This window comes from Bufo gargarizans, chromosome 9 (genome assembly GCF_014858855.1).
Source record: "Bufo gargarizans isolate SCDJY-AF-19 chromosome 9, ASM1485885v1, whole genome shotgun sequence".
Lineage (NCBI taxonomy): Eukaryota > Metazoa > Chordata > Amphibia > Anura > Bufonidae > Bufo > Bufo gargarizans.
Window position 1 is genome coordinate 190,705,317 of NC_058088.1, and position 72,089 is coordinate 190,777,405.

The following is a 72,089-nucleotide window of genomic DNA, read 5'->3' on the forward strand; positions in this document are numbered from 1 at the left end:
TCTGAGATATTGCAGTCCTCACGTGTGGACGCAGTTTTGGCAGATTTTTATATTGTGGACTGTTTCAGCCGTCACTACAGGTAAGCTGCCATCGCTCTTCGCTTATATCCTCTATTATCTAAATTATAGAGTAGTCAGAAAGGTCTGCAATGGCGCTCCAGTTTTTGCAATACTATCTCCCATGAGGCTCTGACAGATACTGATTGTCAGGACATGCTGGGTGTTGTAGTTCAGATCACTGGTCTATGGAGGAGCTTAGAGTAAATCAATAGCATTTTATCCTCTGACAGGCATCCTCAAACTGCGGCCCTCCAGCTGTTCTGTAGACTGTCTGGGAATGGTGGGAGTTGTAGTTTTGAAACAGCTGGAGGGCCGCAGGTTGAGCACCGCTGGCCTACAGGTATCAGCCTACAGCAGGGCATTGTGGGAGTTGTAGTTTTACAACAGCTGGAGGGCCGCAGTTTGAGGATGCCGGCTTATGAAGAGTGGTCGCCTCAGCTCCACATTATAATTATACTCCAGAGCTGAGCAAATCTCTATCGACAGATAAATTAATAAAGTCTGGAGGATCTCTGCATGTAAAAAGTGACCATAAAAAAAAAATATTCACTTTGTAATTTTGCTGCTATTTTTCATTATGGAAATGAGGGGTGGAAATAAACAAGTGAGAGAGTGCAGCTCCGGTGTGTTAGAGGAGTTTCACGCCCGCCTGCCCGCCATCGCTGTAACAAGTGGTAGACAGAGCAGCAGCACCACCTTATTAATGTGGAATATCTTTATTATAGGTAATGGGACCAGTATGATTTTCATCTGAATTCTGACCAATCCCATACTGTAGCTTTATAGGGGATGAAGCTCCAAATACTCTTCTTCCTTTCACAAATTTGAAAGATGAAATTCTCTTTGCCACCACTAGGGGGAGCTCACAGCATACACATTTGATTCCAGTGACAGCTATATCTGAGCGCCCCCTAGTGGCAGGTCGCTGTAAACAATACATACTTCCGGATTCCACTAACCCTTCTTTGTACAGAGACGTCTTGTAGGTGGCTGCTTCTGCTCTTCAGATTATAGATGTGATCCTGTGTATATTCTGGTCCCCAGCTGATTTACTCTTCTTCATTTCAGTGGAGCAGAGGATCGATGTGGCTACATCTGGGACCGCCACTACCACGCCTGCTTGGCCCACCTGCCCCACGATGATGTGGTCAATTCTGTGGCTTTCTGTCCTGTAGATCAGGAGCTTCTGCTGAGCGCCAGCGATGACTATACGATCAAGGTGTGGCGTTCCAGGCGCTCCCTGCGTCGCCCCCAGAACTTATCAAGGCCTTCACTTTGGTCTGCATCCTATGACACTTGATGCTCTGACAGCTCCACAGCAGTTACTACAGAGGTATGACCAGTGGGTGTCCGTTACTGGGACCCCAGCCCAGTAATAACCTGCAGGAGGTAGAGGACGAGTTGTTTCTTCTATCCATGGTGGATACTAGCAGTGATGGCTAACCTTGGCACTCCAGCTGTGGTGAAACTAAGACTCCCAGCATGCTCCATTTATTTCTATAGAGTTCTGGGAGCAGCCAAGCAAGGGGGGCATCTTGGGAGTTGTAGTTTTACCACAGCTGGAGTGCCAAGGTTAGCCATCACTGATACTAGAGTGTAAGCCTGGCAGCAGAAACCTTCAGCACTCCAGCTGTTGTGGACTACAACTCCCAGCATGCACATTTGCCTAGCTGTTCTCAGAAATCCCATAGCCAAGAATGGAGCTTGCTGGGAGTTGTAGTTTCACAACAGCTGGAGTGCTCATTAGGGATAAGCAAAACTACTTTGGATGAAACATCCGAAGTCAATTCGCATTATACTTTGTTTGAATACTGTATGGAGCGTGCGTTCCGTACAGCGTTAGAATGTATTGGCTCCGATGAGTCGAAGTTATTGCTTCGCGAAGTCTCGCAAAACTTCGGGTAATAACTTCATAAATTTCTAAAGTAAAAAAAACATTTCCCCAATATTTTTTTTTTTACTGTAGAAATTTATTTATGAAGTTATTATGCAAAGTCTCACAAAACTTTGAAGTAATAACTTCGGCTCATCGGAGCCAATACATTCTAATACTGTAATGAACGCTTGCGCCATACAGTATTCAAACGAAGTATTATGCGAATCGACTTCGGATGTTTCATCTGAAGTCGATTCACTCATCCCTAATGCTAATACTTGGTGTAAGGAAATTGTAGCCTTGCCCACTGATGTAGTGGGGTCGTCCTCAGGATCAGCACTGGGGGAGGGGGAGGTCACGATGGGTCTGACAACCCCCTGAGAAGCAGCGCTGCTCCCGTTAGAATCCTGTACAACCCCTGTAATGGAGTCCAGTTTCATGTTAACACTTATGTACCCAAACCACAGACTTCAATAAAACCTGTGCTAAATGTGATGGAAATTATTTTTGAAATGTACTTTAAAGGCAAAGGAGAATTTTTTACTGCATTTTACTTATTTGGGGCTAAATTTTTTAAAATATTCAGCCTGTCACAAAAGGGTGAACTGTTTTTCTAGCTGTGCGACTGGTACTTTCACTTTGTGCCGATCATCCAATAACCCAAAACACCTGTGTAATCTCCATGTATCGCGTCACCTACACTTATCAGTAATAATGTGTTTATCAGGGGCCATCAGCTGAGCTGCTTAAAAATACAGCGCAGACTCCTGGAGAGTCTCAAGGCTGCACAGAGAAAGGAGCTCAACATTTTTAATAAAGACCAATTGAAAAAAAAAAAAAAGATTTTTAGCTCATAATGAAAAGGTGTACATCGCCTTTAATACTTTCTTTTACTGTTTCTAGTGAAATCGGTGCTTTAGAATCCATACTCTTCTGCGCTGCTGGACACAGGAATACGGACCAGAGCGCCGCTCTTCTAAACCCTGGCAGCAATACAGGGGTCCGGACGTGATCTTAGACCAAACCGCTAATGTGGATGGCAGTGTGACCAGTCCCCTCCCTGGTAAAATCCACAGCATTTGAGGCAGCGATATGGGAGCTCCTGCGCTCGCTCTGCTTATAGCATGTACTGATAGGATTAGGTACAGGAGCTCCCATGTCACTGCTCTGCCACAGCCTCTAATGCTGTGGATTTTACCAGGGAGGAGACGGGTCAGACACCTCCAGAGGTTTCAGTCACGGACTAAAATCCATGTTTGCAGTTTAGTCTAAGAACACGTCCAGACCAGTGTGTGCCAGGGTTTAGAAGAGCAGCGCTGGTGCGGGCAGAGGTACACTTTAATCCCAGTATAAATAAGACGCTCTAGACCTTACCGAGACGACACATCAGATGCTGGAGGCATTAGCACAAGGCTCTCACTATGTCCGTGAGCTGCCCTACATTTCCTCTGTGCAGTCTCTTTATACAAGACAGATTTACAGCCTCTGAATGTAAAGGTTTGTTTTCATTCACTGACACCAAACACATTTAAAGGAATTGAAATAAGGCATGTTAGAAAGTTGTGGAATACTGGAAATGTGTAACCATACGGACACACAGACCTGCAGAGGAGCTGTATACACAAAGCAAATGATCATCTTGGATCCATGAGAGTAAACATAATGGTTGTACAAGTGAACGTACCCTTTAAGCTTTTACCATGTGCTCCTAGATGCCATGGAGACACAAGGTAACAGATTTCATATAGCAATTACCTGTACAGCTAATTATTAGTATGGTCAGGTGACCTGAGCTCACGGCATTGTAGTGATCGATGATGCTGTGAGTTCCAGCCTGACCGTGGGTCCTGTGTCTTCAGTGCGGAACTGCAGTCGGACAGGCGCTCTGCGCCATAGATCACGATGATGCTGTGAGTACAGTGCAGCCAAGCGGCGGTCGCTCTGTGAAATGTGGCCGTGACGAGAACGTTTTTTCACGGACTGCACTCATCCGTGTGAAATTGGATGCTGAAACATCTGAGCCCTGGTCACGTGTGCATGGACTGTGTCCCCGATACCTGCACTGTGCGGAAGTGACCCCTCCACTAGGTGGCAGCAGTAGCCGATCCACAATATTAGGGGTTTAAATGGAGCAATGTGACCTTATAGGTTGTGCGCCATTGACTGGTAGGAAATTCACTACTGATGCATCAAGAGGTTCTGCAGCAGCTGCTAAAGACACTCTTGAAAGGGGTTTTACAGAACTCCTCGGGATAGGTCATTAATATCAGTTCCGTCATTGGTCCTAATCCCAGCACCAGTTTGACGGGTGGCAGTGCTTGGAATTGCAGTTCGGCCCCATTCACTTGAATGGCACTGAGCTCCAGCTAGACCAGGGATCAGCAATCTTCGGCTCTCCAGCTGCTGTGAAACTACAATTCCCAGCATGCTCCATTCATTTCTATAGAAGTTTGTAGAAGAGCAGAGTAAATATGCATGCTGGGACTTGTAGTTTCACAACAGCTGGAGTGCCGGAGGTTGCCTACCCCTGAACTAGACCATGTGACTGATAAACATGACATCACTGGCCTAAGAAGGGGCCGTGGAGCTCACCGGACTGGACCCCCAAACATTTGACATTACCTTTCCTGAGGAATCCCTTTAAATAGACAGAACAATATTACTACTCAGTTGGGGACCTGACGTCAGATATTTACCGACCGCTTGGGGGAAGTTTCCATTGACGTATAATATAAACGCAGTAACCCGGGTCCCTATAGTCACAGAGCAGCTGCTTCCTGTCATCCATCTGTTATCTCTCCGCCATTAGGCCAATGGGCAAAATAATCTCCATGTATCACGTCACCTACAACCCCCACCTCTAGGACTGAACGTTCAGATCCCGTCATCCACATGGCACTAGTCTGTCTCTGTCGTTTCACCCTTTGCTTTGCCGGATACACACAATGTAGGGTGTGCCGTCAGTCCAGGTGTGAGCCCTCACCCACGTGTATTGTCCTGTAATGTGGTGCAGAATCGGCAGTGTCTGAACTCACTCTTAGGCCCCATGCACACGGCCGTGTTTCACAGCCGTGTGCGGGCCGTGGAACCGCGGCCTGGATCCCTCCTGAGAGCAGGAGCGCACGGCGTCACTGGTTGCTATGACGCCGTGCGCTCCCTGCTGCTGCCGCAATACAGTAATACACTGGTATGATCTATACCAGTGTATTACTGTACTGTGCCGGCAGCAGGGAGCGCACGGCGTCATAGCAACCAGTGACGCCGTGCGCTCCTGCTCTCAGGAGGGATCCAGGCCGCGGTTCCACGGCCCGCACACGGCTGTGAAACACGGCAGTGTGCATGGGGCCTTATTCTCTGTTGCAGCTTTTCAGTTTGGAATCTACATCGAATCTCTGCTGGATGTGAAAACGGCTAAATGGGGTTTTTCCAGTTTTTTTTGTAAATTAATCAGAAAGATTTTCTACAATACAGTTTCCCACAAATTTCTATACCCGTTTGCAGTCAGTGAATGGCAGCAGAGCTTGTACAGCACTAGTGCTGCTCCCAGGCGAGAAGTATTTCCAGTCTGGAGAGCAGTTAATCTGTTACAGTGTATCAGTGCAGGCTGTTGTCCTTACTGGACACAACTGTATGCTATAAGGCCAGTTTCACACTTGCGGCCTGCCGGAGCTCTCTGGATGCGGTGTAGCCACATGTTACCGCAAGTCCCGTCAGCGCCATTGACTATAATGGGATACGGCCACTACCTGGCAAATATGCCGGGATTCAGCCGGACAATAACTCGTCTGCAGTATTTTTTGTCCAGCTGAATCCCACCATTTGACAGGTAGTGACTGGATCCCATTATAGGCAATGAGGATATCAGTCATTGCGGTAACATCCGGCTACGCCAGATTCAGAGAGCAGGACTGTAAGGTTTGCTGCCTGTGAATGCTAAATAGTCTCATTCACTGACAGCAACCAGATCTTATTCCTCAGTGAGGAACTATAAGGCCACTTTCACACGTGCGTTGTGGGAACATGCACTATTTTTCCACGCGAGCGCAAAACATTGTAATGCGTTTTGCACGCGCGTGAGAAAAATCGGCATGTTTGGTACCCAAACTTCTTCACAGAATTTCGGTCTTGGGATCGGTGTTCTGTAGATTGTATTATTTTCCCTTATAACATTGTTATAAGGGGAAATATTAGCATTCTTAATACAGAATGCATAGTACAATAGCGCTGGAGGGGTTAAAAATAAATAAAAATACTTTAACTCACCTTAATCCACTTGCTCGCGCAGCCGGCTTCTCTTCTGTCTTCATCTTTGCTGTGTGCAGGAAGAGGACCTGTGGTGACGTCACTCCGGTCATCACATGGTCTGTCACATGATCTTTTACCATGGTGATGGATCATGTGATGACCGGAGTGACGTCAGCACAGGTCCTTTTCCTGCACACAGCAAAGATGAAGACAGAAGAGATGCCGGCTGCGCAATCAAGTGGATTAAGGGGAGTTAAAAAAAAATATTTTAACCCCTCCAGCGCTATTGTACTATGCATTCTGTATTCAGAATGCTATTATTTTCCCTTATAACCATGTTATAAGGGAAAATAATAATGATCGGGTCTCCATCCCGATCGTCTCCTATCAACCAGGCGTGAAAATCACACCGCATCCGCACTTGCTTGCGATTTTAACGCAACCCCATTAATGTCTATGGGGCCTGCATTACGTGAAAAACGCACAAAGAGGAGCATGCTGCGATTTTCACGCAGCGCACAAGTGATGCGTGAAAAATCACCGCTCATGTGAACAGCCCCATAGAAATGAATGGGTCAGGATTCAGTGCGGGTGCAATGCGTTCAACTCACGCATCGCATCCGCGCAGAATACTCGCCCGTGTGAAAGGGGCCTAAAGCCTCATGCACACAACAGTTGTGTATTTTGCAGTCTGCAAATCGGCAAAAAACACGGATGGCGTCCGTGTGGGTTCCGCAATTTGCGGAATGGCACGGACAGCCATTAATATAACTGCTTATTCTTGTCCGCTAAACGCAGACAAGAATAGGACAGGTTATATTATTTTTTTGGGTGGACCATGGAACGGAGCAACGGATTCCGTGTGCTGTCCGCATCTTTTGCGGCCCCATTGAAGTGAATACGTCCGCATCAGAGCCGCCAAAACTGCGGCTCGGATGCGGACCAGAACAACGGCCGTGTGCATGAGGCCTAAGACAAAAGGGCCGGTAGATTTACCTCATTAACTTGCGGCCTCTGAAAAACAAAAAACAAATCTAGAGTTTAAAGGGGTCACTCACCAAAAGGATTGTCTCGATATAAATCTCCTGCCAGAGCGGGATATTCCTGAGCACCAGATCCTGTCCTGTGGAAACAGCAAAAACAATTTCGATAAAATCTTTCTACTTTTCCAGGACAAGTTCCAGTCCCCCCGGCTGTGAATACCGAGCTGTGTGAACGGGCCACCCCAGAAAATAGTAGACATCCTTTCTTTGGTGGTTGACCCCTATTCATCCGAATTCTGTGTAGGGTAAAACTACTGCATCCAGAGTCTCATAAAATAAGTGCTGCCCCCATATAACCCCACAGCTCACACTACGCTTTGTGTTCTGTTTGTTTCATCACCTGATCAATAAATGTTTGTTTTTTAAAAGAAAGTGTATTGTATCTGATGTCAGTGCAAATCCATGATATACAGCAACAACCCTGTCATAGCAGCTTCAGTTACTACCACAGTATATCCATATAATGCCCAAGACCACAAAATACTGCCCCCTATGTACAAGAATATAACTGCTATAATACTGCTCCTATGTACAAGAATATAACTACTATAATACTGCCCCCTATGTACAAGAATATAACTACTACAATACCGCCTCCTATGTACAAGAATATAACTACTATAATACTGCTATGTACAAGAATATAACTACTATAATACTGCTCCTATGTACAAGAATATAACTACTATAATACTGCTCCTATGTACAAGAATATAACTACTATAATACTGCCTCCTATGTACAAGAATATAACTGCTATAATACTGCTCCTATGTACAAGAATATAACTGCTATAATACTGCTCCTATGTACAAGAATATAACTACTATAATACTGCTCCTATGTACAAGAATATAACTACTATAATACTGCTCCTATGTACAAGAATATAACTACTATAATACTGCCCTATGTACAAGAATATAACTACTATAATACTGCTCCTATGTACAAGATATAACTACTATAATACTGCTCCTATGTACAAGAATATAACTACTATAATACTGCCCTATGTACAAGAATATAACTACTATAATACTGCTCCTATGTACAAGAATAAACTACTATAATACTGCTCCTATGTACAAGAATATAACTACTATAATACTGCCCTATGTACAAGAATATAACTACTATAATACTGCCCTATGTACAAGAATATAACTACTATAATACTGCTCCTATGTACAAGAATATAACTACTATAATACTGCTCCTATGTACAAGAATATAACTACTATAATACTGCTCCTATGTACAAGAATATAACTACTATAATACTGCTCCTATGTACAAGAATATAACTACTATAATACTGCCTCCTATAGTACAAGAATATAACTACTATAATACTGCTCCTATGTACAAGAATATAACTGCTATAATACTGCTCCTATGTACAAGAATATAACTACTATAATACTGCTCCTATGTACAAGAATATAACTACTATAATACTGCTCCTATGTACAAGAATATAACTACTATAATACTGCCTCCTATGTACAAGAATATAACTACTATAATATGCTCCTATGTACAAGAATAATAACTACTATAAGTACTGCTCCTATGTACAATATAGCTACTATAATACTGCCTCCTATGTACAAGAATATAACTACTATACTACTGCTCCTATGTACAAGAATATAACTACTATAATACTGCTCCTATGTACAAGAATATAACTACTATAATACTGCTCCTATGTACAATGAATATAACTACTATAATACTGCTCCTATGTACAATGAATATAACTACTATAATACCTGCTCCTATGTACAAGAATATAACTACTATAATACTGCCTCCTATGTACAAGAATATAACTACTTATAATACTGCTCCTATGTACAAGAATATAACTACTATAATACTGCCTCCTATGTACATGAATATAACTATATAATACGCTCCTATGTAGCAGTAATAAACTACTATAATACTGCTCACTATACTGAATATAACTACTATAATACTGCTCCTATGTACAGAATATAACTACTATAATACTGCCTCCTATGTACAAGAATATAACTGCTATAATACTGCTCCTATGTACAAGAATATAACTACTATAATACTCCCTCCTATGTACAAGAATATACTGCTATATACTGCTCCTATGTACAGAATATAACTACTATAATACTGCTCTATGTACAAGAATATAAACTACTATAATACTGCTCCTATGTACAAGAATATATACTGCTATAATACTGCTCTCTATGTACAAGAATATAACTACTATAATACTGCCTCCTATGTACAAGAATATAACTACTATAATACTGCTCCTATGTACAAGAATATAACGACTATAATACTGCTCCTATGTACAAGAATATAACTACTATAATACTGCTCCTATGTACAAGAATATAACTACTATAATACTGCCCTCCTATGTACAAGAATATAACTACTATAATACTGCTCCTATGTACAAGATATAACTACTATAATACTGCTCCTATGTACAAGAATATAACTACTATAATACTGCTCCTATGTACAAGAATATAACTACTATAATACTGCTCCTATGTACAAGAATATAACTACTATAATACTGCCCTATGTACAAGAATATAACTACTATAATACTGCTCCTATGTACAAGAATATAACTACTATAATACTGCTCCTATGTACAAGAATATAACTACTATAATACTGCTCCTATGTACAAGAATATAACTACTATAATACTGCTCCTATGTACAAGAATATAACTACTATAATACTGCTCCTATGTACATGAATATAACTACATAAATCTCCTATGTACAAGAATATAACTACTATAATACTGCCTCCTATGTACAAGAATATAACTACTATAATACTGCTCCTATGTACAAGAATATAACTACTATAATACTGCTCCTATGTACAAGAATATAACTACTATAATACTGCTCCTATGTACAAGAATATAACTACTATAATACTGCTCCTATGTACAAGAATATAACTACTATAATACTGCTCCTATGTACAAGAATATAACTACTATAATACTGCCCCCTATGTACAAGAATATAACTACTATAATACTGCTCCTATGTACATGAATATAACTACTATAATACTGCTCCTATGTACATGAATATAACTACTATAATACTGCTCCTATGTAGAAGAATATAACTACTATAATACTACCTCCTATGTACAAGAATATAACTACTATAATACTGCTCCTATGTACAAGAATATAACTACTATAATACTGCCCCTATGTACAAGAATATAACTACTATAATACTGCTCCTATGTACATGAATATAACTACTATAATACTGCTCCTATGTACAAGAATATAACTACTATAATACTACCTCCTATGTACAAGAATATAACTACTATAATACTGCTCCTATGTACAAGAATATAACTACTATAATACTGCCTCCTATGTACAAGAATATAACTGCTAATACTGCTCCTATGTACACGAATATAACTACTATAATACTGCTCCTATGTACAAGAATATCAACTACTATAATACGGGCTCCTATGTACAAGAATCATAACTACTATAATACGGCTCCTATGTACAAGAATCTAACTTACTATAATACTTGACTTCCTATTTACAAGAATATAACTACTATAATACTGCTCCTATGTACAAGAATATAACTGCTATAATACTAACCCCCAATGTACAGAATATAACTGCTATAATACTGCCTCCTATGTTACAAGAACTATAACTCTATAATACGGCTCCTATGTACAAGAATATAACCTACTAATTAATACGCCTCCTATATACAAGAATATAACTTGCCTATAATACTGGCTCCTTATGTACAGAATATAACTACTATAATACTGCCGTCCTATGTACAAGAATCTAACTACTATAATACTGCTCCTATGTACATGAATATAACTACTATAATACCGCTCCTATGTACATGAATATAACTACTATAATACCGCTCCTATGTACAAGAATATAACTACTATAATACTGCCCCCTATGTACAAGAATATAACTGCTATAATACTGCTCCTATGTACAAGAATATAACTACTATAATACTGCCTCCTATATACAAGAATATTACTGCTATAATACTGCTCCTATGTACAAGAATATAATTACTATAATACTGCCTCCTATGTACAGGAATATAACTACTATAATACTGCTCCTATGTACATGAATATAAATACTACAATACCATCTCCTATGTACAAGAATATAACTACTATAATACTGCCTCCTATGTACAAGAATATAACTACTATAATACTGCTCCTATGTACAAGAATATAACTACTATAATACTGCTCCTATGTACAAGAATATAACTACTATAATACTACCTCCTATGTACAAGAATATAACTACTATAATACTGCTCCTATGTACAAGAATATAACTACTATAATACTGCCCCCTATGTACAAGAATATAACTACTATAATACTGCTCCTATGTACATGAATATAACTACTATAATACTGCTCCTATGTACATGAATATAACTACTATAATACCGCTCCTATGTAGAAGAATATAACTACTATAATACTACCTCCTATGTACAAGAATATAACTACTATAATACTGCTCCTATGTACAAGAATATAACTACTATAATACTGCCCCCTATGTACAAGAATATAACTACTATAATACTGCTCCTATGTACATGAATATAACTACTATAATACTGCTCCTATGTACAAGAATATAACTACTATAATACTACCTCCTATGTACAAGAATATAACTACTATAATACTGCTCCTATGTACAAGAATATAACTACTATAATACTGCCTCCTATGTACAAGAATATAACTGCTATAATACTGCTCCTATGTACAAGAATATAACTACTATAATACTGCTCCTATGTACAAGAATATAACTACTATAATACGGCTCCTATGTACAAGAATATAACTACTATAATACGGCTCCTATGTACAAGAATATAACTACTATAATACTGCCCCCCATAGACCAGAATAAAGAACTTCATCCCCAGCATTACACCAGTATATAGAACATTCAGATGCTGCACGGCTAACCTAATACGGATATAAAGCGTCCATCTTACCTTGACAGTCACTGTTGGGGCCCTTGATTTCTTCCTCAGATGCAGATCAAAGAAAAAGGCTCTCTGGTAATAAAGGACATGGTGACTTGCTCATACATATAGCGATACACTACAGATGTAACCACAATCTACAGAGAGATTCATTTGCACTAAGGACAGCACTCGAGGTTGGTGCAGTTTTTTTATTGTGATCGCTTGCACTAATACACTCGCAGCAAGACAGCAGGTTCACACACAGAGCTGCTGTATCATCTGTAGAGGGGCTGTCACCAGGACCCCTGTACCCGACTAATGCAAATGAGTCCGGATCACCATTTGTTTATTTTCCTGCTGCACCCCCCCTCCTCCTCATATATCTAAGCTTATACATTGCTTGGGCCCCTGGAGATCTATCACAGTGACACTTACTTGTGCGGGACCCCGATAGGATACGAGGGGTCCCTCATGGGCTTTCTCCACCCACCGGCCATTTTCCCCTTGTGATGAGACCGTGCCGGGTTTATAACACCAAGTAAGTGACATTTAAAGGGCTTAAAAGGATTTTCCGAGATATTTTTACTGATGTCCAACACCCGAGACCCCCGCAGATCAGCATTCACTTCTATGGGGCTGGGCTGTGCCTAGGCTACGTGACCAATGAATGTGACATCACTGGCCTAGGAAAAACGGAGAAAGCCGCGGTGCTACTGCCTTCACAAACAGCTGATCGGTGGGGGGCCCGGGTGTAGGACCCCCACCAGATACTGATGACCTATCCTGGGGATGGGTCACCAGGTATAATGTCTCTTTCTACATTATGTGCCTGTATGCTGGATTTTCTTTGGCCTCAGGATCTCCCGATTTGCAGACAGCAAGCAGAATGTTTCATTAGATATGGGAAAGTCATTGAGGAGGGTCACGGCCACATAAGATCATGACGTGTACAAATAACCACCGACTACTTATTCTGACAGACCTCTGTGTGCGGAGATAAGTGGCTATGTAGGCGCTGCTTATCTCCCCCTGTGTCGATGCAGCAATATTATAAAAAAATCAGTAGACAAACATTACAATTATGTAAAGTGACATCATTCCTAAATATATGGCTCATCTCCCCTGTGGTATCGGAGGAGACCTGTGAGCTTATTATATGCCACTATAGTATATAGCGTACTATGCATACATCACATGTAATACAGTGACTCCCGATTTTTTCTTTGTCTTTTCCCGCTACATAACTCCTTTTTGTTTTGTGAATACAAAACTAATAATTCCCCCTCATTCTGTTTTGATAAACTTATACCAGCCTTAAAGGGAACCTGTCACCGGGATTTTGTGCATAGAGCTGAGGACATGGGTTGCTAGATGGCCACTAGCACATCCGCAATACCCAGTCCCCATAGCTCTGTGTGCTTTTATTGTGTATAAAAACCGATTTGATACATATGCAAATTAAGCTGATATGAGTCCTGTCCCTGACTCATCTCGCATACAGGACACATCTCAGGGTAAATTGCATATGTATAAAATCGGTTTTTTTACACAATAAAAGCGCACAGAGCTATAGGGACTGGATATTGCGGATGTGCTAGCGGCCATCTAGCAACCCATGTCCTCAGCTCTATACACAAAACCCCGGTGACAGGTTCCCTTTAAAGGGTTTTCATCAAAAACTCTATTTTAGCATATGTTACTACTGCAGCAGCATTATACATAAAGCAATCTTTATTTTCTTCACATACCACTGTTTTCCTTGAGTTTTCCCCTTAGTTACAGCTGTTTAAACATTTACAATATGAGGACCTTCTCAAGATGGCCCCTCTGCCAGTTCTCTGAGGCCAAAACTGCTTTCCCTCACTTCCCATACACACTTGCTATAGCCAGCAGCTACCTGCCAGCCAATCAGATTGGATTACCGAGAGACACGCCTCCTCACTCAGTGTGAAGGACCGCCTCTGTCTTCTGTTTACACTAAAGGGAAGGCAGACAAGCCCTAGCAATGGTCTTTTAAAGGGAGCAGTGGAAAGGGACAGAGGACATTAATGAAAGCTGTTATCATAAGGTAATTACAGATCGTTTGTCAATCATTGACAGATTAACTCTGGTATACATGCCTAGCTCTAATAAACTAGCAAATAAAATAATATATAACCGTTACACTTCAAATAAATCATAAAAATCAGTAAAAAATATTAGAAATATTTTTTCATGTATTGCCTTGGAGCAGCCATGCTGGCAGCTGTTGGGACCTAACACACAATATCAGGACTACCCCCAGGCTTAGAAATGCGGAGGTCAGTTGTCCCCCTTCTCCCGTGGAGACCTCCGCCTCACGTCCTTGTCACTTCATTTATGACAATTATCTAGAATGAAGCTTTATAATCTCCATCAGCCACGTACCATCCCCCTCAACCCCCAGGATTACCCCACCTTCATGAGATCAATTCTTATAGAAAGTTCTATTGTTGTGTAATGAAACGCTCTGCAACTTTCAGCTTCAATGCTTCATTGTTTGAAGAGCTCTGCTTGCTGTCAGTGAACAAAAAGACTGCAGAACGTTTCCTTATACGACGACTACAGAAAACTTTCAAACAAAATCGACCACCAACCAGAGGTAACAATCAGCCTGGCTGGTGCCTGGTACACCCAGGTAACTTACAGATACACAGGAGACAATCACGTCTCCTTCATAAGTCCATCAAAGTTTTTGTAGAAGTTGCATATAAGATTATTATTCAGTTCCATTAGTTCCAAAATGTGCGGTGTTCATATCAAAGTCCGATATGCGATGCCGCTATAGGTCCATATTCATGGGAATCACGAGTACATGCAGGGTGGCAGCCATGCCCCTGGCATCTCCTCTGGTCTGGTCATTGTCAGTAACTGGCTACTTGGCTGTAGCAGATAATGGGGCCGACGGGATTGAAGCTTCTGCCCCCATACATCAATGTGGTCGATGCTCATCTGTTCTGGGAGCAGCCAGATTACCCTGCGTCAGGTTCAGTCCACAACAAATATCTGCCTCCACGACATCAGGATGGATGAACCCTGCTATCCGAAGACGGCGAGACCTCCACAGCCTGACCGAGGCATCAACAAGGTGTTCGTATTTGTCCTGACCATCTTTTCCTACAATGGGTAGGGTCAACACCGCTACTGGAGCTTGTTTTGGGCCCCCCATACATCACAGCATCGAGTAAACTGCAGCCTATAATAGCTCAGAGGCTGCGGTGTGACCGTCACAGGGGACGCCAGAGATACCTGCATTTAATCATTATATAAGAAGTATATATAACATATATAGATAGTATAATAATTATACTGTGACCAGTGGGGGTTCCAGTAGGCACACCAATTCCACTATATTCTGGTACTTAAAGGGTTATCTATCCTCAGGATCATCCAGTGATAGATAATGATGACCTACCTTCAGGATCAGATCACAACAGCACAGTCGGCTCCCGTCAGCTTTCCAAGCACTGTACGTTGTGTAGAGGATGTGCTGTGCATTGCAGCTCAGCCCCATTTACTTCATGGGGCTGACCTGCAACTAGGCCATGTGACCGATCTAGAAAGAGGCCGTGGCGCCTTCTATCAGCAGGGGTACGGGGTGTTGGACCCCCCCACTGATCTGATATTGATAACCTATCCAGAAGATAGGTCATCAATATTTATTACGGGATAACCCCTTTAGAGGGTAGACCCACAAACACTGCCCAGAGTACGCCCTGTTACTGCAAGAGACTCCGACCATCAGTTTTAATGGGGTCCCAGTATACACATTGGGGCATTTTATAGAACCAGCAAACATGGTGAAGCTGGCCTATATATGGAGAAAAAAAAACAATAGCTCCTAGACCTATATACAGCGACTACTATTGTCCTCAGTCTCACTCCTAGTGCCTGAGCCCAGGGCCCGTGCTAAGCAGTCCTCCAATCTTCCAAATTCATTAAAAAAAAAGTGAGGGGTCCCACAATAGACACTTCAGACATGTCCATCATATCTGAATCCGAATCAGAGTATGTTCACACACGGCTGATTTGTTGTAGACATGTCTGTGACTGTCCCCTTCACATGAAGTCTTTCCATGGACGGGATTTTTTCAGTTGCAGAAATGATTGCAACAGTTCTGCTGCATGTGAATATACCTTTAGGGGAAGGGGTGAGGTCCCACTCACTCCCCCTCTCACTTTTAGGGCATATGATAGACAAGTCATAAAGGTCTAATTTAATAGTTGAGTGATCGATATGAGCCAATTTTCACTGTTTTGGGGGTGGGTCGACACGACAAGGTAAAAAACAAACAAAAAAAACCACAACTGAAAACTGGTATTTCTGTCGCTGTCTTCTCCCTCCAGAAGGCTAGAAGTGGAGATCATCTTGAAAAGATATAAAGCTCTTTTCCTGCTTCCATGTGATCAGTGCCAGGCAGTGTTAGATGCCACCTATCTGCACCACCCTGGAAGTGCACCCCACAGGCCCGAGACTTGAGGGGCATTTCCACCCAAAACACATTTGCACGTGGATGCGATCAGCGTTCACAGGCCTTTGTGCCACTGGGGGAACAGTCCGATATTACACATATCACAGACTGATCAGTATTAGGATTCAGAGGGCAACAAATGCCCCATCCTACCTCAAATCTGTCCTGTGCATATTACTAGGGAGCAGGGGGAACTACCAAGATAATGGACAGAACTGAAGGGGCTGGGCCCGGGGCTCAGGCAGGAGACGTAACGCTACATTTTAGGGTGCGTGTCCTCTGCATCTATGGGATGGCTCTGCGTTTCAGCTATGGAACTGGTGAGGTTTTAGGGCTAGTAATAGACTTCATGAAGATGGATCTGGCTATGCTTCATCCTGAGGAGCAGCCCCCCAAGACAAGGCCGTGCTTACATTACATTTGTGATACATATATCCAGGCTACCAGACGGAGGCATAAAGGTTGCCTTTTAGACCTCCGTCAGGCCAGAATACCTTTTGCACACAAAAAAGTAGTGTTTTTTTGCAGCATGGGGATCTATGGGGGACATAGGCCTCTGGCTATAGAGGAGCACACTCCTGTAGGGCAATACTCTGTGTAGGTCTGACGTAATGTGAACAGAGTGCAGAACTAGCCATCCTCAAATATGGGCCTGCTCTGAGGAACAGCAAAAAAATAAAAATAACAAATGGGTTGGTAACACATGGTATCCTTCACGAATAGCTGGTGACTATGCATAATGAGACTGAAAAGACTGCTGGAGAGGGGACCCTCATTTATTCCCTAACCTGTTCACCAAGTTAAAAATGGTAACACAGGGAAAATCATGGATGAACGATGAAGCCACACTAAACCCCCCCAAGATAACTAGGAACCATCGATGTGAGGGCTCTAACACTGATCCCATGGATGCAGAGGACACAGCACCTCGAGGACACTTGTAACCTTAAGGTCCCTTTCACACGAGCGAGTTTTCCGCGCGGGTGCAATGCGTGAGGTGAACGCATAGCACCCGCACTGAATCCTGACCCATTCATTTCAATGGGTCTGTGTACATGAGCGTTTTTTTTCACGCATCAGTTCTGCGTTGTGTGAAAAACGCAGCATGTTCTACATTCTGCGTCTTTCACGCAGCCCTGGCCCCATAGAAGTGAATGGGGCTTCAGTGAAAAACGCATCGCATCCGGAAACAAGTGCGGGTGCAATGCTTTTTTCACTGATGGTTGCTAGGTGATGTTTGTAAACCTTCAATTTTTTTATCACACGGAAAAAAACTGAACAACTGAACACAATCGCAGACAAAACTGACTGAACTTGCTTGTAAAATGGTGCGAGTTTCACTGAACGCACCCTGAACGCATCCGGAGCCAATCTGTCACGCTCGTGTGAAAGAGGCCTAACTGTAGCACAAAAGCTTCGGCTGCAGTCGTCGCTCTTGTCTACAGAGCGGCTTCAGAGCTTCCACCGACACAGAAGGAATAATTCCACCTCCGTGGATTTCATCTCGCTCTAGAGACCAGTGAGGTCTACAATGACTTTGATGAATATGTTATCTTCCCGGATGTAAGAATTTTTGCCATCCAGCTTGGAGAGGGGACAAAAGAGAGGACACCCGCTAGCGATGTTCATCTCGCTTACTGGCCTCTGGAAAGACGAGGACGTGATGTCCGGCCTGAAGGCGTCTATGACGTGTTCACGGTTATTCTGATCCAACAACATCAAGGTGACCTGTGAAGAACAAAAAACACGATCTTCAGCAGACACATTCAAATAAATCACACCCACCATCTCTAACCCCATATGGTTGGTCCTCAAGAAACTCCAAGCGACTGTCAGCAGTTTGGACTGTGTAAATCTGCTGACAGCACTGGATAGGGGTTAGGGAGAGCAGAAAATGGAGCTGCTTCACAGCCCCCCCCCCCCCCCCCCCCCCCTCTGCTCTGAGTGACAGCTACAGACGTCAACCAGGAGACCCCACTGCAGCAGAGGGGAGGGGCTGTGACGCAGCTCAGTGCAGTGATCCGCCTCTGCTGCACTTGCAGGATAAAGGGTCATGTTCATACTGCACCAGAAAATAAAATCTCTGCAAAAAGTATGTTTGTACGGCTCTGCTCAGTCCTAGTGTTGTCAAAACTGCTGAAAGACTCCCTTTAATTAGCTTTACACAGGGAGCTAGGGGTCTCACTGCAACGTTGTTGTGATTTTGTCCCTGCAAATTTCACTATAACATACTTGACACTAGTGCTGCTGTAAACAATAATTTCAGTAATTGAGTATTCTACCGATTATTTTTACGATTATCGAGTATTCTAATAAGAAAAAAAAAATTAACTAATAGACAGTTTTCCTTTATAAAAACTCATAAAACCCCCTGCCATCAGTCCCCAACACCCTTCATTCCCCCCTGTGCAATTAGCCCAAGTGCATCAGCTCTCCCCCGCCCCCAGTGCCATCAGCTCCCCCATGTCATCAGTTGCTCCCCCTCCCAGTGCCATCAGCTCCCCCCCATCCCCCATGCCACCAGCTCCCCCCACTCCCCCTCCTATTCATCTACTAAACTAAATGTCCTGTGTACGTCAGGATCTAGTGCAGCGTTGTGCGGGCAGGCGGGTGACCACGGAACGTGAGTAATAGCAAGCTCTTCACTCACACTCTGTGGTCACATGGCACAAACAAATCATCGATTCGAGGATTTTTGTGTCGAGTTAATCGATTAATTCGAGTAATCGTTTCAGCACTACTTGACACATCACTGACCTTCTGATTAAATGGCCACCGCAGTAAAGCATCACTTGGCCCCTTCATGACCACAAAGAAAAGGGAAAGGTGAGTTCCTCGCCCGGTGCCGTCTCCATTCAGATAGATCCGTAAGCACATCTTGTAGCCGTATTTGCTGGTGTAAAATGCTGAATTGAATAGATGCACATATATTAGACATCAACATCATAAACACACACAGAGACTCCCACACCAACAGTAATTAGCAGCTCAGTGCCCGAGAATTGTCAGACTGCGATGATGCAAACCAATCGACGTTGAGAATGGCATCTCCCAGTTGGCATTATGTTCATATTATTCCAGAAGGAATAACAGAGGAACAGCATAATTGAGAGTCCAACGAAAATATTCTGCAGAATGGTTACATAACAATGAGACTACCCAAAACAGAATATTCTGCTTTAGTATTTTTGTTTCTCTCCCCATAGATTTACCTGCGGAAGGAAAAGATCTCTGCTTCCTGTCGCCACTAGACTGAGCTGCGCAAGAGACATTTCATATCGTTGTGAAGTGTAAGTTCTACATAATAAGCTAAACTCTTCCCAGTGACTCACGTGGAGAAAACATGGCCGGACATCGGCCCACGATGGCGTCCTGACGTTTTTTTGCAAAATCAGTAATTTTCCAGACAAATATCCCGTCATACGTGGACAGCTCTGCCTCCTGAACCCGGGTCTCCAGGTCTGCCAGCTGCACTTCCTTCTGACCCAGCGTGCGCTCCAGCTGCCGCACCTAAAAGAAAGGCATCACATGTTCACTAGACGAAAGAGCAGAGTGCTGCAAGCTACATCTAGAGCGAAACCCAAGGGGGGAGGGGATTTGCTATGGGGGCCCCGAAAGCGGTCAAGACAAGTGTAAAAGCAAAATTTGCTATTCATAGTGCAACCGCAATCAGGTCATTGCACAAGCTGAACTGATAGGGACCCATACCAGTGTTTCCTGTCGGGCCCCTAAATGCACATCCATGTCCTGTATACAGCTCCACCCCAATGTAAATCAGCTAATGTATATAAATCATAATCATTATATAATACTCTGCACCTTCGCAAGATGATCTGTGATCTAATTCCTTGCCATTTTCAAGATCTCTGTTTGCTATAAGTGAATGGGAAGATTCTGTCCAGATCCTGTAAGTCCAGTTGATGCAGAGCAGGGCTCCTTGCAGTGCATCACTTGGCACCCATGTATCGTCCTAACTGAACACTGACCTTCGCATTAAGGGTGTCAATCTTCTCCTGGTCCGTCCTGCGCTGCCTTACAGCCTCCTCCAAAGCCATGCTCGATCTCTCCACCTCTTTATTGAGGACACATACGATATTCTCTAGGATCACGCTCTTTTTGTCCACCACTTCAAACTGGCGCAGCAGGTCAGGAGCCTTGGAGACATCAGCCGCCATTGATGCCACGGAGGACAGGCTGCTGAGCGAGTTGGGGATGCCCTGCACGGAGATCATTCCTATACGATGAGTGATGTCGCTCAGCTCCTTTCTGCGCGGCTGGATGTACTCCCACACTTGCGCCAAATGTTCGGCCAAGTACTTATTCTCGTGTTCTAAGCACTTGTCATTTTCCACCTGGGAGTAAGAAGGATGGACAGCGATTACGGCGCCGTCCACAAGCACTGACATGGAGGCACAAGAACCTTGCGGCTCCTCAGATGGGGACTATCTCCTCCTGTTTTCAGATGCAGGCAGTGCAGCTCATCTAGCAGCGCCTCCTCCACTTTCACACAGCTAAAGGATATCGCTGCCACGTGCATCTCCAAGCAATGACAGGAGGGCACAGTCGCCCAAGTAACCTAGGGTCTGTTCGCCATGCATTCACAGTGCCCATCGGAGGTAAATGTTGGGCTGATTTCCTGACTGATGCCCCCAATACAAGGGTATAGAGTGGCATCTGCTGCCCATAGGTTCCCATGTTAAAGCATACATATACTTTTTTTGCCGAATGTCTATGGATGAAATATCACACTAGATTGCACTATTCCATCAGTCCAATGAGGGGATGGAGACCACAGGAGTAACAGCAAGCATGTGATTGTCCTGCTTGTTTAGGCTTCAATAAGTCCTCCCCCACTCTTGCTAATAGTTGGTTCAGTCCATGATCCCTGGGTATTTACCATATATTGGCAGAATCCACTGACCTGGCGTCGCAAGGGGGGTGACTGCTTAGCTGAAATGTGAACTCAGCTAATTTACTGCGGGTCACCCCCCTCCACGTAGCGGACTGGGCTCTGTATGGACGTGCATCCCCCATCTGAAGTGTAAAATGGAGCTACGATTACTCGGAGCAGTTACCCACTTGTAGGCAAGAGCTACATGGCCAACACGGAGATGCACTACAAGGAAGAATCTGCTGCAAAAAGCCCCAAAAGCAGACCACTCCGTGATAATGATGGGGGTGGTTGCTCCAGCGGGATTGGCAAGGAGTCATTTCCGTTGGGGCTGCATACAGCATAGTCTGCCATGTAGCCTCAGACGGAACAACACTTACCATCTCTGTGCAGCCGGCGACTAGATAGCGGCATGGTACTCGGCACCGGCCACATGTCTTTACATGGTCCTGAAACTAAAAGAAAAGTCGTTACACACAGAGAAATGCAAATTCAGGAGGACGATGGAGACGGCACAGACTGAAGGGGAGATTGTCCAGTTACAATTGCTGCCATACTACGATCACAGGCCAGGTCGAAACTAAACAGAAATGCAAAATGGGCTGACGTGTGCTGAGCGTGCACTGCTGTCAAGTATTGTGCGGCACGTACAGAGGATGGCGGGGAGAGGAACTGGATCTACAGTATATATTAACCTATACCAGCTTGTCTCAACAAAGCAAATGGATTCCAAGTACCAACTAACAGAAATCTAAATGCAGCTTTGGTGGTGACATCAATAGAAGACATGGGGGTCCGGATCAAAGCGAAATGCTTTGCAAGGCTCTCATAATGCACCTATCGGTCACCCGGGCCTACATCAATGCAGCATCCATTTTGCAGCCAGTTCCAGTGGAATAAATACCTTTTCTCTGGGGATCTTCTTCTTTCCGCAGCCGTCACAAGTCATTGGGTACTTGGGACAGATTTCATCGTGAGCCTGAAAGAGACAGAAGACGTCACATTTGCCCACCTGTCGGTGTCCCCTTAGACCACATCTGACAGGGGCAAGACCCTCCCCCGTACCTTAATTTCTGGGAAGTAAAAGGAGAGTTTGCAGTATCTGCAGTTCAGTTTGCGCTCGGGGCATTCTCGCTCATTGTGCCAGTCTCGATCGGTCGCCCTGATTAGCGTCTTGCACGCCGGACAAGGTACCAGCATGTGCAGGCACTTGCCTTCATGAAGGGCCTGGAAGAGAACAGATGGCATGTATTACGATGCTGGGGGATCTGGAGGCAACTGATAGCAAGAAATGAGAAGGGTGGGGCGAATGTCAGGATATCTACATATCGTGAAGAAACTTAAAAGGAAAGCCGACCAATGTGCAATATTAACAGTGCAAATGTGGAAACTTCAACAATATCAGTGGTTTCTTTAGAAACATAAAGCAGCAATATGTATATTAGCTTTCTAAGCATAGAAATCCACTCTCCATATATTGTGAATAAAGCAGTAATATGTATATTAGCTTTCTAAGCATAGAAAACCACTTTCCTCAGTGTGGTAAGGCTACAGTAAGTAGTGTATACGTCAGTGCTGGGAAGTCAGGACAGGAGCTGCAGAATACTCACGCTGCGGGTCCTGTGTGTGGAACTCGCTCATATGAAAGGGGCCTTAATCAGCATGATGAGTCCTACCAGCCCTAGAGTTGATCATGCTGACACAGCCTCTTTAAGGGGTTAAAAGCATAAAAACAAAGCTGCCGGGACATGCAAAAAAATAAATAAAAAAATTATAAAGCTTAAAACCTTCCTTCTTCCTTCATTCTCATGTGCTGTACAGACCCGACATCTGCCCTACAGCCGTTAGGTCTATACCATCATAAGGTGACGCACTGTGTCTACAGGGTGTGGGGGACACCTGTAACTGTAGAAGCCGCATGAAAGGCAATATGAAAACCAAATCAACACAGCAGCCATTGTCTATGACTGAATACACAATACAGGGAGCGGCGCCCTTTTACGCGCCCCGACAAAACTGACTGTTAACCCTACACACATTGTGCACTAGACCACAGGGAGGATCCATAGAGAGAGCAGGACTTCTGCAACAGCTGCAGAGGCCTGGCTACACGGGATGATGGGAGTTGTCATTTGGCAGCTGGAGCTCACAGAGGTCATAAAAGAAGACGAAGACAGAATATGTCAGGAGGGTTCAGGGTGCAGCAGGAGTCTATTGCTCCTAAATGTGACCCCCCCCCCCACATAGGGCCCGGCCTATATAATGGCTTCCTACCAGTGTCTATCACAATGGATATCCTGTTACGCGTCCTTAGTCACTTCCTGGACAAGGTGTCACAACCTGAAATAGCTCCCTGTTCCCCATCTGTATCCAGGACAATGTGTTCTTAAATACTCTGCACTGCTGAGAACTCCACTCCTACTACTGCTAATGCTCCAACTCTTCATTCAAATCATAAACAGCCTCTACCACCTCCATCTACAAGACCAGTGTATTCTCCTGAAATACTCTGTGCTCCTGCGGATATTGTCATCATCCCCCCACCCCTTCATTAAAATCACACTCACTGTCTCTAACCAATTCCATCTACAAAACTAGTGCACTCCTCTCCTGGAATACTCTGTGCTGCTGTGGATACGTGCCCCCCCCCCCCCCCCCCTCACAATCATGGAAAGCCTTTGCCATTACCATCTACAAGATTAGCACGCTTCTCCTGAAATGCTCTGTGCTGCTGGAGATCCTGTCCCCCACTTCCAAGCACCGGCCCTGACACTTGCACCCCTACCCTCAGGAATATCACATTATTGGGCAGTCATTGCACCCCAGGAGATCAATGCTCTCCTCTCCTGAAACTCTCTGTGCTGCTGGTGTGCCTCGCTTCATTCACTGCCTAAACCTTCATGTAGGACTACGACTCTTCACCACATTGCGCCGCCCTTAGCAAAGGGACTGCAAAAATTGGATAAGAAAAATGGGCGGAAAGATGTTCAAATAAAAACACAGCTTTCCCTCCTCCCCCAGTTGCATAATAGTATTTTAGGTACTTTCCAGTACCACACTTGGAAAGCTGCCAGCAGGAAAAACATGCTGAACCAGTAAAGCAGCATCAACAGCCGAACAAGCCAGAGCCGCAGCTCACAGCTTCTTCTAGTTCAGGGATCAGCAAAATTCGGCACCGCAGCTCTTGTGAAACTACAACTCCCAGCATGCTCCTTCCACTCCTGTGGGAGTTTAGAGAAAAGACAAGCAAGTGTGCATGCTGGGAGATGTAGTTTTACCACAGCTGGAGTGCCGGAGGTTGCTGACCCCTGTTCTAGGTAATACTAAAGTTCCTACTAATCAGGAGGCAGTAAATAATAGAAATATATATCCCCAATGCCCCCCCCTCATTATCCTATAAAACCCAAGCTACGCCCTCAGTATCCTCTCCCCCCAGCACCACCAATGAAAACCTGATGGCGGTGCTCAGAGCAGACGGTCCTCGTGCCAATAGCGCCATCCGCAGAGCGCACACTGCTACATCAATTCCCAACAAACCCTCCAGCACCAGCGCCCGTCACGCCCCCACACGTCTCTGCCATCCCCTCCTCCAACAGGAAGTTACCCCCGCCAGCAAGCTTTCGGAGTGACCGGAGAACAAGGCGGTACATGAAAAAGGAACTTTTTTTGAAGATGTTATCTAGTTGTCAACTTTACTCTGAAGACATAAAGATAAGGAAAGCAATAACCGCGCATCGTAAAAAAATATATAAAAAATATGTAGTTTATTTTTAAGCCAAAAGGTCAGACATGATCTATGCATCTGACTGCAGAAGACCACCGCTGTGCAGGAAATTCAGGCGCACGCAATGCATTTATTGACCCCATCAGCAGGAGCTGCGGAGATGTGCGCCAGTGCCGGACTATGGGGTGATAACCCTGCTGAACCGGCAGCAAACACTTTCTTTCTGGATTAGCAGGTTTCAGGACCACTGTAAATGTCTAATAGACTCTGCATCTCAATTTCGCATTTTCAAGATCTCTGCTTGCAATGAGGGAACATTCTTCTATACATTGAGAGGTTGAAAACTAGAAGAAACCCCCATACTTGTCACAGCTGGGAGTCTGCTACAATTGTAACACCCCTCTGCAAACTAAACCAATCGTTCTCCTGACAACCGCTTCAATGTGTCAGGGCGGGTGACGTGTAACCAGTTACCGGGACAGGAGGGAGAGTCGTGCTGCTCTAGACTGGTGACAGCTGTAGCAAACCCTCAGAAGTATTAGGTCTTTGATTGTGAGGCCTTCCTTGTCACCTGACAGCAAGCAGATATGTAGATAGAGGTGGGGGGGGGGGGAACTGAAACTTAAAACCTCAAAGAAGGTTGGTGCGGGGACTGTCCCATCTCAACATGTAATGCATATCGCTAGGATATGCCACAAATGTCTGATAAGTGCAGGTCCCACTCCTATCTCCAGAACGGGGCCCCTGAAGTGGAGGGGTACACCGAGAATATGCTCAGATACTCTCAATTTGCTGCTACGGGGGTTCTCAAAATAGCCACTCAAATCCATAGCAGTCAATGGAGACGAATAGCGTGCTGCCCTTTACTTCAGAGGCCCCGCTCGGGAGATAGGAGCACCTACCTGACATTTGTGGCTTACTCTTGTGACACGCCATACATATTGAGATGACAATACCCCTTTAAATCATGAACAGGGTCCACCCTCCCTAGGTCATCCCAGTCACCGCCTGCCATTGGCTGACACCCCCCTCCCAACAAAGGGCGTTTTCTTCGGCACAAGGGAAGCAGCAGCAGCGACGGTGCAGGGAGCAGGAGCGGCGCAGGAAGCCAGGTAAGTAGAATCAATGTGAGGACCCCGGCATATTTGGGATGGGATGGGATGGGGGAAGGGGGGGTTTAGTCTCGGATAACCCCTTTAAGTGTCACAACCTGTAAGATGTTGCAAAAGAGTGTCATCACCACAGTGCTGGAGGGACCTGCCAGGAAATGATGCCACAATGTGAATCATAAGGGGGGAGAGAATTTCATAATTTGAAGTTTGTGTTGTGGTATTTAGTAAATTGCGTTATGGATTCCGTTATCACGGACCAGAACGCAATTCCATGACGGAATGCCTTTAGAGACATTCTGCTATTCTTTCCGTCATAATAGAAGTCTATGGGCTGTGTCCGGTTTACGTTATGCTCGCGTCCTCTCCACGAACTTCAAAATATAAAATTCGCTCATCCCTAATTATAATGATGAGGCGATCACGTGACTTTTCTAAAGTTTCATAAAGTTTCTAAAGTTTCAACAACAAGGCATGTACACACACTGCATTACAACACAAAGTGCAATCACTTGTGCAACACCCTGTGTGACAATAAACACAGTGAGCTCTACTGAACACGCAAATTGTTTAACCCCTTAAGGACCTTAAGTCCGATCCCCAAACATGGCGTCTGCTCGCGCGTGCAACGGGCACCTTAGCCGCTGCATTTCAGCTATTTTGAATAGCAGCGACCCGTGGCACATGTGTGCGATCAGCCAAAAGGCTGATCGCATACATCTTACCCTTAAGATGTAGTGGTCAAATGTGACCACGGCATCTGATCAGCCGGGAACCGGAACTTGCACGCTTCCGATCTGGCAACAAGAATTTTCAGAATTGCATTTTTCCCCCTAATTCTACCCAATTTGGATGTGTTTTCTGCTTCCTGCTACATGGTATGCAACCAAAAATGGTGCCATTAGAAAGTACAACTTGTCCCGCAAAAAATAAGCCCTCATACAGCTATGTGAATGGAAAAATAAAGAAGGACTATGGGAAGGCGGGGAAAACAAAACGCAAAAAAGGAAAATCCCAGGGTCCTCAAGGGGTTAAGGTCTATGTCAGGTTAGAATTTTTATTATGTATCAGTAGGGATGAGGGGAGAGGAGGGGGATGCAGCAGCAGGTTCTCTGTGTCTGAGTGCTGTAAGACCTTTCTGACCATGGCTCCAAGGTGGAGTTTAACTAAAGGCGAGGGTTGGTTTTGCTTACTGTTAAAAGGGTTTTCCAGGAGTACAATACCGATGGCCTGTATTTTACTCCTAGAAAACCCCTTTAATTGCAGGCAGAATAGAAGGGGGAGGAGCTCTGGTCACCTAGCCAGAGATAATAAAGGGGGTGGGGTTTAGTTTCTTGCTCTCAGTTTAAACCCAAAAGTAGATGGAGGCCTCTTTCCTCTGTAATCCAATCAAAAGGAATAAAGATTTCTGTTTTTAAGTCCATGACATGGTTGAAGAGCAGGGAACGGGGGGGGGGCTCACCTCATACTCTTTGATAGTCCCCTTCCAGTCACAGCCATTGATGGGGCAGACAGCGGGCAGACCCTCCACCTCCCGGCGGGCAGCGTTATCTGAAAATGCCTGAAAATTGAGAGGAGAGGATGAGCAATGGAACAGAGACATTACTAAACCTGAAGGAAAAAACCTGTTCAATAAAAAAGGTAACTTCTCTTATGTCAGAGATCTCACAAATTAACCAAAATATCACACACCCCAAAGTATACCGCTAGAATCCTGTACAGTTCATATACAATCCTAAATAATGACTACATTGTCCCTCATTTATTTTCATCTTAATCCCCTGCAAAGGGTTTTTACTTTCACATGCCCACTAAATGCTTTCATATTTACTATAATACTGCCTCCTATGTACAAGAATATAACTACTATAATACTGCCTCCTATGTACAAGAATATAACTACTATAATTCTGCTCCTATGTACAAGAATATAACTACTATAATTCTGCTCCTATGTACAAGAATATAACTACTATAATACTGCCTCCTATGTACAAGAATATAACTACTATAATACTGCCTCCTATGTACAAGAATATAACTACTATAATACTGCCTCCTATGTACAAGAATATAACTACTATAATTCTGCTCCTATGTACAAGAATATAACTACTATAATACTGCCTCCTATGTACAAGAATATAACTACTATAATACTGCTCCCATGTACAAGAATATAACTACTATAATACTGCCTCCTATGTACAAGAATATAACTACAATAATACTGCCTCCTATGTACAAGAATATAACTACAATAATACTGCCTACTATGTACAAGAATATAACTACTATAATACTGCTCCCATGTACAAGAATATAACTACTATACTACTGCCTCCTATGTACAAGGATATAACTACTATAATACAGCTCCTATGTACAAGAATATAACTACTATAATACTGCTCCTATGTACAGGAATATAACTACTATAATACTGCCTCCTGTGTACAAAAATATAACTACTATAATACTGCCTCCTATGTACAGGAATATAACTACTATAATACTGCCTCCTATGTACAAGAATATAGCTACTATAATACTGCTCCTATGTACAAGAATATAGCTACTATAATACTGCTCCTATGTACAAGAATATAACTACTATAATACTGCTCCTATGTACAAGAATATAACTACTATAATACTGCCTCCTATGTACAAGAATATAACTACTATAATACTGCCTCCTATGTACAAGAATATAACTACTATAATACTGCTCCTATGTACAAGAATATAACTACTATAATACTGCTCCTATGTACAGGAATATAACTACTATAATACTGCCTCCTATGTACAAGAATATAACTACTATAATACTGCCTCCTGTGTACAAAAATATAACTACTATAATACTGCTCCTATGTACAAGAATATAACTACTATAATACTGCTCCTATGTACAAGAATATAACTACTATAATACTGCCTTCTATGTACAAGAATATAACTACTATAATACTGCCTCCTATGTACAAGAATATAACTACTATAATACTGCCTCCTATGTACAAGAATATAACTGCTATAATACTGCCTTTATGTACAGAACTATAACCCCCTGCACACCCACCAGTCAGCCATACCCCGCTATGACTTAGTCATTGTCCCACCAGTCGTCTTTCGACTGAACCTTTTTAGTATGTACTAAACACCACATATCAGACACACCCCACAAGACTGGCGGTTCTAGAGGTGACCCAGTGTCGAAGTCTCCCACATCCTTACACTAGTTCACTTACTGTCCGATAATTCCCCCCGACAGACGCTGTGGTGGGTTTATTCACCGATCAGACAATGTCATGGCTGATCAGTACAGCCGCCTCAGACATATCACCTGCAGACTTCATACTGGGATGTCATTTGCATTTCAGTTCATGCTGCCACTTACTGTGGTACTTTCCAAAATGGAGACTCCTTCCTCAAATATACCTTCCTGGATGCAGGCTGCGCACTTCTGTGGTCCGGAGCTGAGGGACAATCGGAGAGGGAACATTTAGCCGTACAATGGGACTAGGGCTGCAACGATTAATCGATGTAATCGATTATATTCGATAACTGGATTCGTTGTCGACGAATCCAGTTATCGAATAATCGCTGATTCGTTGCTATTCGGGCGGGCGGTCGCTGCATCTTTATTTTACCTTTTTACAATGACGCTCCCGCTCCTGTAACAGCCAGGCAGAGCGGACGGCGGCGTAACGTCACTCACTCACGTGACACGCCTGCTCCGCCTCCTTCATTCATGAAGTGGGCGGAGCAGGCGCGTCACGTGAGTGAGTGACGTTACGCCGCCGTCCGCTCTGCCTGGCTGTTACAGGAGCGGGAGCGTCATTGTAAAAAGGTAAAATAAAGATGCAAGCATCGGGGCCGGGGCTGTTAGGGGGAAGGGGGAGGGGGATCTGTCTATGGCACTGCTATGGGAAGGGGGGTCTGTGTATAGCACTGCTATGGGGAGGAGGGGGGGTCTGTGTATGGCACTGCTATGGGAAGGGGGGTCTGTGCACTGTTATGAGGAAAGGGATCTGTGCACTGTTATGCCCATAACAGTGCACAGATCCCCCTCTCCATAACTACAGATCCCCCATAATAGTGTCGTCCACAGATCCCCCATAATAGTGTCGTCCACAGATCCCCCATAATAGTGTCGTCCACAGATCCCCCATAATAGTGTCGTCCACAGATCCCCCATAATAGTGTCGTCCACAGATCCCCCATAATAGTGTCGTCCACAGATCCCCCATAATAGTGTCGTCCACAGATCCCCCATAATAGTGTCGTCCACAGATCCCCCATAATAGTGTCGTCCACAGATCCCCCATAATAGTGTCGTCCACAGATCCCCCATAATAGTGTCGTCCACAGATCCCCCATAATAGTGTCGTCCACAGATCCCCCATAATAGTGTCGTCCACAGATCCCCCATAATAGTGTCGTCCACAATTTGTTTTAATATGGCCTTTGAACATAATTTTTCAAGTAAGATCATATAAACCTCTCTGTTTTGTAATTTTGTCGTTTTTCCCGATTAATCGTAGAAATTAATCGGCAACTAATCGATTATTCAAATAATCGTTAGCTGCAGCCCTAAATGGGACCGAAGGAGCAGCGCGGATGACAACCATGCTGAACACATCTCAGGACAGCAGTTGTCACCCTTCTTCAGTCCATACATTTCCCCCTATCTCTAACCCCCTATTATCACATTGAGGGAAGAAGTTTGGGAGCTCCTGTGGAATGAAAGCAACAGACGGGCCCGCTCATCTATGTGCTGTAAGTTCCCTATATGATATGGAGACACTTTTGGCCTTTCCCAATGAAGCTTCCCCTCATCTAGACCAAGAGCTACCAACCAGAAGTCCTCCAGCTCTTGCAAACCTATTACGCCTCAGCATGCTCTGATAACCTGTGGCTGTCAGGCCATGCTGGGAGTGGTAGTACTGCAATAGTCGGGGTCCCTGCTCACCTGATAATCTTTCTCAGACAGAAGGAGCAGTAGCGATGTCCGCACTGGGCCTGGAAGGGCCTCCTCAGGATATTCTTGCAGTCGGAGCACAGGTACTTCCCTTCTAGCTTCACCCTGAGGATTTCCTTCTTGAATCCGGGTTGGTTTGTGTCTATGGATCCAGGCGGAGAAGAGATGGGGACGGTTGCAGAGGCCATGTGAGGATTGCCCTTGGAGGAAGGGAAGAAGGGAGGATCACTTACAAGAGCCATAACAGTTTTGCCACAACAAGATTAAGACGCCGACAAGACAAAACAGGCTGGGCCAAGGAGTACACCCAGCAGGAGGCAGACTGGACCGGCTGACACTTGTAGTCCTGCTTGTACACAAGATGGCGCCACCACTACTGATTTCTGTCCTTGCGCACTTGTAAGCCATGCATATTTAATGTGCCCTGTTTTCTGCAAATCCTTGTGTAATGCATTTCCTCTCCATTTCCAAGATCTCTGCTTGCTGTCCACAAATGGCAACATTCCAATTTTCATCCGCATGGGTGAGAACCCTCTACAGCCCAACTGCTGAGGGTTTGCTACAACTGAATCCAGTGTAGGCGATCCAGCTTAGTAGCCTGGTTGCTGCATTTGACCTGCATGAGTACAGGAGGACAGATTGGACACTGCTGTACCAAACACTCAGCTGTGAGAAGTCATCTCCAGCCTCCAGGGGGTTACATATACCCCGTGATGTGGACAGATACAACAACATGGTAACAGCCAACAGCCTCAAGCCTTCTATTATCCTGCAATGTTACCGCCCCGCAACAGCAAATCTACCCTAAACAACAGCAAAGCGCCACCCTGCAGCATGGCGTCCTACCAACGGGCCGCATTCCTCTGTGGGAGAGGTGAGGAGGAAGATATTTTCTTTAACTCATTGTTTACCCATTAATCATCTAGTAATATAAATGGCAGCAGCACCCAGAAAGCAGTAATGAGGATATGGAGAAGAGATTACAGGGTGAGGGAGAATGTCACGTGTTGGTAAGTGACCTTGTGAGAATGACGTCAGGTCACATGCCAATGACCCATATCACAGAGCCCTGAGGATGGCAGGAGGGTCAGCTGACACCGCAACAAAATCCCTAACTATAAGCTCACACAGACAGTTGCTATAACAACAAGAATATCACTGAAGGCAACTACCTAAAACTTAACTTTTACTATAGTTAAAATACGTCCAGTAAAACACATTCAAACCGGACCAATAAAGTCGCAGTACAGCAGTAAAGTCGAAAAAGCAGTCGCATAGGGACGGTCAGCGGCAGGAAAATTGGATAGCACAAAAGGAATAACAGGGAAGTTTTCTGTCCCTATATTTACCCTAAAAAGATCTGCTCAGCCCAGAGATACGCCTTGATGGTAGGAGCACTCTGTCCACGTACCTCGGCTTCCCTGTCCCTACGCAGCCCTATCACCTATCTGATACAACATACAGAATCCCTTAGGGTACTTTCACACTAGCGGTTTTCTTTTCCGGCATAGAGTTCCATCCTAGGGGCTCAATACCGGAAAAGAACTGATCAGTTTTATCCCCATGCATTCTGAATGGAGAGTGATCAGTTCAGGAGGCATCAGGACGTCTTCAGTTCAGTCTTTTTGACTGATCAGGCAAAAGAGAAAACCGCAGCATGCTACGGTTTTATCTCCGGCCCAAAAAAACGTTATACTTGCCCAGGGCTGTGGAGTCGGAGTCAGAGTCGAGGAGTCGGAGTCAATTTTGGGTACCTGGAGTCGGAGTCGGCAAAAAATGAACCGACTCCGACTCATACTAAATTTAAATTGGAATAAAAAAATAAAAAAGCAAGTTTAAATGTCCGAATTCATAAACAGTTATAATTAATGACTTCTCTACTGTAAGAATAAAGGCCAATGCATGCAGTGCCTCACGTAACCGCAAAACTAACGCGTTCAGTGATGTGAAGAAGCTTTTCATATGCTTCACTATATGGCACGCAATGCACAATTAGGAGTGGCAATACATATACTTTCCATTGTGTTGTGTTCTGATGTTACAGGGAACACAACCCCCATGGTTATCCTCGCCTCTCACTGATAAGGGATTAAGTAAATATGTGTTCTGCAGGACTAGAGACACGTGTATAAGTGAAGGGAATGGAGGGTCAATAGTTCAAGACTGAAGCTGTAAACCATGGATGTCAAACTCATGACCCTCCAGATGTTGCAAAACTACAACTCCCATCATTCCCTGATAGCTGTAGTATGCCCAGGCATGATGGGAGTTGTAGTTTTGCAACAGCTGGAGGGCCACGAGTTTGACATCCCTGCTGTAAACCATTGGAAAAACTGCTGTCATTCAGCTAAAGCTATAAAACGTGTAAACTCAGAATGTTATCTTAAACTTTAAACATGACTGTGGGATTCTTCTAGGGAAATCATGTTTTAAAATAAATGTCCCTTCTTGGATCCTCCCACTGCCCTGTCTTCAGCAGAAGATCAGCACACAAAGGAGAAGGCAGCAGCTTCTGCCCAACTACCTCTCTGCTAGAAGAGCTTAGAAGAACTTCTTTCTTTCCTTCAAGGAAAGTATAAAATACATTCGCATATTAAATACAGAGGAGTCGGAGTCGGAAGTACAAAAAACTGAGGAGTCGGAGCATTTATCTACCGACTCCACAGCCCTGGACTTGCCTGAATGCCGGATCCGGCATTTTTTGCCCCAGGAATGTATTAGTGCCGGATCCAGCATTGAAAATACCGGAATGCCGGATCCGTTGAAAAATCCTGATCAGTCTTACAAATGCCATCAGTTGGCACATGTTTTGCGGGCCACGGAACTGCTTGCCGGATCATTCTGCCGCAAAAGTGAAAGTAGCCTTATCTGATAGTGTACAGTAAAAACATAGATCCTTATCTGATAGTGTACAGTAAAAACATAGATCCTTATCTGCTACAGTGTACAAGGTCCCAACGCATTTCCCCTTGTAATAAACGCATCGTGGTCATTTAGATTGGACGGCCCATTATGAATCTTTCGGTTGCCCCCATCTTTGTAAACTTGGCATACTGAATGACCATCTTATGTCTGTTGGAGAGATATATATATATATATATATATATATATATATATATATATATATATTCTATCTATATCGGTTAGGGGGTTAATATGTACCTTTCCCCTGCCATTAGAGTCTTGCAGTCCACATCGATACCGGTGGAACGCACGGCCATCTTTGTGCGATCACGTGAGCACACCACATGATCGCAATACGCCCGTACTCCCTTTGTGACGATTTGGTGAGATATTGCAGGATTATATATCGTGCATTAATGCAATCCTGCGCGGCGCTTTCTTATTGGGGCCACTTACATTTGTAGTGGAACGCATAACTATAGGGGCGATGACATAGGGAGGAGCCTGATGGATTACCTGACCAATAGCTGCGCATACCCAGGTCATCTGACCAGGATGGGCAGTCCGGAAGCCTGGATGCACCTATGGGGCTTTAACATTTAAAAGTGAGACTGTTCCCTAAATCTAATGCAGCTGTATGTTTTTGCCCCCTGGAGCCCTCCAACCGTGCATCCTGGTCTGTGTGAGGATGACGTCCAGTGGTCTGTATCTGTGAGTCACTTTTTGAATCGCCCGATTATCCTATTTGGTAATTGTTTTAGAGACCTATTATTGTCTCTTTACATCACTACAGACCGCTGCAGGTTTGGGGCGCTCCAGTTTTTGTTACCCATCTTTTGTATTTCTATTTTCTGTTGTCAGTTATCTTATTACACTGACACTATATGTGCCCTGATGAACCTTGTTTATTACAAGGGGAAACGCGTTGGGACCTTGTACACTATCAGATAAGGAACTGTTTTTACTGTACACTATCAGATCAGGGATTATGTATGTTGTATCAGATAGGGCTGCGTAGGGACAGGGTAGCCGAGGTACGTGGACAGAGTGCTCCCACCCAGCGAGAGAAAGAGAGAGCGAGAGAGAGAGAGAGAAAGAGAAAGAGAGAGCGAGAGAGAGAGAGAGAAAGAGAAAGAGAGAGCGAGAGCGAGAGAGAGAAAGAGAAAGAGAGAGCGAGAGCGAGAGCGAGAGAGAGAGAAAGAGAGAGCGAGAGAGAGAGAGAGAGAGAGAGAGAGAAAGAGAAAGAGAAAGAGAAAGAGAGAGAGAGAGAGAGAAGGAAAGCCAGAGAGAAAGAGAGAGAGAAGGAAAGCCAGAGAGAAAGAGAGAAAGAGAAAGAGAAAAAGAGAAAAAGAGAAAAAGAAAAAGAGCTTGTGGGGAACCCGGCGACAGAGGGAACATGGGGTTAGGCGAGAGTTCAACAGTAGCTTCATATGTGCTGTAACTGCTGCTATTTTCTAACATCTCAACAAATCGTATATACTGCAGATTGGCTGAATTGTCTAACATCTACCTCTTGTCTCACCAAATGCTGAAACAGCCCTTCTAAAAACACCCAAGCTTTACACTGCAGCTGCGCTTGTTCAGATTAGTTTATGTGCACAAGCTCATGAAGAAGGATTATAAACTGCAAGCAACTAAACGAGAAGTGAGAAATAAAGAGACTGGGGGGACCCTGGATGGATCCAGCACTGACCACACAATGATACGAGGGCAGACATCAGGAGGCATCACTTACTCATGTATAGGAGATCCCACAGCTTCAACCAACAATCTGTAGAGGAAAAAAAAAGAGAAAGTAGAACTTCTCATACGAGGCTGGAGATACGCTCAAATTGAAACAGAAAGCAGATTATGTCCCCGCCGTCCAGCCTCCGGGCAGGACACTTAGGGGTCTTTCACACGAGCGGATGTCGTGCGGGTAATCCGCTGTGTGAAAGAGCCAAGTCCCGTTCCGGACAGCAGAGACATGGAGCATTAACATGATTGAGGATTCTCCGTGCCTCTCTGTAAACTCTTTACTACAAAATCACAGTGAGATAAAGTTGTCATTTTGTAGTAAACAGGTCACAGAGAGGCGCAGAGCATCAGTCATGTTAATGCTCCGTGTCTCTGCTGTCCGGAGCGGGGCTTGGCTCTCTTTCACGCAGCGGATTACCCGCACGACATCCGCTCGTGTGAAAGAGCCCTTATATGGTTTTCTGGATCAGACAGGAAACCTCCTCAATGAACACACAGAATGGGGTCTGAACCTCTAGTTCCCGCCTCCAGGACCCTCTTGTGCTGCACCGGAGCTCCGGAAACCACAACCTCCGACTTCTCAGGGTCACATAATTTTCCATAGAGACCCCCCTCACAGCTGCACCCACACTTTCCTTGGACTTTAATCTCATACATTAGAGGGAATGTGCCAAGATTTAAACTTCTCCCCTATCCCAGGAATGTGGGGATAAGAGTTTGATAGGTGGGGGTCCAAATGCTGTGACCCCACCGATCACAAGAACAGGGGTCTCGTGTCTCTCTATATAAAAGCAGCTGCGGTTGAGCGCTACCAGTCCATTCATCTCTGCTGGACATGGCAGAGGGAGGCGCTCCATCTTCAGTAGTCCTAGAGGGTCTCAACCACCCGTCCATGCAGTGGAAAAATTCCCTTTCAATCCACAGCAAAATCCACAAGAAAAATCTGCATTTAGTTCTGCAGCAAATTATGGAGGAGGATGAGACTTGTGTAAATCTCATTGACTTTGCTGCTGCTCTGGATGCTTTGCAGCGCGTGCGCTTCCCTTGCCCGCCGTGTATGCCTCCATCCCCTGCAGCGCACTGTTCTGCAGGTCGTACGCCTCCCTCCCCCGCGGCTTACTGTTCTGCAGGGCCTATACCTCCGTCCCCCCGTGACATACCCTTCTGCAGTGCGTACGCCTCCTTCCTCCGCGGCATACCCTTCTGCAGTGCGTACGCCTCCTTCCCCCGCGGCATACCCTTCTGCAGTGCGTACGCCTCCTTCCTCCGCGGCATACCCTTCTGCAGTGCGTACGCCTCCTCCCTCCCTGTGGCATACCCTTCTGCAGTGCGTACGCCTCCCTCCCCCGTGGCATACCCTTCTGCAGTGTGTACGCCTCCCTCCCCCGTGGCATACCCTTCTGCAGTGTGTACGCCTCCCGCCCCCGCGGCATACCCTTCTGCAGTGCGTACGCCTCCTCCCTCCCTGTGGCATACCCTTCTGCAGTGTGTACGCCTCCCGCCCCCGCGGCATACCCTTCTGCAGTGAGTACGCCTCCCTGTGGCATACCGTATACACGTCTCGTTCCCTGCCACCTCTGTCTGCTTTACTGAGGTAAGTTCAGGACACCTATCAGACCTAGTCAAGTACAGGCTAAGTGGTGAGTGCAGGAAGAGACTACTACTATCAGACTACTATCCCCATCAATTTTGCAATACCCTTCTCAGAATAGCAGCCAAATCATCCTGTGTTCATTAAAATAACGAGGATATAAAACATGCAAATAACAGGGCCAGGAAAGTCCAGACCGATCATCTGAGCTGGATGGAAATACGGCTCGGCTATCGTGCTTCGGAGGCTCGCTGTGCCGCTGAACGATCTATTTCTCCCTTATCAGCCACATGAAGCTGGGGAGAAGCCGGCGGGGGAAGGGTCACCATTGGTTTATCTGGGAAGAAGCCGACTATAGGACAGGTAGATTGGAGCAAACTACCTGAAATCGCCCAGAAGCTCCATTACCAGGAGCCCAACTACTCTCCTCAACCGACTACCACCGCACCTCAGCATGGCAATGGATGTCAAATATATTTGTAATATGCTGTGGGACCTGCAACTGATGAATGGCAGTGTCCAAAATGAATGCTACATTCACTTGAATAGGGCTGAGCTTTATACGTCTCCTGGCCGCTCTCTGTGTCTGACGAGTCCTAGGGGCCCCGCCAACCATGATGGGAGCGATTAAGTCTGCAATCGCATCCTGGGCTGAGCGTCTCACTCAGCAGCGATCAATGACCGCCCGCCCGGGTCCGACCCCCTCTTAGATTTCCAGGAAGTGGTCCGATAAGATTAGCACAGCGCACAGTTCACACACGTGCATTTCTGGGATCAGCTCTTGAGCAACGCACTTTACTGGAAGGGATGCAGTAAGTCCTGTATTTCAAGGGGAAATACAGTAAAGTGTAAAGGGAAATACTTTTCAAAAGGGAGTGTATACTTTTGCAATCATTTTTTCAATTCCGACTACGCATCTAAAATATAAAGTAAGGCAAGTCTTCTAAACGGGGTGGGGGTTGCCCCTAACAGTGTAACAGACATGTCACCTGCCATAGTGACGCTTCAGAAGTTGGGGGCCTAGAAGCCGAGACCCCACTGAGGAGAACGGGCTGCAGGGCTCGGCGGGAGCCCTGTCATATCTGTTCAGCTCTCAGAGGAAAAAAGAGAGAGGGGCGAACAGGTTCACAGAAAGTCTCTGATGAGAACTGAAAAGGCCCAGCAGACAGCGGACCTCTTCCGGTGGGGGACGCCTCCCTCCCCAGCGAGAAGAGAGGCATATGCCTTGCAGAGCGGTATGCCGCGGTGGATGGAGGAATAGGCCCTGCAGAGCACCCACTCAAAAGCTGTTAAAGTGTAACTGTCACGGTCATATTTTTTTATTTGCTAGTTTATTGGAGCTAGGTCTGTAACCTGCCTGTCAATGAGTGTAAAAAGATCTGTAATTACCTTTAACAGCTTTCATTAACCCTTAGGCTACAGGAGGTTTTTTCTAGTTTCCATTTTTCTTCCCCATTTTCCTTGAGCCATAACTTGTTTATATTTCCGGTCATATAGCTGTACGAGGGCTTATTTTTTGCTGGACGGTTTGTACTTTCTAATGCCACTATTAATTACGGCATAAAATGTAGTGGGAAGCGATAAACAAATTTCAAATGGGGTAAAATTGAAAAATAAAATAAATGCAATCCCTCCACCGTTTTACAGGTTTAGTTCCCACAGCGTTTCGTTTACGGCAAAACTGACTCATGCCCTTCTTTCTCTGGGTCAGTACGATTACAACGATAATCCATATGTGTAGTTGTTTTTAAGTCTAAATTGTGTAAAAAGAAAATTTCAAACTTTGATTTTATTTTTTGCGGAACAATGTGTTTTTATTGATACCATTTTAGAGTGCGTGACTTTTTGATCACATTTTATTCTTTTTTTTTTTTTGGGTAAGAGAAGCAATGAAAAAAATGGCAAATTGGCCATTTTGACCCTTTTTTCCGTTACGCCATTTGCCATATTGGAATTTTTTAATTATATTTTAATAGTATGGGTGTTTTCAGCTGCAATGATACCCATGTTTATATTTATTGTTATTTAGGTATTTATTTTTTATTATTATACGAAAAGATGAGGCACTTAGGCTCCTTTCACACTAGCGTTCGCTGGTCCGCTCGTGAGCTCCGTTTGAAGGGGCTCACGAGCGGACCCGAACGCAGCCGTCCAGCCCTGATGCAGTCTGAATGGAGCGGATCCGCTCAGACTGCATCAGTCTGGCGGCGTTCAGCCTCCGCTCCGCTCGCCTCCGCACGGACAGGCGGACAGCTGAACGCTGCTTGCAGCGTTCGGGTGTCCGCCTGGCCGTGCGGATCCGTCCAGACTTACAATGTAAGTCAATGGGGACGGATCCGTTTGAAGATGCCACAATGTGGCTCAATCTTCAAGCGGATCCGTCCCCCATTGACTTTACATTGAAAGTCTGGACGGATCCGTCCGAGGCTATTTTCACACTTAGCTTTTTTTTTGCCATTTTAATGCAGACGGATCCGCCCGAACGCTAGTGTGAAAGTAGCCTTAGCGGGAGGTCACCTCGCCTCCCAGGGACAGGAAACACAACAACCTGGATTTATAATAATTCAACTTAAGGGCGGGAAATCCCAGTGCCTTTGTGGAGGCTAAATGGAAAATCCAATTACCGGTAAGTATAATTATAATCTTTTCCATACGCCTCCCTAACGGCACTAAGCAGGAGGACTAACAGAGTAACCAAAAAATATCAGGGAGGAGGACCATGGCAGACAAAAAAAAACAAAAAAAAAACTTTACAGCCAAAGGAAAGGTCCCTATTGGAGATAACATCCAGTCTGTAATGTTTGAAGAAGGTACTTGGACTGGACCAGGTGGCAGCCTGACATATCTGGGCCTGAGAGGCAGAGGCACCTTCCACCCAGGAGGTAGAAATTGCCCTGGTTGAAAGGGCCTTCAACTGCAAGGGAGGAGTAACACCCTCTCCCTGTATGCTTTGGCAATGGTCATCTTAATCCAGCGGGCAAAAGTTATTTTCGAAGCTCCTTGGCCAGGGTGGATAAAAATCCATTATTAAAAAAAAAAAAAGGATTTTTATTTTATTTTATATAAAATGCTTTTTGAGAGAAATATATTACCATCCAAAGGTTATTCCATCTTGAAATAAAGATTTGTTTTTTAATTATGTCGAATGAGGCTGAATATGTTTAATTTTTTGGGTAAATAAATTCCATTAATCCATTCACCATGTCCTGCTCTTCCAGAGGTTTTTGTAAGATTATTGGGCAGTTTCTCTGCCTACAAGATATTATCACAGATGCTTGTTTACTTTTGCAGTTCTCAAAACTGAATTTGACTCAGCAGAGATCACATGCCTCTTCACAGCAAAAATGTTATAACATGAACAGAGTTGAGAAAAAGCCCTTAATCCTAACTTCTATAAACCTATGAATACAGAATCAACCTAATCAAACTAATATGAAATGTTGTTATTCTAAAAATCATCTACTTCCATATTATAAGTTATACCAGCAAGAATTAGTCTTTATGCAGAAAACTATGATTTAAATCAAATCCACCCTGTCCTTGGCCCCTGTTTTTTTCCTGCATACTGGACTAGTAGGCGATTCGATTTTCTTATGTCCTTGGTGGCTTCTAGGTAAGCCAAGACGCATCTTCTGATATCAAGATTATGGTATTTAATTTCCCTGTTGGACCTAGTCTGTGGACAGAAGGTAGGTAATGAAATTTCGGAAAAACCTTCGGCAGGAAGGAAGGTTCATGTTTCGAAACTATTCAGTCATCCAGAATCGTTAAATATGGCGGACGGCAAGACAAGGCTTGGATCTCACCTAGAGGCATCGGCACCGAAAGAACTACATTGGGTTTAATCTATGGGCACCCTTAAAGAAACGTCTGATTAAATCTTCGTCAGCTAGCTTAATTTCCAGAAAAGCACTGAGGGACGCTACCTGGACCTTTAGAGTACTGCCCCTTAATCTGTCTTCTAGACCTTTCTGTAGGACAGGCATCCTCAAACTGCGGCCCTCCAGCTGTTGTAAAACTACAACTTCCACAATGCCCTGCTGTAGGCTGTTCGGGCATGCTGGGAGTTGTAGTTTTGCAACAGCTGGAGGGCTGCAGTTTGAGGATGCCTGCTGTAGGAAGTCGAGGATTATTTTTACGTCTGGCAAGGCAGCAGGATCCCAGGTGTCTTATGAAACAGAGAAAGGCATTCCAGACTCAGATAAATTTTAGACGTGACCGGCTTGACAGTCCCTTGGCTCTCAGAATGGAACGTTCAGCATCCATGCTGTCAGATTAGTTGTCGGACATCCGGGTGATGGACTGGGCCCTGAAGAAGGTTGTCCGGGACCTGAGGAAGAGACCAGAACTTCCCGCCCGAGAGGACTAGCAAAAGGGGAAAACCATGTTCTTTTGGGCCAGTATGGAGCTATTAGGATTACCCGGCATTTGTCCTCCCTTATCTTTGACAAGGTTCCAGGAATTAGGGATATTGGAGGGAAAGCATAGAACAGGCCCTTTGGCCAGGGACCTGCGAACGCGTCCACCCTTAGTGGATTGTCCTCGAAAGATAAGGGGAAGAATTGATCCACTTGTCTGTTTATTCTGGAGGCCAAGAGGTCCAGGACTGGGACACCCCATTTGTTGCATATCAATTGAAATATCCTCTTGTTTAAGCACCACTCTCCTGACTTTAGAGGTCTTCTGCTCGGAAAGTCCACCAGGTTGTTTTCTTTTCCCTTGAGATGGACTGCCGAAATGGAGTTTATTTGGTTTTGTGCCCAGGAAAATAAACTCTGTCCGGCAGGGTATTTTGCTTTTTGTGCTGCCTTGTTTGTTTATGTAGGCTACGGTTGTACTGTTGTCGGATAGCCTCTTCACATCTCTGTGATGGATGGATAAGCAAAAAGCCTTTAAGGCTAGGAATACTACCAGAAGTTCCTTTGCGTTTGAGGATAGAGGGTGCACTTTTTGTTCCCAGATTCCCTGGATTAATGGATATCCGCTGTGAGCCCCCCAACCTGAGCCGCTTGCATCTGTTGTAACTACAACTGGGTCTGAGGGTCTCCACTGAACTCTCCCTCATCAGGTGAGAATCCAGGAGTATTCCCCAAGAAGGTCTTCTTCTGGGTGGGGATCAAGTCCGATTTCTCCAGATTTAATTTCCAGCCTAGGGACTGAAGGACATCTCCGACAATCTGGAGTTTCCCCGAGGAGAATTTCCGACGAATGGGCCGCTATCAGAAAATCGTCTAAGTAGGGTATAGAGTTTCCTGTTGGTGAAAAAAAACCGATACTTCTGCCATGATCTTTGTAAAGACTCAGGGAGCACATGAAAGACCAAAAGGGAGTACCTGAAATTGCAGATGGGTCAGACAATTTCTTCTTAGGTAGATTGCAAACCGTAGGTATTTTTGATGATCTCTGTGAATGGGGACATGATAAGCATCTGCCAGGTCTTCTAGAGTCATGAAGCAATTTTGAAACAGTAGGTTGATTTGATTGTTCCCATCTTGAATATATTGGTGACTAGTAGCCCTTCTTTTCCTGATCTGGAGGTACAGGAATAATCGCCTGTTTTAATAGTAGAGTCTGAATTTGGGATTCTAGAAGTAATTGATTTCTTTCATTCTTTTGTTTAGTAAGAACCTCTTGGGAAGGGGGTTGGGGGGAATTCTATTCTGTAACAGTAACGTATCAGATCTAGAACTCAGGGGGATTTTGAAATTCCTTCCCACGCTGAAAGAAACATTTTTAGTCCCCCCCCGTCCCCCCCTTCCCCCCCAGATGGCTGCCAGGAACCAGCGCTCTCTCTCTCTCTTTGGTCAGGCCTGCCCTTTCGCCGGGTACGAAAGGAACGACGATGCTGAAAGAACCTGGACTCTGACGGGAAGCCCTTCTTTCTATCAGATGCCTTGTCTAAGATGTCATCTAAAACGGAACAAGTGTGTCGCCCTCACAGGGAATATTACAAAGCTTGTTTTTGGAAGTATTATCCCCCGACCAGGACCTCAGCCAAACGGACCTCCTGGCCGAGTTTGACAGGACCGCCAATCTGTTGACCAGGTCAACCGAGGCACCCGATAGGAAATTAGTAGTTTGCTTTAATACTGGAAGGGAGGCCAGGATATCTTCACTAGGAGTACCTGAAAGTAGATGTTCCTCTAACTGAGATAGCCATAGCGACAGGGTTCTGGCAGTAGAGGTGGCAGCAATACTGGGTCTTAACATGGAAGTACATCCAACAGTTTCCAAGGATTTTTTCAGAATAGACTCGCATTTTTTATCCATTGGGTCCCGTAAGAGGCCTACATCCTCAAAGGGGGGGACTTCTTCTAAATTCTGGCGACTGGGGCGTCCACCCTGGGGGTCTTATCCCAATGGGTTGAATCCGCCTCACTAAACGGGCATTTACGTTTGAACACCCTAGAGACTCCTGATCTTTTCTCAGGGTCCTTCCATTCATCTGCAATATAATTTTTTTATGCTTTCATGAACCGGGAAAACACTTCTCTTATCAGCAAGGCCCCTGAACATTTGATCTTGAATTGACAGCGGTTCTTTGGACTGCTCAATGTTCATAGTAGCCCTGATAGTTTAAGGAAGCGAATCGGTGTCCTCAACTGAACACAGGTGATACCCAATTCATATTCTGAGGAAACAGTCGGAATCAGAGGAGACCTCTCTTACATCAAAGTCAAATTCACAATCCCGAGGAGCGTCATGAATAGACCTGGAGGTAGAGGGGGCCTGAGGAAGTGCCGCCATTTTGGCCTTAATGGCGGAGCAGACTTCTTCTTTAATGATAGATTTCAGGCTGTCCACTAAAGATGGACTCTCTTCAGCCATAATATTATCAGTACATCTCTGGCAAAGAGGTTTCTTTATGTGGCCAGCAACCAGTTTCTTACATATGGCACACTTTTTCTTTAATGAAAGTGCCCCAATTTTGCTGGGTCTGCCCTGCAATAAAAAAAGATTCCTTCAGGGGAAGCACTGAAGTAATTTATATTTGAGGGAACCTTCACACCAAGAAACAGACCCCTGGGTGAACAATAGGCAAAACTGCAGACAGGAAACAATAACCCAAAAGGAGGAGGCTTACCGGGCCAAGGAACATATCAGCAGGCAGGGACATGGCTGCACCACGCACTGATGCACACGATGAGGAACACCATTGATCTGTCCAGCCGCCATTTTATACAGTACTTCCGGGTCACGTGGTACAGCACGCATGCCTCCCGCAGCGCGCGCGCGCATCCACGTGACCAAATCTTGCGAGACTACGGCCCCTGAGTCTCGCAATGCGGGCTTCCTTCCATAGCTGCCCCACATGGAGGTGCCATATCGCCCGCGGTAGCCTACGACTCGTAGGACTTATACCTAGAGGCCAGAAGGGCCCGTATCTCTCCCCGGATCCCAGAGTCCTGCTGCAGCCCTCCTGACCCATTAGTCAGGGGAACGGATAGACCTGGATAGCTTGATCACAGCATCTAAAGCCTTTAAATTACCACAATCGGCATTATTGCCGGTCACAGTAATTAGCCGCAGGTCTCTGCTGAATGAAACAGCAGAGACCTGCCGGCCATGGCGCTCGCTGCATGTGCGAGCAGGCGCCATGTTTACACCTCACTCGAGCACTGTAGCGAAGGGGTTAATGTCATCTGTCCCTTTCAACTGCTGCCTTAAAAGACAGTTGCTAGGGCTTGACTGTCTCCGGCTAATAAGAGGCGTGTCTCTCAGTAATCCAATCTGATTGGCTGGCAGGGAGCTGCTGGCTACAGCAAGTGTGTATGTGAAGTGAGGGAAAGCAGTTTTGGCCTCAGAGAACTGGCAGAGGAGCCATCATGAGAAGGTCCTCATATTGTAAATGTTTAAACAGCAGTAACTAAGGGAAAAACGTGTTATGTGAAGAAACTAAAGACTGCTTTTTGCGTAATGCTGCTGCAGCAGTAACATGTGCTAAAAAATGTTTATTTATTTATTTATCAGAACAGGTCTTAAAATAATTCCATACCCTGTAATGAAGACTCTAGCCGTTTTAAGTCTACAGCTCACAAGCAAACCCAAGGATTATGAAAGGGTTTGTCCCATTACAGCAACTTATCCCTATTCACAGGATCATGCATGAAAGCTCAATAGAAAAAATTAAATAAAAAAATTATATACGGTACATCACGTCTGTTTTTTTATCAGTTTTTGCGCTCCGCAGCCCTCACACCTGGTTTTCAACCACTTTTCCATTCTTATGTCTGGCTCTGGGGGAGTTCTCCGAGCGCTGGTCTTTGTTTTCCTTCCCCCTCTCTTCTGTGTCTATTCACACTACACCTCCTCGCACACTCTTAGGCCTCATGCACGCCACAGTGTCCGTTATTGCAGTCCGCAAACCACGGATCCACAAAGAAAGGACACCTTCCGTGTGCAGTCTGCAGTAGAAATGACGATTACTGACTGCAATACGGACAAGAACTAGAACTTGCAGATGCGGACAGCACACGGACACCTTCCATGTGCCGTCTTTTTTTTCTTGGCGGACCCACAGAAACGAAAGGGTCCATGTGCAATCCACAGACACTGGTATGAAATACGATCATGTGAATGAGGCCTAAGATGATGTTCAGATTCAGACAGCGGAAAAAGCCGCCACAGTTTCTGCCGGACCTCTGCCATACATATATGATTGAGTATCTGATCTTTAAAATTACCGTAGCACCGACTCACAAGTACAGCAGGTGCCATAGCTGCGGGGGTTCTGCTGCTTCATAGACAAGACACCAGAAAAAATAATAATAATTGCGGTCCGCAATACGGCAACGGGCAGCACACGTTCGTGTACAGGAGGCCTAAAGGAATAGGAAGTGACAAAAGATAGTCTATTACAGCCCCCTTGTGGGACTATTCAATAGTTTAAAAGTAAAATGAAATAAAAAACATGCTTTTTCCATTTAAAAAAATTGCAAAAATAAAATCTCCTCCACATATTTGGTATCGCCATGTCCGTAATGAAACACTCTACACAATTATGTAATTTATCCAGAACACCGTAAAAAAAATTAAAAAAAAATTAAAAAATTTTTTATTGCTTCTTTTACTTATTCGCCCGCCAAAAAAATGGAAGAAAAAGCTCTCAAAAAGTGCTATGATCCCAATGAAACCTACAAGATGTCCCGCAAAAAAAAAAATATATATATTTGGTCCAGAGAATAAAGTTACCATGTTATTTATGCTAAAAAATGAACGCTGCTAAATTTATAACGTAAAAACTCAGTGGCAGTATTGCTGTTTTTATCTATCCCCCTCCCAGAAAGGATTAATAAAAGTAAGGCCTCTTTCACACTTGCGTTGTCCGGATCCGGCGTGTACTCCACTTGCCGGAATTACACGCCGGATCCAGAAAAACGCAAGTGAACTGAAAGCATTCAAAATGCGTTCAGTGTTACTATGGCAGCCAGGACGCTATTAAAGTCCTGGTTGCCATAGTAGTAGTGGGGAGCGGGGGAGCAGTATACTTACAGTCCATGCGGCTCCCGGGGCGCTCCAGAATGACGTCAGAGCGCCCCACGCGCATGGATGACGCGCCATGCGATCACGTCATCCATGCGCGTGGGGCGCCCTGACGTCACTCTGGAGCGCCCCGGGAGCCGCACGGACTGTAAGTATACTGCTCCCCACTACACTTTACCATGGCTGCCAGGACTTTAGCGTCCCAGGAGCCATGGTAACCATTCAGAAAAAGCTAAACGTCGGATACGGCAATGCGCCGAAACGACGTTTAGCTTAAGGCCGGATCCGGATCAATGCCTTTCAATGGGCATTAATTCCGGATCCGGCCTTGCGGCAAGTGTTCAGGATTTTTGGCCGGAGCAAGAAGCGCAGCATGCTGCGGTATTTTCTCCGGCCAAAAAACGTTCCGGTCCTGAACTGAAGACATCCTGATGCATCCTGAACGGATTTCTCTCCATTCAGAATGCATTAGGATAAAACTGATCAGGATTCTTCCGGCATAGAGCCCCGACGACGGAACTCTATGCCGGAAGAAAAGAACGCAGGTGTGAAAGGGCCCTAATCAGAAAGTTATGTCTGCCCCAAAATGGCGCCATTAAAAAATACAACCTTTCCTGAAAACACAAGCCCACATATGGATACATAGATAGAAAAATAAAAAAATTAGAGCTCTTAGAAGGCAACAATGAAAAAATAAAAACCGTAAAGCCCAAAACAAACTGGTCACTAAGGGGTTAATATCTATATATAATTTTTGTATATAGCACTAACATATTCCACAGCAATTTACAACATAAGATAGCAGGTGATAGACAGTGACAATTAAAACAGATCTCTGCTTGCTGTCAATGAACATGCATATTTCCATCCAGAGATACTCACAGATGGGGGAATGGAGCCGACAGCAGACGATGGGTCATGCTGTTCTCTTTGCACCTCTTCCTTATAGCAATCAGCAGGGGTCGCACTGATCTGACACTGCCAGGATATCCTGTAGTGACCCCGCCCCCTCTGACTCTGAGCATAGTCATTCAATGATTCAGCAAATGAAATTTACAAAGAAAGAGTGACACGGCAAGGAAAAAAAAAATATAAGGTCAGCCGAGGTCTGGGAAATTTGGATCCTTGAAGACATTTAACCCCTAGAACTACGGACTGTACGGAAAAGACAACGTTCAGCGAAACATAGTGGCCCACGCAGTTTGCCACGGGTACCATCTTGGACGCCGTACGTAGCTGTAGTACAGCCGTGCACGCGAGGACGTATGGGAAGGCATCCGTGACACCGGCGGCGGGTCACGTCATCCAATCAAACGCCATTTTATTTAACCATTTTGCCCAGCAAGCTTTCCATTACCTCTGAGGCCGGTTCACTCCTTGTCCTGTGAGGTGTCTTCAGGCAGATGGATAAGTAATGGTTACTCGGATCTTCTGATAAGGGAAGATGTGATCTACCACTCATAAGTTCTATATACGCGAGATGCTCCATGTGGTACGTGGATGTGTCAGCGTTTCCAGGAATAATTCCGAGACATTCCCTTATATGAGCCGACAATCTGCAAAAGAATATTATTTTTAAATCAAAATATGAATAAATACTGTACAAAATATATATATATATATATATATATATATATATATATATATATATATATATATATATATATATATATATATATATATATATATATGGGAGAGAGGGGGAGATGTAGCGAAGGGCTATGCTGTATTCGATTCCTCGCGGGGGCTGTGCAGCTCCAGGAAGCCTGGGTGACCCTGTGATTAAAGGGATTCTGTCACCTCTCATAACACAAATTCAGATTTTAAACCAGTCATGCTCCACAGATTACCTTGAATCAGCTTTGCTGCTCTATACTGTAATCCGTCCAGTAGTTTTGCTGAAAAACGACTTAGAATAATGCTAATTAATCCTGAAGGTGCCCAGAGGGGCGTTATGTTCCACTTTGTGTGCCCAGTAACGCCCCCCTGCAGTGCCCAAAACGCCTTCCTCCTGAATCCCTAACCGCCCACAGCGTCTCCATCCCTCTCCTCCCCCTCCCTGACGGCCGAGCGAAGTCTCGCGCAGACGCAGTACCCACTGAGGGCTGCGCCAGTGCGATTTGCTGGAGACTGAGGGCAGGAGCTTCATTGTCGTCACTGGGCATGCGCCGAGCCCAGTGACGTCCGATGCTCACTCTTCTAGGGATTCAGGAGGAAGGCATTTTGGGCACTGCAGGGGGGCGTTACTGGGCACAAAAAGTGGAACATAACGCCCCTCTGGGCACTTTCAGGATTAATTAGCATAATTATAAAAGTCGTTTTTTTAAGCAAAACTACTGGACGGATTACAGTATAGAACAGCAAAGCCGATTCAAGGTAATCTGTGGAGCATGACTGGTTTAAAATCTGAATTTGTGTTATGGAGGTGACAGAATCCCTTTAAATGATTTTTGGGGCTTCTACAGGGACAATAATATTACGGCATGCAGCAGCTGCACAGCGGACTTATCAGCCTCCACTAAAGCATGGCCCTGTCCCGTAGTCCAGAGTACAGCAATGGGCAGGGGGTGGGGATTTAAAGGGATGGTTCTCCTGTGTAACCAGGGCAGTGGAGTCGGAGTCGTTATAAAATGGACCGACTAAGACTCTAAAAATATATAATAAATTGGTACAGTTAGTTCAATGCATTATGTGCTGAACATATTTTCATAAGAATTTGGGATAATGATGAAGTGTCCTATAAATGTCTGTTCAACTTCTGACTAACCTGTCCTATTTTATCGCCCTATACCGCTTTACCGCCTTTTATGCTAATTAACAGAAAAGCGTCATATCTTACATACTTGACCAGAGAAGAGTCATATTTTCTCTGAGTCAAGCGCCTCAGCTCCGCCTAAGAAACGCCCCTACAGATACAATCTCGCGTGAGCTTCCTTGCTTCGAGTCTCGGCACGCCCCCTAACCGTCCCCTCTTATGTTAGATTATCAGCCTGCAGCGCGGCCGGGATCGCTTAAATCTCGCGCATGCACTGTGCGCTCCTTGGTAAGGCGCGATCCTGTTTCTGGCTGCCGCTGTTAGCCGGGTTTCAGCGGCGCATGCGCGAGACTTGTGCCACTCCGGCCACGCTGCAGGCTGTTAATCTAACAGAAGAGGGGACGTGCTTAACGAGACTTCGAAGCAAGGAAGAAAACCCCTTTAAAAGGGGTTGTCTCATCATGGACAATGGGGGCATATCGCTGGGATATGCCCCCCATTGTCTTATAGGTGCGGGTCCCACCTATATCGAGAACGGTGCCCCCGAAAGTGAAGGAGCGCGCACTGCACATGCGCAGCAGCCCTCCATTAATTTCTATGGGGTCGCCGAAAATAGCCGAGCTATTGCCGTCTTCCCCATAGAAATTAATGGGAGCATTGGCCGTCTAAAAATGTGAAAACAAAAAAGCAAGACTGATCCGTCTGTCCGCATGACAAGAGGAGAGAAGGATCCGTTCTTGCAATGCATTTTTGAGACGGATCCGCATCCGGATGCGTCTCACAAATGCCTTCAGTCACATCCAGATCGGCGGGCAGTTCCAACGATGGAACTGCCCGCCGGATCACACTGCCGCAAGTGTGAAAATAGCCTAAATCTTCATTCTGACTACACAGCTCCTCTTCAGAGTTATGGGTCTCCATGGTAACAGACTACAAACAGTTTGCAGCCATTCTTTCTTCCTGTGCTAAATCTTCCGTCCAAACTCTGGAGACAGAAGCCTCGGGGGCAGCGATCACTATTCCGGTTACAGAAAGCTCTCTCTTATCCAATGGACAGGGAATAACTATTAGATAGGTGGGGGTCCTATCACTGGGAGCCCCACTGATCACAAGAACAGGGGCCCCAGACCCGCTCAGAGACTGGTGGGAAATGCGTGGCCGCTGCTCCGGTCACTTCTATGGACTATGTCCAGAACTCCCATAGAAATGAATGGATCGGCGACACTCCCTCCAATTTAAAAGGGGGCTGATACAATGTAGAAAACTGCCAAGAGATGCAGGTCAGAGGACTGCCTCAACTGGATACAACTGCAACAAACCCTCAGCTGTGAGAAGTATGTGGTCTGTACAAGTCTTGCGCTGCTTTGAGCCCTGGTCTCATAAACCTCAGTCACTGTATATAAACCATCAGTCAGCCGATAAGTCATAAGACATGCGAATCACATGCCGGTCATCAGGAAGACGGGGGTCAACGGAGAAAGGAAGGGGAAATACAGCGTCGGGACATGTTCACACATCACAATCAGTTATTTAAAAAAAAGCAAAGCTGTATTTCTGCTGCAATTCTGTAAAAACAGCACAATCCGCGGGGCGCGCTTCCAGGACATCTATAGGGACTAGGCTCGTGGGATGCTACAGACAGCGCTTCAGTGAAGCTCCGCCCCCTGGACACTTGCAGAAGCAGAATAAACCTTCATTTGCACACTACTCCTTATAATAAAAAGCACCACAATAGGTCCATCTGTCCTGCTCTCACCAGCTCAGTGCTGTCAGCAGTTCAGCATGGTCATAACTGCTGATGGTCCCCTTTAATACACTAGTCTCCTCAGGAAAAACCCTGACATATCAGAGAACACGTACATCACATAGGCGGAGTCCCCCCTTTCAGGTCACCAGGCGGCTCTTGCTATAACCAGAGCAAAAGGGGAAACAGGAAGTTAAAGTGTTCATTTTCAATTAACCAAAAATGTAACCTCGGCCGCCTACAAATTTCCTGCATTTCGTGGAAGTCAACTGAAAAAGCGGTCAGACGTGATCGTCACCCCCTCCCACCCCGAGCTACTAAACCTGTCAAAACTGCTATCACATGCATGCAGAGCTCAGCCGAGCATGCATGTGTTCTCAATAGGGACAGGAGAGCAAGCCGCTGCCAGCCCCCCGATTAATCATTCGTCATACACGGATACCATCGGACCCCGCCGCTGACCCCCTAACAAAGTCTAAAGCGGGCAGCACACATGCACTCTCGGTTCAGCTGAGCATGCATGTGTTTTCAATGGGAAAAATTGGCTGTCGGGGTAGGTAGGTTCCACCAGGTGCCACTTATCTCCTCCGAGAACCCCTTATCTCTTGTTGCACAACCATTTATGCCACCGGGTCCAAGGTGAGCGGAGATAAGCGGCGGCGGCAGCGCAGAACCTGCCGGAGTAAAGCCAGAAAACTCCGTCTATGACAATTCACCATGGGACTACAACTGCCATCATGGTAGGCTATGGTCTTTAACATGCCACTACAACCCCCAACATGTTCTGACAGCCAGACAGCAGTGGACATTGGGAGTTGCCAAGGTAGAACCTAAAAGAAAAATTTACCACAGAATTTTGGATATGTAGTTAATGGTCTGCAAAAGTAAAAAAGGGGAAGAAGAAGAAGAATGCTGAAAATGGTAGTTCCTGTGCAGGGCGAATAAGTCCGTCAGCGCCTGCTGAGAGTGGTAGTCATTAATAGCTCCACGGGGCATGCTGAGAACTGTAGTCCCACAAGTGTGCAGAGTGACATGGAAACGACCAAGGTTACCAGCTTCCCGATGAGGGTTGTAGTTGCAGTGGGAAAATATGAGAGAAACTGAAAGCAGCTCAGTGGAAACTAGGAGACCCTCGGCAGCGGAGGCCGCCCGTCTCCTCAGCTTCCCGGGGACCGGCTACTCCAGCCCGAGGCTCCGCGGCCTCCACACACCGCGAACCAAAGAGACTCACCGTATGTCAGCGGAGAAACCGGAGCGGAGCAGTGAGAGAAGCGGGAGGAAGGGCGGCAAACCGGAAGGGGAGGGGCCTAACATTCAAATGTGAAATGACAGCAAATAGGAGAAACTGAAACCTGGAGCAAATTCCAGAGATCTACAACAGATCCCACAGAGATAGACCTAGAACAGATCCCACAGAGATAGACCTAGAAGAGATCCCACATACTGCGGAGGGATAACAGCAGCCTTCAAATGTCAGTTACACTAAGCCACACCCCTGACTCCGCCCAACGACTGTGTGATAGTCTGCAGAACTATGTATCTAATCCTATCATGTGTGATACAGTCTGCAGAACTATGTATCTAATCCTATCCTGTGTGATACTGCCTGCTGAGCTGTGTATCTAATCCTATCCTGTGTGATACTGTCTGCAGAACTATGTATCTAATCCTATCCTGTGTGATACTGCCTGCTGAGCCGTGTATCTAATCCTATCCTGTGTGATACTGTCTGCTGAGCTGTGTATCTAATCCTATCCTGTGTGATACTGTCTGCTGAGCTGTGTATCTAATCCTATCCTGTGTGATACTGTCTGCTGAGCTGTGTATCTAATCCTATCCTGTGTGATACTGTCTGCTGAGCTGTGTATCTAATCCTATCCTGTGTGATACTGCCTGCTGAGCTGTGTATCTAATCCTATCCTGTGTGATACTGTCTGCTGAGCTGTGTATCTAATCCTATCCTGTGTGATACTGTCTGCTGAGCTGTGTATCTAATCCTCTCCTGTGTGATACAGTCTGCTGAGCTGTGTATCTAATCCTATCCTGTGTGATACTGCCTGCTGAGCTGTGTATCTAATCCTATCCTGTGTGATACTGTCTGCTGAGCTGTGTATCTAATCCTATCATGTGTGATACTGTCTGCTGAGCTGTGTATCTAATCCTATCCTGTGTGATACTGCCTGCTGAGCTGTGTATCTAATCCTCTCCTGTGTGATACCGCCTGCTGAGCTGCGTATCTAATCCTATCCTGTGTGATACTGTCTGCTGAGCTGTGTATCTAATCCTATCCTGTGTGATACTGTCTGCTGAGCTGTGTATCTAATCCTATCCTGTGTGATACTGCCTGCTGAGCTGTGTATCTAATCCTATCCTGTGTGATACTGTCTGCTGAGCTGTGTATCTAATCCTATCCTGTGTGATACTGCCTGCTGAGCTGTGTATCTAATCCTATCCTGTGTGATACTGTCTGCTGAGCTGTGTATCTAATCCTATCATGTGTGATACTGTCTGCTGAGCTGTGTATCTAATCCTATCCTGTGTGATACTGCCTGCTGAGCTGTGTATCTAATCCTCTCCTGTGTGATACCGCCTGCTGAGCTGCGTATCTAATCCTATCCTGTGTGATACTGTCTGCTGAGCTGCGTATCTAATCCTATCCTGTGTGATACTGCCTGCTGAGCTGTGTATCTAATCCTATCCTGTGTGATACTGCCTGCTGAGCTGTGTATCTAATCCTATCCTGTGATACTGCCTGCGGAGCTGTGTATCTAATCCTATCCTGTGTGATACTGTCTGCTGAGCTGTGTATCTAATCCTATCCTGTGTGATACTGCCTGCTGAGCTGTGTATCTAATCCTACCCTGTGTGATACTGGCTGCTGAGCTGTGTATCTAATCCTATCCTGTGTGATACTGTCTGCTGAGCTGTGTATCTAATCCTCTCCTGTGTGATACTGTCTGCTGAGCTGTGTATCTAATCCTGTCCTGTGTGATACTGTCTGCTGAGCTGTGTATCTAATCCTGTCCTGTGTGATACTGTCTGCTGAGCTGTGTATCTAATCCTATCCTGTGTGATACTGTCTGCTGAGCTGTGTATCTAATCCTATCCTGTGTGATACTGTCTGCTGAGCTGTGTATCTAATCCTATCCTGTGTGATACTGTCTGCTGAGCTGTGTATCTAATCCTATCCTGTGTGATACTGCCTGCTGAGCTGTGTATCTAATCCTCTCCTGTGTGATACCGCCTGCTGAGCTGTGTATCTAATCCTATCCTGTGTGATACAGTCTGCTGAGCTGTGTATCTAATCCTATCCTGTGTGATACTGTCTGCTGAGCTGTGTATCTAATCCTATCCTGTGTGATACTGCCTGCTGAGCTGTGTATCTAATCCTATCCTGTGTGATACTGTCTGCTGAGCTGTGTATCTAATCCTATCCTGTGTGATACTGTCTGCTGAGCTGTGTATCTAATCCTATCCTGTGTGATACTGCCTGCTGAGCTGTGTATCTAATCCTATCCTGTGTGATACTGTCTGCTGAGCTGTGTATCTAATCCTATCCTGTGTGATACTGTCTGCTGAGCTGTGTATCTAATCCTATCCTGTGTGATACAGTCTGCTGAGCTGTGTATCTAATCCTGTCCTGTGTGATACTGTCTGCTGAGCTGTGTATCTAATCCTGTCCTGTGTGATACTGTCTGCTGAGCTGTGTATCTAATCCTATCCTGTGTGATACTGCCTGCTGAGCCGTGTATCTAATCCTATCCTGTGTGATACTGCCTGCTGAGCCGTGTATCTAATCCTATCCTGTGTGATACTGTCTGCTGAGCCGTGTATCTAATCCTATCCTGTGTGATACTGCATACCATGTAGTAGGAAGCGGGGGGGGGGGGGGGGGGGGGGAATCAAATGGGGCAGAATTGGGAAACCGCAATTCTGAAAAAGTTTATTAGATTTTTTACTCTGTACACTATGCGGTCATATTGAGCTGTTACCTTCCTTCTCCTGGTCAGTACGGGGTTACAGCGATACTGCACTTGTATAATTTTTCTTGCGTTTTAATACTGAAAATAAATAAAAAATCTTTATATATTTTATAACCACATTCTGACCCCTATAACTGCCCATGATGTTTTTTTATTTTTTATTGGTTAAGTATTTTTATTTTAAGAAAAGGGGGTGATTTGTAAAAAAAAATTTTTATATTTGTAAAAACTTATTTTTAAACATTTTTTAAAGGGTTTCTACCACTTAGGCGTCACATATTTGGCTGTCAGACACTAGCGATCCGCTAGTGTCTGCTCTGGCCAACCATCCTAATACAATTGCTTTTGGGGCGGTGGTTTGGCTAAAAAAACTACTTTTATTAATATGCTAATGAGCCTCTAGGTGCTATGAGGGCGTCATTAGCACCTAGAGGCTCCGTCTACCTTTAGAAACTGCCGCCCCAGCGCGTCCCTCCAGCCCGCCCATCTCCTCCTGAATGCGATCCTCGTATGTATTATGCGCATGCGCAGTAAATGTCTGACAGCTTCCCTGTTCAGACATCTCCACTGCGCCTGTTCCTCGGAGCACTATGGCGTCATCGCGCAGGCGCAGTGGAGATGTCTGAGCAAGGAAGCGGTCAGACATTCACTGCGCATGCGCAGAATACATACGAGGATCGCATTCAGGAGGAGATGGGCGGGCTGGAGGGACGCGCTCGGCGGCGGCAGTTTCTGAAGGTAGACGGAGCCTCTAGGTGCTAATGACGCCCTCATAGCACCTAGAGGCTCATTAGCATAATAATAAAAGTAGTTTTTTTAGCCAAACCACCGCCCCAAAAGCAATTATATTAGGATGGTTGGCCAGAGCAGACACTAGCGGATCGCTAGTGTCTGACAGCTAAATATGTGACACCTAAGTGGTAGAAACCCTTTAAGTCGCTTTGGGTGACAATAGCCATCATTAAACACTTCATTTGGAATATAGCAGTACAATGCTGCCACCTAGTGGCCTGTATTGGTATATTCCTAAAATAGTCACCGAAGCCTCAAGCAGAGATGTAAGGCCCCTTTCACACTTGCGTTGTTGGATTCCGGCAGACAGTTCCATTGCCGGAAATCCGGACGTGAACGGATTGCATTTGTCTACAGATCCGGATTCGGATCTGTCGGACAAATGCATTGACAGAATTTTTTTTCACATTTTTAAAGGTCTACGCATGCGCAGACCGGATCCGTTAATGCGGTAATTTTAATGCACTAATACATTTCAATGGAAATCAATGCCGGCTCCGACATTCCGGCAAGTGTTCCGGTATTTTGCCCGGAGAAAATACAGCAGCATGCTGCAGTATTTTCTCTGGCCAAATACCGTAAAAGGGACGGAACAGAAGACATTGTGATGCATCCTGAAGGGATTGCTTTATTGGCAAAACTGGGAATCGCATACAGTGTACCGCTCTGCGCAATGGCACCCCTTGGGTTTACGCGTTTTGACCACTACTTGGTCTGAATCATAACTGATTAAGACCAAGTAGTGATCGAAACGCGTAAACCGTGGGGCAGCCTCAGCGGATCGCAGACCCATTCACTTGAATTTGCGGACCCATTGAAGTGAATGGGTCTGCATCCGTGATGCAGAATGCCCACGGAACGGCACCCGTGTATTGCGGATCCGCAAATGCGGTCCGCAATACGGCAACGGGCAGCAGACGCCCGTGTGAAAGAGGCCTAAGATGTATGCGATCAGCAGTGGCGACTCTAGGAACAATATATAGGGGGGGCACATAAGATACCACAGTCACAAATGGGGGGGGGGCGCTAATAATTTTCACTACTAAGGCCTCCTGCACACGAACGTAGGTGTTCCGTTGCGGTATTGCTGACTGCATTTGCGTATCCGCAATACACGGGCACCGCTCCATTGTCATTCTGCATCACGGATGCGGACCTATTCATTTCAATGGGTCAGCAAATCCGGAGATGCGGAACGGAAGCACGGAACGGAACACTACGGAGTGCTTTCTGCGGTTCCGTTCCTTGCCTCAGCACCGCAAAAAGATAGAACATGCTCTATCTTTTTGCGGAACAGAGGGATTGCGGACCCCATTCAAGTGAGCCTGCCCCACGGAAGGTGCCCGTGCGTTGCAACCGTAATTTGCAGTCCCCAGGCACGGGCGCAGGCTTCACACTGTCGTCTGAACGAGCCCTTATTCACAGAAGAGTGAAGAGTTTGGAGAAGGGAACAATCTAGGACAACAGAACTGAATAGGAAGATGAGCTGAATTGGAGAGTTTCTTTCAAATCATGTTCTCCTATATTGTTCACTTCTCCAAATTCTTCATCCTTTCGTGAAATTCCCTGTGGGCGCTGTTGGTGTGTGCGGCTAATACTACTTACCATGTAGCAATCTTACACAGCGGCCACTTCCTACCTACTTCCTGTAACTCAGGATGCGCTGGTCAGGGGTGCGTGTATGACAGGGTGCGGCGGGCAGGGGTGCGTGTATGACAGGGTGCGGCGGGCAGGGGTGCGTGTATGACAGGGTGCGGCGGGCAGGGGTGCGTGTATGACAGGGTGCGGCGGGCAGGGTGCGTGTATGACAGGGTGCGGCGGGCAGGGGTGCGTGTATGACAGGGTGCGGCGGGCAGGGGTGCGTGTATGACAGGGTGTGGCGGGCAGGGGTGCGTGTATGACAGGGTGCGGCGGGCAGGGGTGCGTGTATGACAGGGTGCGGCGGGCAGGGGTGCGTGTATGACAGGGTGCGGCGGGCAGGGGTGCGTGTATGACAGGGTGCGGCGGGCAGGGTGCGTGTATGACAGGGTGCGGCTGGCAGGGTGCGTGTATGACAGGGTGCGGCGGGCAGGGGTGCGTGTATGACAGGGTGCGGCGGGCAGGGGTGCGTGTATGACAGGGTGCGGCGGGCAGGGGTGCGTGTATGACAGGGTGCGGCGGTCAGGGGTGTGCGTGTATGACAGGGTGCGTTGGTCAGGGGTGCGTGTATGACAGGGTGCGGCGGGCAGGGGTGCGTGTATGACAGGGTGCGGCGGTCAGGGGTGTGCGTGTATGACAGGGTGCGTTGGTCAGGGGTGCGTGTATGACAGGGTGCGGCGGGCAGGGTGCGTGTATGACAGGGTGCGGCGGGCAGGGGTGCGTGTATGACAGGGTGCGGCGGGCAGGGGTGCGTGTATGACAGGGTGCGGCGGGCAGGGGTGCGTGTATGACAGGGTGCGGCGGGCAGGGTGCGTGTATGACAGGGTGCGGCGGTCAGGGCTGCGTGTATGACAGGGTGCGGCGGTCAGGGGTGCGTGTATGACAGGGTGCGGCGGTCAGGGGTGCGTGTATGACAGGGTGCGGCGGGCAGGGGTGCGTGTATGACAGGGTACGGCGGGCAGGGGTGCGTGTATGACAGGGTGCGGCGATCAGGGGTGCGTGTATGACAGGGTGCGGCGGGCAGGGGTGCGTGTATGACAGGGTGCGGCGGGCAGGGGTGCGTGTATGACAGGGTGCAGTGATCAGGGGTGTGCGTGTATGACAGGGTGCCTTATGGCTGATTGCATACATGTGCCGCGGGTCTCTGCTATTTAAAATAGCAGAAACCCTGCGACAATGGCGCCCACTGCACATGCGAGCGGGCGCCATGTTTGGGGTTGTTTGTAGTTCTCTTCCGGTACAATCCCATACTCTCTCCCAGTCGCGTGTGTTCTGCAAAATGCCAAAAGGGGGCCCACGTGAACCTGGAGCCGGCCCTGTATCTAATCCTATCCTGTGTGATACTGTCTGCTGAGCTGTGTATCTAATCCTATCCTGTGTGATACTGTCTGCTGAGCTGTGTATCTAATCCTATCCTGTGTGATACTGTCTGCTGAGCTGTGTATCTAATCCTATCCTGTGTGATACTGTCTGCTGAGCCGTGTATCTAATCCTATCCTGTGTGATACTGTCTGCTGGGATGTGTATCTAATCCTATCCTGTGTGATACTGTCTGCTGAGCTGTGTATCTAATCCTATCCTGTGTGATACTGTCTGCTGAGCCGTGTATCTAATCCTATCCTGTGTGATACTGTCTGATGAGCTGTGTATCTAATCCTATCCTGTGCGATACTGTCTGCTGAGCTGTGTATCTAATCCTATCCTGTGTGATACTATCTGATGAGCTGTGTATCTAATCCTATCATGTGTGATACTGTCTGCTGAGCTGTGTATCTAATCCTATCCTGTGTGATACTGTCTGCTGAGCTGTGTATCTAATCCTATCCTGTGTGATACTGTCTGCTGAGCTGTGTATCTAATCCTAGCCTGTGTGATACTGTCTGCTGAGCTGTGTATCTAATCCTATCCTGTGTGATACTGTCTGCTGAGCCGTGTATCTAATCCTATCCTGTGTGATACTGTCTGCTGAGCTGGGTATCTAATCCTATCCTGTGTGATACTGTCTGCTGAGCGTGTATCTAATCCTATCCTGTGTGATACTGTCTGATGAGCTGTGTATCTAATCCTATCCTGTGTGATACTGTCTGCTGAGCTGTGTATCTAATCCTATCCTGTGTGATACTGTCTGATGAGCTGTGTATCTAATCCTATCCTGTGTGATACTGTCTGCTGAGCTGTGTATCTAATCCTATCCTGTGTGATACTGTCTGCTGAGCTATGTATCTAATCCTATCCTGTGTGATACTGTCTGCTGAGCTGTGTATCTAATCCTATCCTGTGTGATACTGTCTGCTGAGCTGTGTATCTAATCCTATCCTGTGTGATACTGTCTGCTGAGCTGTGTATCTAATCCTATCCTGTGTGATACTGTCTGCTGAGCTGTGTATCTAATCCTATCCTGTGTGATACTGTCTGCTGAGCTGTGTATCTAATCCTATCCTGTGTGATACTGTCTGCTGAGCTGTGTATCTAATCCTATCCTGTGTGATACTGTCTGCTGAGCTGTGTATCTAATCCTATCCTGTGTGATACTGTCTGCTGAGCTGTGTATCTAATCCTATCCTGTGTGATACTGTCCTGCTGAGCTGCTGTATCTAATCCTATCCTGTGTGATACTGTCTGCTGAGCTGTGTATCTAATCCTATCCTGTGTGATACTGACTGCTGAGCTGTGTATCTAATCCTATCCTGTGTGATACTGCCTGCTGAGCTGTGTATCTAATCCTATCCTGTGTGATACTGCCTGCTGAGCTGTGTATCTAATCCTCTCCTGTGTGATACCGTCTGCTGAGCTGTGTATCTAATCCTATCCTGTGATACTGTCTGCTGAGCTTTGTATCTAATCCTACCCTGTGTGATACTGTCTGCTGAGCTGTGTATCTAATCCTGTCCTGTGTGATACTGTCTGCTGAGCTGTGTATCTAATCCTGCCCTGTGTGATACTGTCTGCTGAGCTGTGTATCTAATCCTACCCTGTGTGATACTGTCTGCTGAGCGGTGTATCTAATCCTATCCTGTGTGATACTGTCTGCTGAGCTGTGTATCTAATCCTATCCTGTGTGATACTGTCTGCTGAGCTGTGTATCTAATCCTATCCTGTGTGATACTGTCTGCTGAGCTGTGTATCTAATCCTATCCTGTGTGATACAGTCTGCTGAGCTGTGTATCTAATCCTTACCTGTGTGATACTGTCTGCAGAGCTGTGTATCTAATCCTCTCCTGTGTGATACCGTCTGCTGAGCTGTGTATCTAATCCTATCCTGTTTGATACTGTCTGCTGAGCTGTGTATCTAATCCTATCCTGTGTGATACTGCCTGCTGAGCTGTGTATCTAATCCTATCCTGTGTGATACTGTCTGCTGAGCTGTGTATCTAATCCTATCCTGTGTGATACTGCCTGCTGAGCTGTGTATCTAATCCTATCCTGTGTGATACTGCCTGCTGTGCTGTGTATCTAATCCTATCCTGTGTGATACTGTCTGCTGAGCTGTGTATCTAATCCTGTCCTGTGTGATACTGTCTGCTGAGCTGTGTATCTAATCCTACCCTGTGTGATACTGTCTGCTGAGCTGTGTATCTAATCCTATCCTGTGTGATACTGTCTGCTGAGCTGTGTATCTAATCCTATCCTGTGTGATACTGTCTGCTGAGCTGTGTATCTAATCCTATCCTGTGTGATACTGTCTGCTGAGCTGTGTATCTAATCCTATCCTGTGTGATACTGTCTGCTGAGCTGTGTATCTAATCCTATCCTGTGTGATACTGTCTGCTGCGCTGTGTATCTAATCCTATCCTGTGTGATACTGTCTGCTGAGCTGTGTATCTAATCCTACCCTGTGTGATACAGTCTGCTGAGCTGTGTATCTAAGTCTATCTTATCCAATCCTGTCGGCTGTATCTGAGCCTGCCGTGTGATACTGTGTTGAGCCCCTGGGGGTATTGATTAGCGGGAGGCTGCTGTGCATCGTCGGGTCTGTCATAAGATTGCAAACATATTTTGCGATGTTCGCATCTAAAGTGACATTTGGAATCCTGCTGGTTACCGGGGAGCAGTGCATTGTGGGAGCTCAGGTTTAGCTCCCACCCTACAGGCCGGCACTAACTCTGCATCTGTCACCTGAGCTCCCACAATGCACTGCTCCCTGGTAACCAGCAGGATTCCAAATGTCGCTTTAGATGCAAACAGACAACGAAACATCTTATAACTCAGAAAAGGGGCAAAAGGAGTCATTTTCTAGGTAGATTCTCGCCGTATAAAATTTTGCAACAAGGTGACAGCAAGCAGAGATCTTGAGTACAGAAAGTATATTGCAAAATTGTATAAAGGAACAGCTTAAAGGGGTCTTCCAGTTTCAGCGAAACTCAGCACTATGAAGGGTAGAGGGCAGCCTACTGACCCTGTGTAGTATCGCGTCCGTTCCTCCATTCACATCCAGAGCTGCTTTCAAAATTCTGCTGATTGCCCTTGGAAACAGACAGCAGTTTAGCTCCCGCCCTACAGCCCATCTATGCGTTCTAGGGGCAATTAGCAGAATTCGGAAGGCAGCTCTGGATGTGAATGGAGGAAGAGATACAATACTTCACAGCGGGGGCCATTTACAAAGAACGGAGAATGTGACAAATAGTGCCGCTCTTTATAAGGGCTCGTTTACTCGACTGTATGCCTTTTTCAGTGTTTTGCTGTCCGTTTTTTAACAGATCTGTTGTTCCGTTTCCGTTGCGTTTCTGATTCCGTTTTTCCGTATGGCGTATACAGTATACAGTAATTATATGGAAAAAATTGGGCTGGGCATAACATTTCCAATAGATGGTTCCGCATCCGATGGATGCATTTACGTATGTGTTCCGTATTTTTTTTTTTCGGACCCAATGACTTGAGTGGAGCGACGGAACGTGATTTGCGGGCAATAATAGGACGTTTTATCTTTTAACGGAACGGAAACGGAATGCATACGGAGTACATTCCTTTTTTTTATTTTTTTTGCGGAACCATTGAAATGAATGGTTCTGTATACGGAACACAAAAAACGACTTGTAAACAGAAAAAACAGTCGTGTGAAAGAGGCCTGCGTTCTGTTTACGTTCCGTTTAGTTTTTTTCATTCTGTATACGGACTGTATACGGAACCATTCATTTCAATGGTTCCGCAAAAAAACGGAAGGTACTCCGTATGACTTCTGTTTCCGTATTTCCGTTCAAAGATAGAACAAGTCCTATTATTGTCTGCCCAACGGACAAGGATAGTGCTGTTCTATTAGGGGCCAGCTGTTCCGTTCCGCAAAAAACAGAATGCGCACGGACGTCATCCGTATTTTTTGCGGATCCGTTATTATCGGACCGCAAAATACTGAAAAAGCTATACGGTCGTGTGCAAGAGGCCTAAGGGCTCGTTCACACGACTGTGTGAAGCCCGTGCCTGTGCTGTGGACCGCAAATTGCGGTCCGCAATGTACGTGCACCGACCGTGGCCCAGCCGCATGGGTCCGCGATCCCTCCGTTTCGCAAAAAGATAGAACATGCTCTATCTTTTTGCGGTGTGGAGGCACGGAACAGAACCCCAGAAAGCACTACGTAGTGCTTCCGTTCCGCATCTCCGGATTTGCGGACCCATTGAAGTGAATGTGTCCGCATCCGTGATGCGGAATGCACACGGAACGGGTCCGCAATACGGCAACGGGCAGAACACGTTCGTGTGAACGAGGCCTAACGCAGGTGCACCACCGGCGGTCCGTATCCTGTCCTGCTTCCAAGCGTAAATGTTGATAAATTTGGAAATCTCTACACTTGCAGGTATCGCTTGGGTGTTTTTTAAAAAAAGGCAACTTTTTTTATGACAAAAACAGGCGTTGCGCGGTTGTAGATGACCCCCAGTGACAATAAGCTGCCCTCCAACACAATGTTGGCTGCGAGCCTCTGTCCTCCTCGCCACCAGGTGTCGCTGCTGAGACCGCCTGCGTCCGGCCACTGCACCCGGAAGAACTGGATGCTGGAGGGAGCGCGATGGTGAACCTCGGACTCTCCAGAGTGAACGACCAGCTGGCTGCGAAGCACCCAGTGAGTCCTGAGCATTTACCTTCTCACTGCTGAGGGTTTGTTACAATTGTATCCAGTCTAGACAATCCTCTGTGACTCCACTCTGATACAATGTATCTATCCCTACAAGGAGAATGTATCAATCAGCAGAAAGGTTCCTGCTGCTGCTGCTGCTGGGACTGACCAGTCTGGCATGCAGGCTCCTATTCACTGACAGCAAGCAGAAGGAGACAGGAAGTTCCTTGTTGCACAGCTTTTCATCAAACAATGATTTGGCTTGGAAGTCCCTTGTGTGACTCAGTTCAGACACGCGGAATGGCTGACTCACCAGGAGCGGCAGCGTGACTCGCTGGGAAGAATTTTCCGGCTGGGGGTCAATAATACCTGGTTTTTTTTTTGTTTTTTTAGGGCTTACAAGGGTACGCAGCGTGCCAGTCGCAGGCGTTCATGAAGGGGGTGGTCACCTTCATCACAGGTAACTGATAACACGGACGCCCATGATGTTCAGGAGCCACGGTTCACGCCTGTTAACCCCACGTGGGGCGATTCTTTGGCGCATGTCAGATTATCAGGATTTAGAGGAACATACAGGATTTTGGAGGGAAAATGCAGTTCTGTTGTAAAGCGGGACAGACATTTAGGCAATCGCACACCTGGCAATCCCCCAAACTACACACAGACAACCATTTCCGGATTTCCCATTGACTTCGGGTATCCGCACACGGGTTATTCCTGCTGCAGGAATGGGGGGTAGCAGAGGGGCCCCTGGGCACCGCCATCGTCGTCTTGTTTTAACCTCTTCCTGTCTGTGTTCCCAGGGACAGGTGCCGCACTGGTGCTCCAGAGCGTGTTCAAAAAACGCCTTCCGTATCCCCTGCAGTGGAATATACTCCTGTCCGTGGGTAAGCCAGAACAGAGCTGAAACTATAGACATCTGCAGCGCGACGCCACCTAGAGGCGCACAAAGGGGGAACCGAAAAGTGCAAAACTGTGGTGCTGCCCCTAGCGGCCAAGTCATTGTGAGCAATGACCGCGATCAGGTGAACCATAATCCAAGCAGGGTACAAAGAACCCCATCATAGGCGCCCTACTGGCGAACCAACAGCTAGCACCTCCTGCCCCCTCATGCTTTTGTTTGGGAACCCATACAGACGAAAAGGCGCCGTAAGGGCTCATTCACATTGCTGGGTTTTTATAATGGCTGTTTTTAGAACCAATTAAAGTCTATGAAGCTATTCAAATAGGACCTGGCCAGACGGACCCTACGTTTTTTTTAACGGCCGATTAGACAGGGGGGAAGCGCCCGTCTAATGCCTGTTAAAAACGGGTGCACTATGTTAAAAAAAGGAACTTTCGGGGGCTCAAATATAATACGTCAGCCACTTAAACACGAGGGGACACTCGCTCCCCATTGGAGGCAGCAGGACCTGCATTACCAGCGCGATGACATCACATGATCACGATGGGAGTGACCGGTCCTGCTGCCTCCAGAAGCCAGTGCTCCTGCGCACGCAGGTGGATGATACAAGTATTTAATATTTTTATCGGGGCCAGCAGAATGGGGGGCACTAGGGGGGTCATTACTTATACTGGGAGGCACTAAGGGGGTCATTACTTATACTGGGAGGCACTAAGGGGGTCATTACTTATACTGGGAGGCACTAAGGGGGTCATTACTTATACTGGGAGGCACTAAGGGGGTCATTACTTATACTGGGAGGCACTAAGGGGGTCATTACTTATACTGGGAGGCACTAAGGGGGTCATTACTTATACTGGGAGGCACTAAGGGGGTCATTACTTATACTGGGAGGCACTAAGGGGGTCATTACTAGGCCTCATGCACACGACCGTGCCTTTTTTTTTGCCGTCTGCAAACCGCGGATCTGCAAAAAACGGAAGCTGTCCGTGTGCCTTCCGCAATTTTTTTGGTTCTGCAAAAAAAATGGAACGGATACGGAAGACATACGGAGTACATTCCGTATGTGTTCAGTTTTTTTTTTTTTCTGGACCCATTGACTTGAATGGAGCCACGTAACGTGATTTGCGGGCAATAATAGGACATGTTCTATCTTTCAACGGAACAGAAATACGGAAACAGAATGCATACGGAGTAGGTTCAGTTTTTTTTTTTTTGCGGAACCATTGAAATGAATGGTTCCGTATACGGAACGCAAAAAACGTCCCACAAACGGGGAAAAAAAAACGGTTGTGTGAAAGAGGCCTTATACCAGGATGCACTAAAGGGGTCATTACTTATACCGGGAGGCACTAAGGGGGGGTCATTACTCATACCGGGAGGCACTAAAGGGGGTCATTACTTATACTGGGAGGCACTAAGGGGGGTCATTACTTATACCGGGAGGCACTAAAGGGGGTCATTACTTATACTGGGAGGCACTAAAGGGGGTCATTACTTATACTGGGAGGCACTAAGGGGGGTCATTACTTATACCGGGAGGCACTAAGGGGATTATTACTTATACTGGGAGGCACTAAGGGGGGGTCATTACTTATACTGGGAGGCACTAAGGGGGGGTCATTACTCATACTGGGAGGCACTAAGGGGGTTATTACTTTTACCGGGAGGCACTAAGGGGGTCATTAATTATACCGGGAGGCACTAAGGGGGGGGTCATTACTTATACCGGGAGGCACTAAGGGGGGGTCATTACTCATACTGGGAGGCACTAAAGGGGGTCATTACTTATACCGGGAGGCACTAAGGGGGTCATTACTTATACCGGGAGGCACTAAGGGGGTCATTACTTATACCGGAAGGCACTAAGGGGGTCATTACTTATACCGGGAGGCAAAAAGGGGGTCATTACTTATACCGGGAGGCACTTTACATTTTGGAGAGAACTACAGGGGGGGGGGGGCATTTTAGATAATGGGAGGCACCAAGGCAAGGGAGTATTACTTACTGACAGGCCATTGGGTGTCCAGGGGATGCTATGGGGGGGCATCTATACTAAGGTTTAAAAAAAATTATATATATATATTAAATTCATCAATTTTTAATGGCCATTAAAAAAAAAAACTGCTGCAACCTGGATGCAAAACAGTCATGTGAATCCAGCCGAACAGGACGCTCCATGCCTACGGCCCACGGTGGTGGTGGTGTTGCTGCTCGCCTCCATGATGGCGTCCTTTCCTAAATCTGAACCCGGTTTCAGTTGCAGGGTCGGTGGCCAGCTACGTAGTGACCAAGAGAGAAACGGAGAAGTGCACTGACCTGTGGATCTACCTGGAGAAGGGGCAGATATCTCAGCTACATCAAGCAGGTAGCTGTATAAATATACACGCCCCTATGCGCCTTTCTGGAGGAGTACATGCCCTGACGTAGCTCACAGGGGTATAAATCTGTCATATGTGCATCACACAGCCCTATTGGTTTCAACAGGAGGGTCCCTGGGTCTAAACCTGCCATTCATTTCAGTGCACTACAACCAGACACAACACCCCTTGTTCTTGGCACTGATCTCTGATGGGACCTTGCCCTTTAAATGCACTCTAATTTAAAGGAACAGTACAAGTAAAATGTATACACTGTACTGTGCAAAGGGCAGGACCTTAGGGGGTGAAGCATGACAGCAGTTCTTTCATGGCTTGTATCTGAACCCCTAGATCCCGCTCCATCCCCTAAGACCCTGCGCTAGGGACAGATTTACAACAGAAATGCCCCGGAATTCTGGTGTATTGGCCTCGCTCCACAGTCAGTGCTTTACACCCCGGGCCTGCATTGATTTTCACTCTATTTTCTTTCAGGACAACAGCAGGTATCAGATACCACAAAGCAGAACAAATATGGAGACACAATCGAATAAATCCCCCCCCATAAAAAACTAGGGACTTTTCATACTGCAGAAATAAACACGGGGAGCAAATCAAAGAGCGATTTACATCCTGATCACAGATTGGAAATCTGCAAACAGCGAGGAAATCCCCAAATAATCCTCTCACCTACAGGACTTCCTCCAAGAGGACAAGTGATAAGGAAGTTCAAAAGAAGGAATATAATTACTGCTGTAAAAGTCCCTTTACAATAGGGAGTGATGAATACATAGCTATAACTGTTATATATATGTGTGTGAATACCGTATCTCTATATTTATATAAATCTGTTTCCCAGTATGTGTCATATGTGTATGATTAGAAAGAAGAGGGGGTTATTCAATATGTGACAAGAAAAAGTCCCATAATAATAGTACTCCTTATATCCAACAATATAACTACTATGATACTGCCTCCTATGTACAAGACTATAACTACTATAATACTGCTCCTATGTACAAAAATATAACTACTATAATACTGCCCCTATGTACAAGAATATAACTACTATAATACTGCCTCCTATGTACAAGAATATAACTACTATAATACTGCTCCTATGTACAAGAATATAACTACTATAATACTGCCGCCTATGTACAAGAATATAACTACTATAATACTACCTCCTATGTACAAGAATATAACTACTATAATACTGCTCCTATGTGCAAGAATATAACCGCTATAATACTGCTCCTATGTACAAGAATATAACTACTATAATACTGCTCCTATGTACAAGAATATAACTACTATAATACTGCTCCCATGTACAAGAATATAACTCCTATAATACTGCTCCCATGTACAAGAATATAACTACTATAATACTGCCCCTATGTACAAGAATATAACTACTATACTACTGCTCCTATGTATAAGAATATAACTACTATAATACTGCCTCCTATGTACAGGAATATAACTACTATAATACTGCTCCTATGTACAAGAATATACCTACTATAATACTGCCTCCTATGTACAAGAATATAACTACTATAATACTGCCCCTATGTACAAGAATATAACTACTATACTACTGCTCCTATGTATAAGAATATAACTACTATAATACTGCCTCCTATGTACAGGAATATAACTCCTATAATACTGCTCCCATGTACAAGAATATAACTACTATAATACTGCCCCTATGTACAAGAATATAACTACTATAATACTGCCTCCTATGTACAAGAATATAACTACTATAATACTGCTCCTATGTACAAGAATATAACTACTATAATACTGCCGCCTATGTACAAGAATATAACTACTATAATACTACCTCCTATGTACAAGAATATAACTACTATAATACTGCTCCTATGTGCAAGAATATAACCGCTATAATACTGCTCCTATGTACAAGAATATAACTACTATAATACTGCTCCTATGTACAAGAATATAACTACTATAATACTGCCTCCTATGTACAAGAATATAACTACTATAATACTGCTCCTATGTACAAGAATATAACAACTATAATACTGCCTCCTATGTACAAGAATATAACTACTATAATACTGCTCCCATGTACAAGAATATAACTCCTATAATACTGCTCCCATGTACAAGAATATAACTACTATAATACTGCTCCTATGTACAAGAATATAACTACTATAATACTGCTCCTATGTACAAGAATATAACTACTATAATACTGCTCCCATGTACAAGAATATAACTCCTATAATACTGCTCCCATGTACAAGAATATAACTACTATAATACTGCCCCTATGTACAAGAATATAACTACTATAATACTGCCTCCTATGTACAGGAATATAACTACTATAATACTGCTCCTATGTACAAGAATATACCTACTATAATACTGCTCCTATGTACAAGAATATAACTACTATACTACTGCTCCTATGTATAAGAATATAACTACTATAATACTGCCCCTATGTACAAGAATATAACTACTATACTACTGCTCCTATGTATAAGAATATAACTACTATAATACTGCCTCCTATGTACAGGAATATAACTCCTATAATACTGCTCCCATGTACAAGAATATAACTACTATAATACTGCCCCTATGTACAAGAATATAACTACTATAATACTGCTCCTATGTACAAGAATATAACTACTATAATACGAACCATGGCGCTCCCTCCACCAGCCACAAACAGTAGAATGTTTTCCCCAGAAGTCTTGTGGATCATCCGTAAAATTCGTGAGAAGGCCACAGTGCAATTTCTTTTTTTTTATATATTTTATTGACGCAAAGGTTCAAAGTTTCCTTTAAGCAGAATTATAAATATTATCCTCCTCAAGATGGCGGTTTGGCCCCTGCTATTCAGTGATTTCCAGTGTGAGGGGTCGGGGCAGGTACCGCTGCGCCCCTGAGAATGCAAAAACAAACAGTGCACACCACGATAACATTCTGCCAGCAGCCACCACTAGAGGGCGATCACTGCACATGAAGGTATAATGCTCCAATCCTCAATGGTAAACAGTGCGCTCACACGCTCCCCCTAGTGGCAGGAGGAACTTAGAGGGGGAATAAATTACGATTTTGCTGTGGCTGATTTTTTTTATTTAGGGGGGGTGATATTATTTTTCTATTTTGAATATCACAACAATATACATTTTAGCACCAGATATAACGGCTCTGAGATGTTGAAGGGATCTTGGTGGTTAAACCTGAATGGATAGAATTTTCTAGGTGAGCCATCAGGAGGTGGACATGGGCTCGAGTCCAGGGAAGAGACGAAGATGAATATTAACAACAGCAACCAGTAGGACCCTCCATTACTTTAAAGGGTCTTTCTGGGATTCTGAAATTGATGGCGTATGCTCAGGATAGGTCATCAATATCAGACCAACGGGGGTCCGACCCCCAGTGATCCTCTACCAAGCACAGCGCCATACATGTTATAGTGGTTGTGCCTGGTATTGCAGCTGAGTCCCATTCATATGGATGGCTCTGACTTATGTCAGGAATTTACTCAACAGGATTTTATTTTATTTTAATTCCTACAGTTGTAAAATTACAAATATAAGTCAAAAAAATGTTTCCTAAATCATAAAAACGCCCTTGTATGTACAACATATAATAGAACTCTACTGCCACCTAATGGCCACAAGTGATACTGCAACACAGTTTTTTAACAAATCTCAGGGATCGTCATCTCGACCCCCTTGTTTCTCTTCCCACTGAACACAATTAATCAATAAAATATAATCTAATATTTAATGACTCCCTTAAAGGGATTTTGTGGGAATGAAATATTGATGACTTATCTTCAGAACAGTGGGGGTCAGACACCAGGGACCCCCACTGATCAGCTGTTTGCAGGGTCCGCAGTGCTCAGACGTGTGCTGTCCATTGTATTGCAGCTCAATCCCATCACCTGAATGGGACTGAGTAGCACTAAGACCATGTGACCGACGGCTATGACATCACAGGCCGAGGAAGACCTCGCATCGATTGCGCTAGTGTCGCAGCCCCTACGACCACCCGGGAGTCGGACCCCCACCGATCAGATATCTTGAACACAGATCATCGATATTTTTGGAAGTCAGTTTGGAAAAGGCTGCATGTGACAGGGGCAGTGTCACCAAAGGTATGGATTGGAAATAGGACCCCAGCAGCACAGAGTATTTCAGGAGGAGCGTGCTGATGTCAGTGCAGATGGAGCCCCGTGTGACAGGGGACGTGGAGACAAACGGGTGGCCACAGACTAATGATGGAAGAAGCAGGGCTCCCCAGCAACACAGAGTATTTCAGGAGGCAGTGACCCTCAGGTATTTAAAGCTGTTTTCTGAGACTTTACTACTACGGGGGTTACTACCCGGGACCCCCGCTGATCAGCTGTTTGAGTGGGCAGGGGCACTTCTGTGAGGGCCGTGGCCTTCTCTCAGCTTTTCCTTGGCCGGTGACGACACATTCATCAGTCGTGTGGCCTCGGAGCAGCTCAGCCCCATAGAAGTGAATGTGGGCTGAGCGCGATACCAAGCACGGCCACTATACAATGTATGGCGCTGTGCTTGGTATCGGGCACAGCCCCATTCACTTCTATGGGGCTGAGCTGCTCCGAGACCAC

The 72,089-nt window shown here is 45.5% G+C and overlaps 3 protein-coding genes across 9 annotated transcripts in view; 2 read left to right on the forward strand and 1 right to left on the reverse strand.

Moving 5' to 3' along the window:
- FBXW5 (F-box and WD repeat domain containing 5) overlaps positions 1-6,041 on the forward strand; it is a 12,103-nt gene extending 6,062 nt beyond the window's left edge. For 3 of the 4 annotated variants that reach the window (XM_044306061.1, XM_044306063.1, XM_044306062.1), the window contains exon 9: positions 1,129-1,847. In XM_044306061.1, the coding sequence (XP_044161996.1) occupies positions 1,129-1,360 (232 nt within the window). In that variant the 3' untranslated portion in view covers positions 1,361-1,847. Of the gene's footprint in view, positions 1-1,128; positions 1,848-5,299 lie in introns of those variants that run through there. The other variant, XM_044306064.1, reaches the window with a different exon arrangement.
- Positions 6,042-18,071: 12,030 nt separating this feature from the next.
- TRAF2 (TNF receptor associated factor 2) lies at positions 18,072-53,105 on the reverse strand. 3 transcript variants are annotated; one of them, XM_044306057.1, is made up of 12 exons: positions 52,949-53,105; positions 48,576-48,774; positions 31,495-31,703; positions 29,920-29,998; positions 27,976-28,074; positions 22,746-22,907; positions 22,585-22,659; positions 22,061-22,135; positions 20,776-21,141; positions 20,122-20,299; positions 19,547-19,695; positions 18,072-18,517 (listed from the first exon to the last, which is right to left on the reverse strand). In XM_044306057.1, exons 1-12 carry the CDS (start codon positions 53,029-53,031, stop codon positions 18,299-18,301), a joined length of 1,893 nt encoding a protein of 630 aa, XP_044161992.1. In that variant the 5' UTR covers positions 53,032-53,105; the 3' UTR covers positions 18,072-18,298. The 3 variants fall into 3 exon arrangements, with proteins under 3 accessions (XP_044161992.1, XP_044161994.1, XP_044161995.1); XM_044306059.1 differs by lacking the exon at positions 52,949-53,105 and adding an exon at positions 52,565-52,939; XM_044306060.1 differs by lacking the exon at positions 52,949-53,105 and adding an exon at positions 36,143-36,178 and having other exon boundaries at positions 48,576-48,712.
- A 10,961-nt stretch (positions 53,106-64,066) lies between these two features.
- Positions 64,067-68,299, forward strand: TMEM141 (transmembrane protein 141). 2 transcript variants are annotated; one of them, XM_044268391.1, is made up of 5 exons: positions 64,067-64,183; positions 64,571-64,637; positions 64,981-65,064; positions 67,342-67,449; positions 67,934-68,299. In XM_044268391.1, exons 1-5 carry the CDS (start codon positions 64,130-64,132, stop codon positions 67,990-67,992), a joined length of 372 nt encoding a protein of 123 aa, XP_044124326.1. In that variant the 5' UTR covers positions 64,067-64,129; the 3' UTR covers positions 67,993-68,299. The 2 variants fall into 2 exon arrangements, with proteins under 2 accessions (XP_044124326.1, XP_044124327.1); XM_044268392.1 differs by lacking the exon at positions 64,981-65,064.
- The last annotated feature ends 3,790 nt before the right edge of the window (positions 68,300-72,089 follow it).

Excerpts from the sequence above, each read along its gene's own strand:
- TMEM141 (XM_044268391.1), top strand. The coding sequence starts at position 64,130 with ATGGTGAACCTCGGACTCTCCAGAGTGAACGACCAGCTGGCTGCGAAG. Across the intron at positions 64,638-64,980 it reads GGTGGTCACCTTCATCACAG|GGACAGGTGCCGCACTGGTG; the intron begins GTAACTGATAAC and ends CTGTGTTCCCAG. Across the intron at positions 65,065-67,341 it reads GAATATACTCCTGTCCGTGG|TTGCAGGGTCGGTGGCCAGC; the intron begins GTAAGCCAGAAC and ends ACCCGGTTTCAG.
- TRAF2 (XM_044306057.1), bottom strand. The coding sequence starts at position 53,031 with ATGTTAGGCCCCTCCCCTTCCGGTTTGCCGCCCTTCCTCCCGCTTCTC. Across the intron at positions 31,704-48,575 it reads GGAGTGAACCGGCCTCAGAG|GGCAATCCTCACATGGCCTC; the intron begins GTAATGGAAAGC and ends CCTTCCTCCAAG. Across the intron at positions 18,518-19,546 it reads GGTGGCCATTTAATCAGAAG|GTCACCTTGATGTTGTTGGA; the intron begins GTCAGTGATGTG and ends TGTTCTTCACAG.